Source organism: Chenopodium album, chromosome 2 (assembly GCF_948465745.1).
Source record: "Chenopodium album chromosome 2, dcCheAlbu1.1, whole genome shotgun sequence".
Classification (NCBI taxonomy): Eukaryota; Viridiplantae; Streptophyta; class Magnoliopsida; order Caryophyllales; family Amaranthaceae; genus Chenopodium; species Chenopodium album.
This window is the reverse complement of record NC_137835.1, coordinates 19,919,763-19,991,851: the sequence shown is the minus strand read 5'-3', so window position 1 is coordinate 19,991,851 and position 72,089 is coordinate 19,919,763. Positions and strand designations below refer to the sequence as shown.

Sequence of the window (72,089 nt, the reverse complement as noted above, 5' to 3'; positions counted from 1 at the left end):
TTTTAGCTGTAGCGCCTGGCGACAAGCCTGTCGTCTGGCGCTATAGTTAAATGTCTGGCGCCAATACTCTGGTCGCTGACGCTAATTCCTACATGCCTCAGCAGCTTTCTGTGCTCAATAAAATTTTCCAGTTTCACGCAGTGTTATTTCGGTCCTAGTTGTGAAAAATATTTCTCAAATTTCCTACGTGTAAAAATCCTATGTTTTAACTCATTTACGGATGGTCTTTCCAATGAGATCTTTTTTTATGCATATGACAATAATGTTAATCAAAATTACGCACATGAAATACTTAGAACGTTTCGAGTCTCATCCACTCATTCTAAATCATTGCCGAAATAAATTTCAGGAATTAAAATAGAAATCTTCCCCAGTGGAGTCGCCAAAAACTGTAGGGAATATTCCAAGCGTTAATCCCCTAGCTTGAACCCCACTGTGATCATACACTAAAGCATGGTGGCGTCCAAAGGGAAGGAAGCTAGAGCAAAAGAGTCGCCAACAAGTTTTAGGAACTTGTAAACCGTTCACAGGGTGAAGGTTACACCCCTTAACGATCCAGGAGATCGTCAACTCCAATAGGTCTTGAACCATGACTGGTAGTTCGGGGATGAAGGTACAAATCCAACCTAAAAGAGATTGAACCTGCCCTAATAATAGGCCTCTACTTTATTCTGATCGTATTCATGTGCGCTTTTGGACTAACATGCAATCAATAGTTTTAACCCTAAACCTGTTTATCTATGTTGGTTGAATATTAATGCACAAATAATTCTATTATTGGAGATCACTTGAATTATAATCAAATTAGCCTTAAACAAGATTATTAATTATCTTATTAAGCATGATTACAAGTACAAATTCCCTTTAAACATGCATAAAAGATGTGATCAAGCAATAACAATAAAAATATATCAAGCAACATAATAACAATAAAAACAATTATAAAAATCATAACAATTATAAAAATAATCATAATAATAATTATAATCAATAATAATGTTAAAGCATAATAATAGCAAGATCCTAGGCATGATACTAACAAGATTGTTAACAAACCCTAGCATGTCACTAAACAATAAAAATCAAAGCTTTAACCCTAACATGAATAAATAATAGGAAAGAATAAATTTAATAAGCTTGTTATAATAAGCTTGGAAAACCGTCATTTGTTATTTTAAGTATGAGCTTGTTATAATAAATTTAATATTGTTATATGTTTCTTCAATATTGTTTTCGAGGTGTCATTTTGCTCCATTCCGTTATACTTATATATTAAAAGGCTAAGTGTTTGTATTAGAAATAAAGTGTTATATTTATATACTGTTATCGCATAAGTGAAATATGTTATTAAGGAAGACAATATTGTTATTATAAATTAGAAACTGTTAATATGCGAGATTTGGTATCAGAGTCATAAGGTTAAAAGTTAACTAAGTTGTTAATTAATAAGTAATAAAGCTGGAGAATACTAGGTCTTCTACTAAGTGTAAGAAACCTGATTTTAATTATTATTATCATATTCCTTAAAATACTAGTAATGTAAGCCCAATCCTTAATTATATAGTAGATCAAATTGGCGAATTAAGATCAGATTTTGATAACATATATGCTCGTCGTATTAATGTTGAAAACAAAATATCAATAACCACAACCGATAATATTAAAAAAGTAAGTGATTTAAAAGAACAAATTGAGCAAGTACAACTTGCTTTAACAAACGAAGTAAGACATCAATCTATTAAAGAAGTATCACCTAGTAAAGAAAAAATTATCCCGTATAAATATAAATATCCTTTTCAAAATCTAAATAAAAAATAAGAAGTTTACGGTATCACTCCATAAAAGACCTACTAGTAACCAAGAAAATAATAAAGAAACTAAAGATGAGTCATCATCTTCAGGAGAAAACGATTTAAGAATTGCAAATCTTGTTCGATAAAGGAGAAGACCTTGATAAGCTAAATGATATCATGAAAATAATTTTTGAAAAAAGGGTTACTACCGATAATGTAGTCTAGGAGAATAACTATGCTACTTCAGAGGAAGATTTATATCAATAAATGGGATTAATGAAACTAGATGATCTAGACTTTCTACCTATAGAGGTGGTTAAACAAAAGATTGAAAATAAACTAGGTAAAAGAGTAATGGATAAAAATGATGTTGGAGAAGAAATTATTAATGTAAACAATGTTATCCAAAGGCCTAGGTATCAAGGAGAAGGAAGTTGCACACGACCAAGATACATACCAGGGAAAACTACTTGATTTAGTGTCAAGGTTATGATTAATCATATACTTAAACAAGAAGTGGCTCTTGAACCTATAAATCAAACCGGTTATAAGCTTAAATTAGATTGTGTAAGAGATAGACAAGATGTTTTAGATCAGTGGAAAAAGAGTATGAGTAGTGTACTTAATTTAAACACTGAATGGACTTTTGAAAATTTCTTAAATTACCTCGAACACATTTTCTATGGCTGTGTAGAAAACTGGTACAATGGGATAGATGAAGAAGTCAAAACTGCTTTAAAAGCTAGTGAATCACCTACTAGAATGTTTAGGCAGTTATGTCAATACATTGAGTTAGAATTCATTGGTCCTAGAGCTGATCCTAATGAAAAACAAATGGATTATCAAGAAAGTTAAGTAATTTGTCCATAAGTAATATGAAATATGTTGATAATTACATTATGGAATTTGAAACATATTATTATAAAATTGGTGAAAACGAAATAAATCTTGGAATGTTCTATGATAAATTACCAAGTCCCCTTAATGAAGAAATTAGTGAAAAATATCACGAATGGAGAGAGAAATTCTTAACTAGTGATGCCCTAGGTAATATAATTGCTTTTCTGAGAAAATGTATTGAAAAGAAATGTAGAGAGGTTGCAGGAACTCAACAAATGAAAAGACAATTTCTCACTTGTTGGGATTTCCCAAATAACTTTGGATGTGAAAGAAAAAACTATAATAAGAGAAGGAATTAGAAAAATAAATTTGACAGATGAAGAGGAGAAACCTATATGAAGAAGTATTATAAACATAAATACAGAAAATTAAGTAGGTTTTTCAGAAAGGCAACATATTGTCCTGAGAAAAAAAAATGTAACTATTGGTTTTGTGGTGAGTTAGAACATTATGCTAATGAATGTAAGAAAGCTAACCACAAATTAATGGAAGCCTTACGCAATTGGGACTACATAGAAATACCAGAAGACGAGGCTTTAGAATTGGCTTTAAGCAATAATAAAGGAATAGTAAAATTCATAGAATAGGAAAATGAGTATAATAAAGAGCCTGAAGATAGTGATGAGTTTGAAGATGAAAATTATGAAGAGATAATAATATGATGGAATGAGAATTATTAGAAAACTCAAAATCAGATGCGATGAGGATAAAAGTAAAATGACTATAGGTCAACTAAAAAAGAGTTGAGTACTCTATTGATGATAAAGACCTAGACCAAATGAACAAAGAGAGTTGGAATCTTCCCATTACTAAAGATAAAATATTCAAAACTTCTTTCTTTAAAACTAGAACTAAATATGTATGTGACGAAATGGGAGGAAGTATAGTAATCGAGGATTGTGAAAAGAAAGCAGCTGAAATTAATATCATAAACTGGAAAACCATTAAGAAAAAGGAAATTATAGTATACATAACTCCTTTACAAGATTTTGGTAAAAATGTTAAATGTTTAAGCTTTGTTTGTGATATTAGACATAAAGAATTTTATGAGCAGATTATTAGTGGCATCACTTGTAACTTAAGTTAAGGAACTATAAGCTATATATGTGAACCCAGATATTATGTGAGCTTAGAAGATTCATATGCTCCAAAGTTTTTAGCGATCAAGTTATTAACTCTTGGAGTAAACATGCATAAAGGAACTCGACCTATACAGTTAAGATGGAAGGTAGTCTATAAGTTGGTTAACACTATAGGTTCATCTTTCAAGAAGAAAATAGTAGATGTGTGCTCAGAAATAGGAGCAAGGAGGAGATCCTAAGAAGAAAATTAGTCCTATAAAGGTAACTCCTAATGAAATAGAAATTGAAAAAACTTAGAAAGAATTCTTCATGAATCCTACATTAAAGAATATATATAGGTCAAGTAAGATGTTAATTGATGAATCAGGATTACTTCATATTGGGATAACTACGAATCCTAAAATGCAGATAAGTATGAGTTTTAGAACACCAAGTCTAAGTAGACAAAATTCAACTATAATAAGGATGAAAAAACAAGTCAATGAGAAACCCGAAGAATATGAAGAAGAAATATTGGCTTTAATAAAAAAGTTAAATAAAAATATGAAGCTAAGAAAGCCTTAACGCAACCATCAAGACATAGTATAGATATTGGTTCATGTTCTAATTTAGAAGTGCATGAAGATCCGAATAATTCTATTATTGATAAAAGAAAGGTAATTGGATATAAAACCAAAACTATGAGTGAACCGGTGTATGAAGATGAAGTGAATATGCAAATGGAAACCTATAATGAAATATCTAGTACTAATCCTAATAGAATTTATATTTCAATTGATGTATGCATTAAAGATTATAATAAATATAAATTATGTGCATATATTGATAGTGGTTGTTCTACATGTTTTGGAAAAAGGTCATTATTCCTAGAACTCTTGTGGGAAAAATCTAAAACTCCTATGCAAGTTAGGATTTCTAATAATAGTGCATGATGCATACGAAAATAATTGAAGAATTACCAATAAAAATTGGAGGAGTTCAATGTGTTATTCCTATTTTATGGGCTACTGATCAACCTGGTCATGATGTGATAATAGGAAATAATTTTCAAAGGTTATGCTCTCCATGCACTCAAACCATTGATCAAATATGACAGGGTAAAGTCGTATCCCCTAATCAAAAGTATTACCTAAGTCCTCTAACTAATGCAGATAGGGAAGTAGGGTCGAATCCACAGGGAAACAAGTCTTTCTACTCCTAATTAATTATTATAATCTAAATTATCAAGGTAACCAATGTTGTTGTAATTAAAGACTATACTACGAAGAATATGATCAGAGAAAATAAAGTAGGGAGAAATTAAATATTAAAAGGTCTAGGGCATAGGTTCACTAATAAACAATATTCCAGGGCAAATCATAATAAATAATCATCAAACATTGATTAATCAGATTATAAAGGGCTTTCTCTACGTATTATAATCACAGAGTTAATTTACCGGTATTAAATCTCATCTGTCGAATCTCGACTTAACCATTTATAAATTAGTCCGCCTATTGAAACTAAGCCTAAATATCAATTCTCATCTGTCGAATCTCGAATTAATATTGCTAAACTCATACAATTAAATATGGCCAAACCTAATTGCATAGCATTAAATCAATCAATAGGAAATTAACCAAGCATTGATAATCAACAATCACAAATTTACCCCCTTCATATTATTTATTGGATCCCCATAAACCCTAGAAATAAAACTACTCAAGCATAATTAAATCTAAACTAATCAAATCAATAAAGCAAGACATAATGAAAGAATTAAATAAAATAACTGAAATTAAAAGAGAAGAAATTGTTACCAAAAGAAATCTGGATTAATGAATGTAATTAAGAACAATGTTGAGAGAGAGTTTTAGAGAGAGAGAATATCCTAAGTAGATAGAGAAAATCTAAAAGAGAAGGTAATAAAAAATTACGTACAAAATTCGTACTTAAACATCCCTAAAACAAATCCTTAAACAAAACTAATCAGATCCTTAGAAAAACACGCGCCCGATCGGGCGAAGGGCCGCCCGATCGGGCCCGCCTTTTTTACTACGCCCTTGCTGGTGTGCTGCACCCGATCGAGCCTACGCTCACCCGATCGGGCGCGGCTTCTTCCTTGATGCTGCTTTGCGCGCACCCGCCCGATCGGGCGTATGCTTGCCCGATTGGGCCCGGCTTCTTCTTCGATGCTTGGATTTCGATTGGGCTCGATTCCTCGGCCCAATCCCGATTTCCTCTTCGGGTCTTGATTACTTGATCCAATTGCCTCGGTATCACATACCGAGCCCTTAATCATCGGCTCTCACCGGTGTGGGCTTCAAGGATGGTCGTGTCCTCCTAACGCTCGTAGTTGCTTCGTGAAAAACCCGGAAAACGCTCCAAGTATGCAATTTCCTACAAAACTCAAGCAAAACTACAAAAACACTAGAAAACACAAATTAGTAATAAAAGTGGCCCTAAAGAGCCAAAAACACTACTAATTATGACCATGGGACGGGGGTAAAACACTATATAAATTGGACATATCAAAATAATCTTTATTATTAATGGTCATTCGTTCTGTTCCTTTACAAAAAATAACAAAGGTTTATACTCATCAGACTATGGAATTTAAGCGTAACCAACGTGGTGATAGGGTTACGCCTACACAACGAGAGGTTGCACTTAGAATTTCTGAGTGTGATTCATCATTAATAGATCAGATAAATACGCAACAAGTAAAATTATGTGAAAAGCTATATTCAATAAATCCATTAGAACATTGGGAAAAGGATAAGGCATTTGCTAAGATAACTCTAACAAATCCTAATAAGATTATTAGAGTAAGACAAATGGTTTATACCTACCAAGATATATTGGAATTTGATGAACAAATAAAAGAATTGCTGAATAAAAAGTTAATTAGGAATAACAAAATTCCTCATAATAGTCCAGCATTCATGGTAAGGAATCATGTAGAAGAAAAAAGAGGTAAAGCTAGAATAATGGTCATTAATTAAAAACAGCTAAATGAAAATACCGTCGTTGATGGCTATTACATTCCTAATAAAACTGTATTATTTAATAGAATAAAAGGAGCCACATGGTTTTCTAAGATGGATTGTAAGAGTGGCTACTAGCAAATTAAAATGGAAGAAGAAAGCATTCCATTAACTGCATTTAGTGCCCCTCAAGGGCATTATGAATGGTTAGTGATGCCTTCTGGATTAAAAAGGGCTCCACAGATATTTCAAAGAAGAATGGATAATATTTTTAGAGAGCTTAGGGTTCATTTGGCATTACTGTGGTTTTCTGTTTTTTGGTTTTTTGTTTTTTTAAAGTATATGATATATGCCCCATAATGAATCAAAATTTTTTTGAACTTATTAAAATCATGATAATTTTGAAAACTGACAACAGAAAAGTGGAAACACCTTTTTCTTGTTTCCTGTTTTTGGTTTTTGGTTTTCAAAAAAACAGGAAACTGAAAACCAAAACTGATGTCAAACAAGCCCTTAATTATTGTTGTTTGGTTTACATAGATGATATTTTAATATTCTCAAAAGATTTAGAGCAACATATGAATGATCTTAAAGCTGTAGCTCAAAAATGTGCTGAGCATGGTATAATCCTTGGAAAAGATAAATGCATTTATGCCAAACAAGAAATTGAGTTTCTAGGATTAGAGATTAAAGCAGGACAAATAATATTGCAAAAACATATTAAAAAGATTGAAAAATTCCCAGATAAAATTGAAGATAGAAAACAACTAGAAAGATTTCTAGGATGTTTAACCTAAATCTTGCTCTGTTAAGAAAACCATTACAACGAAAACTCAAGAAGGAAATAACTTGGAACTGGAAGGAAAGTGTCCAAAATTGTTCAAGATTTAAAAGCTATGTGTAAAGATCTTACTACACTAACACTACCTACTAGTGAAGATGATTTAATCCTTGAAACAGATGCTAGTAATGAGCACTGGAGTGCTGTGTTAAAAATCAAAAAAGGAGAAAGACTCTGTAAATATAGCAGTGGAAGTTTTAATAAAGCTGAGTTAAATTATCCTACCATGCAAAAGGAAATCCTTGCAGTCATTAGAGGGATCAAGAAGCTCTTAATCTTCTTAGCCCCTAAACAGTTCTTAATAAGAATAGATTGCAAAGGCATACTTGGTTTTGTTAAAAAGAATTTGTCTAATATGCAAGCACAAAGGAGACTCATGCGTTGGCAATTATGGCTTAACCAATTATCTTTTATTATTGAACATATATAGGATCGAAGAATTCATTGGCAGATAGTTTGACTAGAGAATAAGCCAATGGCGAAGAAGCACATGACATCAGAAAAACCTCCTGCCCATCAACTAGAAAAGATGGAGGTGGAGAGAAAAACTCTTATTGAAGAAACAAATAAATCAATGGAGCGGGTTTCACCCTCCACTTGGGCCTTGACGAAGGCCATGATTGTTTCATCAAAAAAGAGATCTCTAGATGGTTTGATTAAGAGTTGTCATGTAGCAGTTTGAAGGTTCCTAATGTATGAAGTAATGGTCATCATCCTACAACTCATTCCAGATATTAAAAATATAATACTAAATAAAATAAAAGATAACGAATCTAGATTCTGATACGATTTAGTTGTATCAAGGTCATACAAATTGTATGATGTCTATAATATATGGGGAAGTAGAGTAATGTTCAACACTAATTCCAGAGTAGAAAATGTGTCAATTCATCCACAGTACATTCTCTGGAATGGAGGGTACCATATGTGGCAGAGCACTACAAAGCTTGGGATTATGGAATGGTTCATAGCATTGTACCATTTCCTGATAATAATACTACTTTCGTTGCGAAGCTCACAAAATTTCAGAGGTATATATTTAGCAAAATTTGTGATGCAACAAGATATAAAGGAAGAGTTGAGCAAGTCCAAGTACAAACATTGAAATGGTTGAAGGAAAAGTTAGCTCTCCACATTTCCTGATCATGTTTGAAGATGTTCATTGCAAAGTCAAAGATCCAATTTGTATCTAGCAGAGACGAGTAAAAGATCCTACGAAGGCAAGAACTTATGGATTTTTCTATATTGCCCAGTATCTTAACCAGTTCATAGCGATAAAGGAAGAACCACCAGTTATAATACATGTGGGAAGTACCACAATAGTAGCACCAGAATGGTTAAGAAATTATTTAGAAAGAGTATTACATGGCGAATCAATGTATGATTATCTTGAACAAGTTAAAGTTGGGAGATATTTATTCTTAGAAGGAAAATTACACTTATTGGAGATCTTTGTCACATGGGATGAATCCTATGCTGCCAAATGTGTGATGGATCTCGGTATAGAAGAAGTGTATGTCCATTATGAAGACAGTAAGGATAATAAAGGTGGTCTACAAGATATGATGGAGTTCTGAGCCCACACCAGCAATAATGTATTATACTTTTACTGTTACTAGGGATTCTTACGCGCGCGATGCGCGCAGATGGCTAACCCTTTAAGGAGAATTATTATTGGTGGTCTATATGCCTTATGCATATTTGCATGGTATATATATTTTATTATATCTATTTGCATAGTAATTTTTAAGTACTTATTTATGAGACTAATTAAATAAATTAAACAAGTCATCATATAATCACATATTTTGTAAAAAATGGAGAGTGTAAAATATGGAGAGTCTAAACTCTAAAAAATGCTTTAAATATTGAAATAAACACAAATAATTAATCAATTTTGGTGATTCAAGAGACAATTTTAAGGCTTTTGAATTCAATGAGGGTAAATATGTAAAAGAACATTTTTTAAGGATATAAATGTCCATGCACTATTCATGAGAGTATTTTCTCACTTTTTATAAGGTAGGGATAACACGTTGAATTTATTTTAAAGAATCTTTAAAAAAGCAGTGAACAATATTCACTTGCTGAGTCATGGTTTTTTGTAAACCATACAAAGTGTCGGTGACCTTTGTGAGCCTTCCCCTATATAAAGGGCATTAGGCAAAGAAGTGAAGGCAGGCTTGGAGTGAGTTGGCTAGAGCATTTCTGAAAACAAGAAAATTCTCTAGAGAAATTCCTCACCTTAAGAGACAGATCTCTCTATGGATGTATTAGATCAATAACTAGTACTCCCTTCGTCCCTAAATTACATTCCTCTTTCTCTCTATTATGTGAGGAATAAATGCTAGAAAGAGGAATGTAATTTAGGGACGGAGGGAGTAGATGGTTAAAAAAAATTAAAAAAATAATAATCAATAACTAGATAATCTATCACTTGATAATCTAGATTGTTGTACTCCGTACCATAAAGGAAAAGGTAGAGAAAAACTTTATTTCTTGTCATGTCTGTTTAGACTTTCTGTTTTTAATTCTGTAAGAAATGAGTGTTGTAATATTTCAAAATAAATAAACAAAAAATTCCTTTCAAAAGGGAACGTTATCCTCTCAAAACTTATATTTCAGATGAGTTATTTTTAAATTTAAAAGTACCATCACAAATACAATAGAGAGTGTTTGAGTAGAGACTACAATTAAAGGTAGGAAATGAATTAGATTTGTGTTGTGCCTGATCTATGGAAGACGGGGTTGGGGTTAGCTACCTTGGTAAAGCCGAAAGCTTAGAACGCCGGAGGTTCCATCGTCGAGACTAAGTTCAGGTATTGGTCAAAACTCTCTAAGTAAAACATTTTATATTGCGGAGCATGGTGGGCTATCAAATATAAACACTAATTTGTTTAAGATATAAGTAGTAAAGTAATGATTACTAGTACCTATAAAAGTTATTTAAATGATTATCAAATCGAATTATAGTAAAAATCAGTGTATTATTAAAAACTGTTATTTTATATTAGGGTGCTATTATTAATTTATCAAGTATTATTATTGACTTATTAAGTACTGTTATTTATCCTAAAAAAAAAAAAAAAAAAAAAACTGACATCACTTGATATTGGGCGAGGTGACCTATACCGAACAGCGGTCCATCATTCCCCCATTTTTTATCACCTCTACCCAAATTTACACACACAAGACACAACCCACTAACCTATTACACAAGAACCACCCTTGTCAAGCCATTAATTGATGGACCAAAAATGAAAAAGGCATGTGTTAAAATGGGCCTTGTGGAAAGGTTAGGGTTTTAGGTGTTTTAAAACATCAGGTTTTTCTCACTCCATTTTACTCTTTGCGCCTCCGACTACCCCATCTTCTCTCTGCAACTTCTAGGTTTTTCCCTCTCCTCTTCTCAATCTTACTTCATTTTTTCATCATTTTGATTTTATGCGTTTCTTCTTCTTTTTTGTTTGATTTCAAGCTTATTAGTTGTTTGTTTAATATCAATCTTACGAGTTTTCTCTTGTTTTTTTCTAGATATTACTGTAATTTATACCTATGTTTAAATTCACACTTTCAATTTCTATATATAAAACGCTTTGAAAATGTTCAAAAATCAGTGGATCAATGCTCTTTGTTAATTAATTTATCTGTTAAATTAGATGTACGATTTAATTTATAGACTATTTTTGTAGGTTTTGAAATGTTAAATAATTACTAGGGTTTCTCCTCTATATCGTTTGCTATGATTCATAAAATTTGACAAATTAATTTATGTGTAATGTTTTCATGGAGTATTTTTCTTGACAATTAGAAAATTATTTGGGCGTTTGCCATGATAAATTGTATGAAATTCGTGGTATAAATTTATACTAATGGAGTAATGGCTTGGGTTAGAGATTAATATTATGTTTTACCTACATTATCAATTTTGTTTGCTGTTTCAAGTTACAACCATATTTTAAGTTACTCAAACAATTGATTTTCATTAGTTTGCAATTTATTGATTATATATAACAAGGTTGCATTTTTCTTTCATGTGTTCTAGCTTCAATGGTGGTTAATGCTACATTCATAAATTATGGTATAGATTAATTAATTTTTGTATGCTTCTGCTAATAAATTGTCAGAATAACCTTATACTCTTGTTGAAAGTATGTTTTAACTTTTGTTGTAAACTCGAGTTTTTCTCTCCTATATTCATCTTCATCGGCTCACTTAATTTCCTGCATTTTGCACATAATTTTGTGTTTCCTCTTTATTTTGAATTTAATTTCAAAGTTTGGTTTATTTTTGGTAAATTTTGTAGAAGTTAGCAATGGCGGTCCCAAAACTCGACAAAAAAATTGTCAAGAAGAGGGTTAAACAATTTAAGAGACCTCAGAGTGACAGGAAGATATGCGTGAAGGTATGAAGTTTGTGCCTTAGTTTTTGATTATGACTTTGCCAAATGTTTATCTCCAAATTTTTAGTTAGTTTGTCCTGTAAAGTTGGTTGGAACCTGATTATTCATATCTACCCAATGTGAAATTCTAATCCAAAATTTCCATTAGGTTGTGCATAATTTGATTTTTGACGTTATACGAAATTCAGTGCGTGAATTGCATTCTATGACTTGCTTATGATTATGGTTGGTTAAAACTTGATATTAATGCTTGAAACTAATTGTATTGTGTTCTTTTCTTGATTTGTTTTCAAATTTGTAATCTAATTTGTATTTTATAATTTTAGCAACTCGGGGTGTATTTTGAAGTATAGCCTTTTATTTTATGTGGACTAGATAGGTCTTAACATTACAATTGTTCGATTTTCCACCCAATTCTCATTAATCTGAATGGCTGTACCTTCCAGACTAACTGGAGACGCCCAAAAGGTATAGATTCCCGTGTACGTAGAAAGTTCAAGGGTGTCACTTTGATGCCAAACATCGGGTATGGAAGTGACAAGAAAACCAGACATTTTCTGCCTAACGGGTTTAAGAAGTTCGTCGTCCATAATGTTGGTGACCTTGAGCTGTTAATGATGCATAACAGGTAACAGATCACTCCATAGCTTTTAACCATATCCTTACACTGTTTCACCTTGTTCTTTCTTGTGGTGTATTTTCTGGTTGTGACTGGTATATTGCCTATTTTCAGGACTTACTGTGCCGAGATTGCACACAACATCTCTACCAAAAAGAGAAAGGATATTGTAGAGCGTGCTGCCCAACTTGACGTAGTAGTCACTAACAAGCTTGCCCGTCTGCGCAGCCAAGAAGACGAGTAGTTTTGTTTGTGGGATGAAATATGTGCAATCAAATTTTTTTGAGACTTCCATTGTTGAATTTTGGATCCTTATAATGATCAATCTGTTTATTTTTGCAACCCGTGTTAAAAACTGACCTATGTTAAATCTAGATTGTATTTGAAGTTAAAGGTGTTACTAGACTTCGCTAGTTAATGTAGTTCAGTTTTTGGTATGTCGTACTCCGTATATATAATCTTGTGGTTTATTTGTTTCCAATTCAAGACCTTACAGGCTTACACATACAAAGTACAGAAGTACTAGGAGTACTACTTCCCTGCCAAACCCCAGTTCCCTCTTCTTGAGAAACATTCTTTGTTTCTTGAATGGCAGGATTTGTAAATAAAAGCAAAACTATTATATTTTTTTGGATACAATTTCAATTCGTTTTTTCATACAAATTTTTAAGTTGATCCGTTGTAACTTTACAATTTTGTGAGAAAATTCTTATACTGATTTCGACCTAAATCTAAGCATAAATCAATTGTAACATATGGTCATTAGAGAAAATGTTAGAAAACGGGGATTGAGAAAGTATGTCAGGTATAATAAACTATGGTTTAGTGGTCAAATGAAGAGCTTAATTGATGGTATGACAGGAGTAATCCAGACCACAATTCCACCAGTGACTTAATTATAAGTGGAATAAAACCACTTGATATACTACGTTCAATTTGCAAATATAAAATTTCTCAAGTTGCTCAAAAAGTCAAAATCCTGAAAGATGGTTGACAGAGGATGATGTATTGGAAGGGTTGAGGGGGTATAGATTGTAGTAGATAATCTGAAACAACCGTGCTATGATCTTTTTACTAGACGGTGTTTCTCTTGTTGACAGTATCCGTGATTCGTTAGTCACATAAATAACATGAGAGCTAAATAATTTGGTCAGAGTATAAACAATACATACCGCCTAGTTTCAGGTTACAATATTACCTTTGTAAAACACCATATGCATGTTACCTCCAATTTCGAAGACCAAGCAAAGAAATCAACAAGACAACTTAATCACTCAAAAAAAAAAAAAAAGTTAGTAACATAATCCATGAAGAGTTTGGACTATATGTTTTGAGTTTCTCATGCTATTCATGGCTTGATGATCTGTTTATTTTCAGGAACAAGGTTGCTGCTTGTGCTAAGCACTATGTGGGAGATGGTAGCACTACAGACGGGATCAACGAGAACAACACAGTTATAGACTTTCATGGGTTGCTCAGCATTCACATGCCTGGCTACTACAACGCGATTATCAAAGGTGTATGAGTGTATCTACAGTCCTGGTTTCTTAGTCCAGCTGGAATGGTGTTAAGATGCATTCTAATTATAATCTCATTACTGGTTTCCTTAAAAACACACTAAAATTCAGGGTATGTTTTCTTCTCTCTAGCTAACCGATCAAAACATAAACTTCTTCCATATTTCTGTTCAGATTTTAACTAGTTACTCTTGATTCTTAAATACGAACAATGGTAGGGATTTGTTACATCCGACAGGCAGGGCCTCAACACTTCAACAGGATTACTTCACCACCACGTGCTGACTATCCAAAGTCTATAGTCTATACTACAGGGAATTCACGCAATCACACCGGCATTGATATGATAATTAACTCCAGCTTTGAAGTCAATTTGGCTATAAACTCTGGCATTTTACGGCATAAACCTGTCTAATATCTTAACTTACCATGCTCTAATACAACATTTCGTATGTAAACGTTGCAGATCATGGTTCCTTACAACTATACAGAATTCATTAGTAACCTAACCTACCTGGTAAAGTATAATCAAATCCCAATGAGCAGAATTGATGGAGTACATAGAATTCTAAGAGTCATGCTGCTGTTAGACTTCTCATGGTCTGTATTTGGGTTGAATAAGAATTTTTTTTAATTAAAAAAAAAAAAATCTGATGAAAGCATAAAATCAGGGAGAGTCCTCATCAGGTTAAATATTCTTCTAATAAAGTGAAGTGTCCTCCCAAACTATCGTTTCCCAGGAGTAGCTTCCCAATCCAAAATGGGGTATTGAAATTACAGCATGCAGTAGCTCCATGACCCGTTTGTACAATCTTTGCTGAAATTCAGCAAAAGATGAAAGCTGACGTGAAATAAAAGAAAACCTAAAATGGTGATCACACACTATTGATGCTATTGTCAGCACAAGTAACAGCATGGCTGGACAAACTCAGTAAATTAGTACTTTGCGCTTATACAGATGCATTCAGACTATGAAAATCATGATAAAACTTATGCTTTGAGCTTATACAGATGCAGCGACAGATAAAAGAACGAACAAAGCTTGTCTATGAAAATGTACATGCTGCTTTGGGATAGAAAAGAAAAACATTCTGGAAAGATCAGCTTGTAATTTCAAGGATTAAATTGCAACAAATAAATCAGAAAATAAAAATCTAGCAGCAACAAATCCAATCATTTCTATCCAATCACGTGCCATACTAAGAAGCTCAAGAATTCAGAATATACATTGCATAAAGTTCAATAATTCAGATTAGCAATGGAATCAAAATATTTAATATTACAAATAACAGACATGTATGGAGTTCAATTATTTAAATTATTTAACAAATATAAGGCAATTGATCTAAACACAGTTCTGGCATACAATCAGAAGTTAGCACACTGAGCTCAGCTTAGAAAATAATGTGTAATGGTCGAAGTACATGTGACTATAGAATTGGAAAATGTAGTTACAAACTGAGGTCTGAATGCTAGAATTGTGTAACAATGATCAACAAATGAATCATAGAGTGACTTATGATTATGAAACAAAGGCTCAATATAGACGTAAGGGATCAAAAACAATAGAAAAGATTATGCTGCCATCTCATGCTGGAATTGTTGAAAATATTCTATAGATCAAAAGATGAGGACTAAAAACTACTCTCGGCTAAAGAAAATTAAGTATAAAGGAAATCGTCTGATCCAAAATTTACTTTATTCATTTCATACATTCTTAGAAATTGTTTTCACACAAAGTAAACTCACAGTATACATAAAACAAAAACGACATAGAATACAAGTGTCTCACCAACCATCTTCATCTTCTTTCCAAGCAATCCGAATAAAATCCTATGGTGCTTGAGTTTTAACTTCTTGAATGGGTACATCTTTACACTTCTCAGGAATGACAAAGTGCTCATTCTCTACCTTCTCAATCCTTACATCCTTAGCTACAAGTACAACTGCATCTTCATGTTTGTTTGTATGATCATTGCTATTTGTTGCCACCTCCTTCATTTTCCCTGTTTGAACTGTGGAAGTAACACCCTGTATTTCTTTGACTGTGTCGAGCAATGCACGATTCTTATCCTCCTCCTCTTTAATTTGACTCACGAGGTTGGCCTTTTCAATAAGAAGCGCTTCTATCTTTCCCTCAACCTTTCCTAGCTTTTTCTTTAGCTTCACAAGATCCTTGACCTTATCATCTCCCTCATCTTTTTTACTCTTTACCTTCTCTTTCTTTTTAATTTTCTTCTGCTGCTCCTCATCAATATCTTCTGAATCTTTATCACTAATTATCTCCCTTGAAGCAATTTCATCCTTGCACTTCTTATCATCATCCTTCGGTTTTTTCTTATCTTTCTTTTTTTGCTTCTTTTTCTCAGTTTCTTCTGATGAGTCATCTTCTACATGAGATTCATCCTTCAGTTTCTTATCTTTCTTCTTTTTCACTTTTCCTTCTGATTTTTCTTTTTTCCCTTCCGCTTCAGATTCTCTCTCTGAATCATCCCCAGACTTATGCTTTGTCTTGTCTTTCTTCTTCTCCTTCTTTTCTTCCTTTTTGTCCTGCTCCTCTCCTACTTCTGCACACTCTCTAGTTTTCTCAGACTCAGATTTCTTCTTTATCTTGCCTTTCTTATCTTTTTTCACTTCATCCTCCTCTGAGTCTACCTCATCCTTATTTTCCCCTTCACTGTCTTTGCTTTTGTACTTCTTATCTTTCTTTTCCTTCTTTTTGTCCTTCCCTTCTTCCTCCGTAGATCCTTCCTCGCGACCTTCTTTTATTTTCTTCTCTTTCTTACCTTTATCATCATCCTTATTCTTCTTCCCATTCTTCTTGTCCTTTTCTTTCTCTTTTTCATGTCCAGACTCTACCTTCACCTCATCTTCATCTACATGCTTTTTATCAACCTTTTTATTCTTCTTGTCTCCTTTCTTGTCTTTATCCTTTGCTAGTTCTTCCTCTGATTCCTCTGCTTTCTCTTTCTTGACTTTCTTAGGTTCATTCTTCTCAGACCCTACAGCTACATCCTTCTTCTCCTTTTTTTCACCTTCAACTTCAGACTTCTCATCCTTTTGTTTCTTCTTCAATTCTTTCTCCTTCTTCTCTTCTGATTTTTCCTTTACTTTTCCATCCTGCTCATTCTTGTTCTTCCCATCCTTTTCTTCATCCTTCTTTTTTTTCTTCTTGTCCTTGTCGTCTTTTTTGTTCACTTTTCCATCTTCAGACTCTACCTCTACACTCTTGTCTTTCTTCTCCTTCTTCTTGTCTCCTTTCTTGTCTTTTTTCTTATCCGACTCTTCATCTGATTCTTCAGCTGTGTCACCTTCATTATCGGCTGCCTTTTCCTTCTTTTCAACTTTCTTCTCCGACTTATTTTTCTTTTCCTTTGCTTTCTCCTTCTGTTTTCCATCCTTAGAACCATCCTTAACCTCATCTTCCTTCTTTTTCCTTTTCTTATTGTTATCATTATCAATCACCTGCTGCTGAACTGATTCTTCTTTTTGATCTTCAGTCATCGGGTGCTCTTGTTGCTCCTTAATTTTCCTTTCGTTACCTTTCTTATTATCCTTCTCAGCACTCTTCACTTCCTCTTCTCGTTCCCACTCACGTGTATCACCAACACTCTTCTCCTGTACTGTATTCTTTATTTCTTCATCTTCTTGTTCGCGTTTATCACTCTTTTCCACTTTCTCCGTTTCTTCTGCTTCAACATGGACATCATACTCTTTCAACTTCTCTTTCTCTGTTTCTTCTACTTCACCATGTATAGGCACATCATACTCTTTTAACTTCTCTTTCTCTTTCTCTACAACATTGATATCTTTATGGCACGGCAGTTCTTCTTTTTCGACAATAACAAATTCAGATGCATCGCCCATGTTAGTTTCCTGCAGGAATATTTACCACAACATCAATCTCAATTATCTCAATTAAGCAAGCAACTTGTGAAATTTAAATGCTAATCAAACTCAGAGCACAAAATGATATTTTGTATATTATTTCTCTTATTTTGCAAGGAAAATGATATAATTTTCATTAAAAAGGTATTAACTCATCAAAACTTTCATATCCAATCCAATGCCATATACGTCAATGTACCCGCTACCATAACACTTCCATTTCTATGTTATTCCGACTCTTCATTTCAAGTCAAATATCCGAGTCCGGTGCTCAACACTACGACTTTGGTATGACAATTAGATACTTCATTTTACTCAATCAAATTCATGAAATAGTTGATGTAATTTTAACACAAACAAATCCAATATTTACGAGATTTTCACAAATTAATAAGCAAAAGCTAAGATGCCTTAAATTGGTCATCCCAGATACTGCAGCTGCTTCAAATTTTCATTAATTTAGAAGCAATAATACAGCATCAGATTGTTTTTTTCAGTCAATTCTACATAATTATGATCAAACAATACCGATCAATTTTTAAAAAAATTGTCCAAGGATCTATAATTCGCTAATGAAAATAAAAAATTAATCGTGAATAGAACAATAATATAAGAATCCAGCATAAATCAGATAAAAATCAGAAAAATCTGCCATTGAATGATCCAATATGATCTTAAAGCTAAAATTCTCAGCCCAAAAAAAAAAAAAAAAAAAAAAAAAAAAAATAATCCTGATAAATAAATCAACAACATATAGCCTGATAACAGAATTCCGGCTGAATTCCCCAGAAATGAAATCTAGCAACTATAATCAAATCAAACTCATGTAATAAACAATTGAACAATTAAAATAATCATACAACAAAATAATCAGCATAAAATGAATCATGAAAAACAGGATTTATCAATTAATTAATATCAAAAGAACAAATAAAAAAAGTAATCAAACCTTTTGAGCTTCTAGCGTGTTCATTGGTTTCGTTTTTGACTTGTGATTAACGATGAAAATTTAAGAGAGAAGATAGAAAGATTTCTAAATATAGTATTGTAAGAATGGTTTATTTATATATTTTGGGTGTGTAGCAGTGATACAGGGGTTGCACCTGTTACAATCTCACAGCTTCATGGGATTGGTCGTTTTAGGGATAGACACTTTCGTGGCACGTCAAAGACGATGCTGTCACCTAAATTGCGTACATACTGGGTCACTGGAATATGACGTGTTGTAGAATGTTGAAATTTTTGAGTTTTGCCGAGTGTATTGCGTAGGAAAAAAATGACGCGGTTGAAAGTTTGAAACCTCAAACTTCGAGGGTAAGTCATCTTCCCATCACCCAGCCTTGCGTAGAGATGGCAATATTAAGTGGATATCCGCTAAGGGTGCTAACCCGCTCCACCTGCTTAAAATAAATGGACGAAACCCGAATTAAATGGATGAGAAGCGGGTGACGGATGAAGCGGATGATGGATCGGATCGGATGTGGATGATATTTTTTTCACCCACTAACCATCCACCTATCCGTTTAACATATATTAAATTTTTAATCAAAGAATTTTACTAATAAAATATAGAATGTGCAAGAAAATTACTTGTCTTTTTTTTGTTGCAAATTAATTTTTCAAACAATATGTTGTTATTGTTTCTTTTTTATTAATAAATTCAAAAAATTATTATATAAATAACCGAAAATGAAAGTTTATCTGAGTTTTTTTTTTTTCATTTTAGTACTCATCCATTTGTCATCCGCTCCACCCGTTTCATCCGCGGATGATGGACGGACGAATATGGATGATGGGTGAAGCGGATGACGGATGGATGTGGATGGAGCAATTAGGATAATGGATGGATGCGGGTGAAGCTCCACTCGATCCAAATCCGATCCATTGCTATCTCTAGCCTTGTGTCGTAGAGGTGTTAAAGATTCACCCAAATGACGCAATTTAGAATTAATTTGAATAAAATTTCGGAAATTTTAGATTTTAACACTACACAAAAACCCAAAAATGGTTTTTAACAACCCCATAAAAAAATTATTTTAACACCACACAAATTTCCAAAAATTAGGTATTACAAACATTTAACTGATTCCGTTTAGGAATCTGTTAAGTGGGGCCATAAAGACACGTGGCGCTTTATGATTGGGCAAAAAAAGTAAAAAAAAATTTAAAAAAGCTAAAACTACCCCAGCCCCACCACCGCGCCACCACCGCCTTCCCCCAATCCACCCCATGCCGGCGTCCAGCATCCTAGTGAACCGCCCGACGCCAACGTACCCCCACCCCCCTTTCCGCCTTTCCGCCACCTACGCACCTCACCCTTCTCTTTCCTCACTTTTGTTTCCCGACCCCCACCCCTAAAACCACCCTCCTAAACACCCCCTCCCCCAGAAATGCCCCTCCTCGCCTTCCTTCTCCCCCAGAAACGCCCTCCCTCTCCTTTCCCCCTCCCGTAATCGATTCTTAACCTTAAACCACCACCCCAAGCGAAACCCTAAAACCCATTAGGGTGGTTTCGGGGTGGTAGTTTAGGGTTAGGGGGGTCGATTAAGGGAAGGGGAAAAGGGAGAAGTGTGTTTTCGAGGGAGGGGAAAGGGAGGAGGGGTGTTTCCAGGGGAAGGGGCGTTTAGGGGGGTGGTTTCGGGGTGGGGGTCGGGAAACGAAAGGGAAGGGGTAGGGTGCGTATGTGGGGGAAAGGGGGGTGGAGTGCCGGCGTCGGGCGATTCTCTGGGATGCCGGACACCGGCGGGGGGGGGGGGGTGTGTTGGGGGAAGGCGATGGTGGGGCGGGGTGGTTGGGGTAGTTTTAGGTTTTTTTAAAAAAATTTGTAAACAAATAAAATAGTGACACATGTCATTGTGGATCACACTTAACGGAATTTTTTGACGGAAACCGTTTGTGGTGGTAAAACCCAATTTTTGGAAATTTGTGTGGTGTTTTTTTTATTTTTATTTTTATTTTTATGGAGGTGTTAAAAACCATTTTCGGGTTTTTCTCAAGTGTTAAAATCTAAAATTTCCTAAAATTTCAATCAAATTTTGACATGTATGGATATAATAACTTTTGTTTCTTTTTGACAAGAATGGACATAATATTTTAACATGACTTAAGTTTGAAAAGAACTCGACTAGATTTTATCGAATTTGACCTAGACACTAGAATTACCACCTCTATTTTTGGGTAGTAGTCACCCATGGTACGGTAAGAGTGGTAAAGGATATCAAGTATTTTTCTCGATTTCATTTTCATAGATACGCTTTCTCAAACACATTAGTAAATCAATGATCGGAATCATTTATATCTTCAATTGTTAATTAAAAAATGCCTAATTACATGTCATTAAAGATGCCAAAATAATTTACATGAATAGTATTTATTTATGGTCAAAACACGTCAATTAAGTAAAACGAAATAAATAGATAACAAATCTAGAAAAAAAGGCATTAACTTCCTAGCAAAATCATAAAAAAAATATGGAGTATTATACGATCCCTAATTCTTCGTTTACTTTGTTAGGTCCCAAAATAAAATACCGTCACATCTTACACCCACAACCGTCACTTCCACCAACATTAGCGACAAGACTCATTTGTCAACAACTCGCAAACTTAAAAATCAAACTCTCATACTTTTCAAAGTAAAGAAACTTCGAGGCACTCCAAACAGTTAATGGTGAGCCGCGTTTTGCAAATTTAGAGATGTCTTATTGGGCTGTCAAATAACACCACTGGAGTTTCAATGGCACAAAACAGTGATGCTTAAAAATATTTAATGAAGTTTTACTGATAGTGCTTCCCGTAATTTTTTCTTCCTTTTGTTCGTGAACTTATATTTGATAGAGAAGAATGTGGCTCACACCACCCTTTTTTTACACACTTCTTATCTATCTCTTTCTTGTACCTTTATTATTTTTTAATACTCCATTCGTTTCATAATATAGTTCTTGTTTTCCTATTTTGAATACCTAAAATGTTGTTCTTGTTTCTATTTTTCTATAGTATGTAGAGATCATTATACCCTCATTTTTTTTCTTTATTCATTTTACTTCCTACATTACCCATGAATTTTGCACATGCCTTGTATTTTTTTCCACTTTCTCTCTAACTTTTGTCTATAATTGTATTTTTCACTTTTATTAATGTATTTCATCTACTTTCTCCTCCGATTTCTTAAATTTCGCGACAAAACACAAACAAGAACTATATTATGGGACAGCGGGAATAGTTATTAAGCAAAGTTATGTGGCTCACAACCCTTCATTTGCACTTCTTCATGATAATGTGGCGTGTGAAATGATGATGTGGCATGATGATAGTGCGAGAATGGATATACATGGTACATAGACATTTTTAGGAACGCTTTTTAATATATAAGTATAGAAGTATAGATTTAATACTCACTTTTTAAAAAACTCTCCTAATTTTATCAACAACTAGTGTTAAGCCTGGGTGATGCCCCGGAACAATATGTTAAATATTCTTTACTTTGTATTATAGTTTTCATGTATTATAATAATTCTAAATACTTTTATTATAAATTAAGTTGAAGAAAATAATTTGTACAAAAAAGAAAAAAAAAAAAAAAAACCGTGGCCTACATTAACTATATTTAAGAAGAATGAATAACCAAAAATCCAAAAGTATTAGACAGCAAAGATGGTATGACTTTCCCGTCCAAAAAAAAAAAAAAAAAAAAGAAAGAAAAAAGAAAAAAGAAAAAGGATTGTATGACTTCTTATTCATATTCCAATGGATCTGAGTTCAATTCTTGACTTATGTGACGTGGCATCTTCTTGGTGGAAAATGAAGATGGGTGACACATAGCGTGTATCTTTGATTATAAATGCCTTTTAATATATAGTATAGATTTAATACTCACTTTTTATTACAAAGTAATTTGGTCTTGGTTGCGTAATGAACCTATAAATTATTTGTATAATCCTTTTGTTCAATCCCATTACCTATTTGGCTATTTCTAAACCATTTTAGTCATTTTCTATGTCTTAGCTTTTTCATTAGCCAAACCTTTGTTTAGCTATACACAAGCATAATTTAAATGCAAACACAAATCGTCAAATTATCTCACTTCCCTCTTAAGTTCAACCTAGAGTGTAGAGACAACGAATGAGCTATAACAATGAAAAGCAAGATTACAACCAAAACTAATTAAAGAAAGCAAGATTACACGATAAAACATTGGGGATCGGACCATACAACTTATGATTAGGAAAACAAGTAAACTCGATGGGACCAGAAGCTATTCTTTTAGAGTCGCTTAACCTGCAAAAAAAAAAGAGTTAGTAAAAAGCACGGGAGACCTACTTTGCATAGTGACGTAATTCCTTCTAAACCTGGGACGGGAAGACGAGACAAAACCCAACAATTCTTCAGCGGAGGACGCTGTTGGGTGAACGAAAGTCTGCAAAGGGGAAGAAACTAGCGGAATTGGTAGGAGTGTCGATGTAGCTTCACAAGATGACTCTTCACTTGCCATATCTATGGCTGGATCTACAGGCATCAAATCTGGAGTCGTTTCACACCTGTCGTGCCCTTCCACATGGGGTGACTAAGCTCCATTGGTGTAGAACCTTCTTGAGTTTCTTTACAATCCATTTTTCTCAACGGATTGGCTACTCGAATAGTAATGAAATTATTCTGGGAAGAACAATAGTATTGTACTGTTCGCCCTTTGGAAATCGCTCCATACATTGTTGGAGTAAGATGCAAATAGGAATCATATCGCTCCCGGGTTGGAAACCGAAAACTTGACCCTGTCATATTTGAGTTTTGTTGTTTCTGAAGTTCCCTTCGGGACACAATTGTTATCTATAATGTTGGGCCTAAGATCTTGGTTGGTAGGGTTGACTTTACCCTCCAAATCCAAAGAATTGCCATCAACATACTATTCCAAGTTGATGTTGTTTGTCACACCTGAACACCTTCGAACATTACCATCACCACGACCATCTCTTACCTTTCTTTTCCCTTTTTTTTTCCTAACTTCTTACTATTATCTTCTTTCCCTGGATGAACAAAATCTCTAAAGCTATCATTCTCCCTTGTTACTGTAAGTGCCTCATCGACGAAATCTGGCGTCCAACCCAATAAGGATATCACCTCCTTTAGTTTTTGTTGGAACTCAGTGTTTTTAGGATCTAATTTAAGGGCTTGTGCAAGATCCATGAAAGCTAAGGAAGGTTTATTAAGCTCTAACGCCGCAATCGCTCTTCTAAAGTAAGCTTTCACATTAATAGGATCAAAACACAAAACCGTTGAACATAATTGACCCACTCTATCATAGTCTTTCACCTTGATGAAGCAAGCACCCAAGTTTAGATTAAAGGACACAACTATACTCGATAACAACAATTTATCCTCATCACTACAAACTGAAGCAAAGTACAATATTTTTAGAGCAAGAGAGTATTTAGCAATAGCAGACCCTATTTGGGTTGCTCTTAGAAATTGTTTCCCTCATCTTTTAAACCCTTAACAAAATTGAGAATACCAAAAAGATTCTCCAACAACCCAACTAAAAACTCCAACCCATGAGAAGAGACGTCATTCTCTTCAACATGTGAATTACACACCATCCCCCCCTTAGTTCCTCAAAGCTCACCATTAAAACTTAAACAAACATATCAAAACACCAAAGACAAAGCTAAACTAAACAACAAGGCTTTCCCTTAAATACACAAAAAGACATACCATACCAAGAAGATGAGCAGGTCGGAAGGAAACCCGAACTCCACTTCGCCTTCACCGACGGGTAGGGATGGCAGTGGGTCGGGTTAAATGGGAGACCCGCCCCATCTCCGCCCAAGTGGGGCGGGGATGGAGGGAGGTTTGGCGGGGCGGGGATGGGTATAAAATGTGTACCCGCCATGGGTGATGGGACGGGGATGGGTATAAAATGTGTACCCGCCATGGGTAATGGGGCGGGTATGGATTTTAGAGTAGACCCGCCCCATATCCGCCCCGCCCCGTACCCACCTTATACCCGCACCATATTATATTTAGAAGAGTTGAGAATTTATGAAACTTGATACCCCCTAAGACCCAATAAGCTTGAATAGTGAAAGTCCTAAATTTCTTAATCTAATTTGATATAATCGTCATTAATGTGATACAATAGAGCATCATGGCAAAGGGTTTGGGGCGGGTATAAGGTGGGTATGAATATCCAAGTGGGTGATGGGGCGGGGATGGATCCTATCTTGTACCCAGTTGGGCGGGTATGGATGTTGATATTGTACCCACCACGGGTGGTGGGGCGGGGATGAGTATAAGATTTCTAGGCGGGTATGGGTATGGAGGTACCATCATCCGCATCCGACCCGCCCCATTGTCATCCCTACCGACGGGACAAAGAGATAACTGGTGGCTCAAAGGGAACGCCGAATTGCCTGTGAACCTTGATACAAGTCGCCAAAGGTACCGAAGAAGAAACCCCCAATTGAAACCCTAACCTACCTATACTCCAAAATATCAAAGCGTATGGATTGGTGGTAGGGGAGAAACAAGGTCTAATCAAGCTCAACCCTTCAAAGACTGCTCGCCGGCGACCTTATAAGAGCAGCGATGCTCAGGTCACCGGCGGCAGGGGAAAACACAGGGTGGGCGTGACTCTGTTTTGAGGATAGAAGTGGTTAACAATATTGCAAGTTGGTAGCTATAACAAGATTAGATGTTGTGGTTGGATCATTGGTGCCCATTTGTAATAGATTTGGACTCACAAATCCATGTTATGTGCTGATCATCAGAGATCCGTCTGTTGCATTTTATCTACTACATAGATTTTTCCAGCTTCTTAGAAAAACAATTGCTACAAATCACAGGAAAAAACAGCCTTGGGAAATAAAAACGTACCACAAGATCAAGCCGGTGGCATCAGCAAACTTACTTTACAATTCCCAAACAATTTCCTGCAGAATTTAGTTTGAATTCACAGTTACTGAAATTCAAACCGTAAAACAAAATCCCTTAGCTGCATTGCTACCTTTTCTTTGGGGAGGGGGTGGACAATTTAATGCATAACATCAATTAATAGTGCTACAAAATTTCTTCTAAACTGCAGTACAATGCATTGGCTATAAGTTTGAGTTATGAACCTATCACATATTTTACTCTTCCAAATCCCAGCCTCCTAACCTTTCACCAGGGTTGTAATTGGTGTAAACTCTGAACTCATTCCCAAGTTTGCTGGAGTGCTCTGGACGGAAACAACAGGGATGCAGTCCCAAGAACTTGGCCGCCCTATCTCTCTGAACCTCTCCTGCACCCAATATGAATACTCAATTGTGTTTATAATTGAATAAAAAAAAGGGGAGCCACATGCATGTGCTGCCAAGCCACATAAGGCTCAACTCAGTCAAACGCGGTTCAAGAGCTTCACAAGCAAGCTGAACACATCAAAATTTGGCTTAAAAATTTACAAGCACTTAAATTAGACTCAAGAATTAGATGCCTAAAAAAAAGCACTTAAATTAGACAAAGAGATTCACATTGGTAGCCATCAACCCTCTACTTTTGACTAGTATCATTGGTAGCCAATCATTTTCCAGATTGTCATTGATAACCTTAAACTTTTACAATTTGTCACATTAAGGTTTTACAATTTTGGGGAGTTGTAGAAGCTATTTAAGGCTAATTCCCTATTAATATTAATTTCATATCCCATTAAGGTTTGAATCTTAAAATGAAGGTTGACCAAAGATAGCATTAGAGAGTGGTGGCTATTGGCTATAGTGGGAGGTAGAGGATGACACAAAATTGGAGGAAGTGGGCTTGTATTTGGGTGGTTAAAGGGTAAAAACAAAAGTGGAGATTTTGGATGTTGATGTGAAATACTGGAATTTGTTCATAAGCACATCAAAATTGTTTATAATAGGTGATGGTGGGATTTTTAGGATCGGAGTTGGGTTTTGAGGAGAGAGAATTTGAGCTTGGGAGTGGTGAATAGTGATGGTTGGTAGTTGTTTTGGTGGGCTATGGGCGGAGGAAGAAAAGAGGGTGGGGATATGATGGGGCGTGACAATTTGGTGGGGGGGTGTGACGGTATTGGAGAGAGAGGTGGGGTTTAATGGTGGAAAGGGAAAGTCAAGGTTATTAATGGTGGAGAAGCTGAGATTTGGGGTGAGAGGGAAATGAGGGATTAAATAGAGGGTAAATGATTTAATTCTAGTTAGTTGCAGTTAGACTTAAAATGAAGGACTGAAGGTTAACCCAAAGATAGCATTAAAGGGATGGAGTAACATAGGTCGAGGAGAGAGTGGTGGCTATAGTGGGAGGTAGAAGATGATGCAAAATTAGATGAAGCGGGTATGTATTTGGGTAGTTAAAGGGTCAAAAGAAGTGGAGATTTTGGATGTTGATGTGAAATTTATTCATAAGCACATCAAAATTGTTTATAATAGGTGATGGTAAGATTTTGAGGATCGAAGTTGGGTTTAGAGAAGAGAAAATTTGGCCTTGGGGAGTGGTGATGGTTGGTGATCGTTTTGGTGGGCTGTAGGTGGAGGAAGAAAAGAGGGTGGGGGTATGATGGGTGTGACAGTAGTGAGTTCAGTGCAGGAGAGAGGTGGGGGTTTAATGGTGGAAAGGGAAAGTCAAGATTATTAATGGTGGAAAAGCCGAGATTTGGGGTGAGACTGTGAGAGGGAGGTGAGCGATTGGAAAGAGGGTAAATGATTTAACTCTAGTTAGTTGTAGTTTGATTTAAAGGAATATTTAACCAATCTCATTCATTAATGCTATATTATGTCAAGATAAAAACTACAAGCCTACCAATGATAATTCAAGTTTGGCTACCAATGATAAAAGTCAAAAGCAAAAGGCTACCATTAAAAATTTCTCAACTAGGCATTAAAACCAAGGTGTATAAATTAGATAAATCACGAGTTACAACTTCACACAACAATAAAGATATAACTAATAGCATATCAATATCTTGTAATCTTTTGTTATTGAATATTTTTGTTTTTTATTATTAAATAACTTTTTCTTATTAATGTTTTGATAATTATTTAAAAAAAATTATATCAACAAACGAATATGGGTGTACAAGTTAATAACTATTAGCACTTTTGTTAGCTATAGAAGTTTCCATCCAGAATGAGGGACCAAAGTGCCACCTTTGAAACTAAAGGGTCTAAGTTGCCACTTTGGGCAATGGTTGGGGGGCCTATCTTTATCTCTACTCGCATAAGATTAATAGTAACATTTAAAATTGCAAGAGCACATGTTTGGTTGAAGCTTTACTCGAGCTTGAGTAAGGTTATGATCCAAGCCAAACCTGAAATTTCCAAGCTCGATAAGTATGGACATAGTTAATAGCCTTTAATCTCTAAGCTAAGTTGTTTGGTGAGCTAACTAGCCAAGCTATCCCAAGTCAAGGTAAGTCCAGCTTATTTAGGCCAGCTAGGGTAATTATAAGCCCTGAGTATATCATAGTAACTAAAGATATGACAACCTATTGAATATTGATACAATCAAACAAGAAAATAAATCAGCACGCAGAATTCTAACTTGCTATGTTTATTATGGAAAAATTATATGATACTTTTCTTGTTTTAGCATCGAAGCACATTCATGATATCTTCAGTTCAACAATTGAAAGTATATAGTGGTGAGGTCTAAGAAAACAAATAATTTAGTACAAACAGAAAATCTTCAAATAAAAGCTACTTCCTCCGTTCTATTAATATTGTTACAATGGATTTTTGCACCATTCATCACTCTTGTTTGACCATATAATATGATTTATACGTTAACCAAAATATAGTCATGTGGGATCTTGTTGGATTCGTCACATAAAATACTTTCACATTATCAACTTTTATAATTTTTACTCTTACACAATTATAGATATTTAGCATATAAAATGTGTTTTGGAATGCGTAATTTCATCCTTGTTGCAATATTAATAGAACGGAGGAAGTATAAGATTAGTTGTTGATGCCCAACAGAATTATTTGTGAAGGAGATTCAATACTTTCAGAATAAGGCTATGCAACAGAAACCAAACAACCAAAATAACAGAACAGACAAGTAAAATCGATTACTAATATCAAAATTGTGGTCACATAATAACATGTCATGGAGAAGCTTACCAGTGAGCAGAAGCAAGAAATTTTTCTCAGGTTTAGCAAGAAATGGTATTGTTTGAGCAACTTTCTTCAAGCATTCCTCACTCTTCCTCGAAGAAAGAGAAAATAAGCAGATGTAAGCAGAATGTGAATGCACTAAGCATATGCAACTTTTTTCCACCTTGACACGAAAATTTGCCCTACTTTACTTTCTAGGAAAAATTAGAAAAAATAATCCCAACTTTAATCAATTTTGGTACAATAATCCCAACTTTGGATTATTCTGGAATAATCCGAACTTTGGGGGGTCTTCATTTCTTAATGACCGGTTACCTGTTGAGAAGGTTAATTTTTTTTTTTTTTTTTATGTTTTTTAAAAGCCACGTGTCAGCACATGATGTGTCCAAAATTAAAAAAACTTCGAAAATTAAAATGAAAAAAAAAAACATAAAACCCAACCCTTCCTCCTTAACCGCCACCCAAACCACCCCCTCCCCAGCCCCCACCCCGAAAACACCCCCACCCCCAGCCGAAAAACTCCCCCATCCCCCGACCACCACTCCCCACCCGCCGAAACACCTCCCCCTCCCTTCCCCCACCCATGAAACCCTCCCTTCCCCGAGGGGGAGTTTTTACGGGGTGGGGGAAGGGAGGGGGGCGAGTTTTACGGGGTGGGGGAAGGGAGGGGGAGGTGTTTCGGCGGGTGGGGGAGGGAGGGGGAGGTGTTTCGGCGGGTGGGGTGTGGTGGTCAGGGGGTGGGGGAGTTTTCCGGTTGGGTGGGGGCATTTTCGGGGTGGGGGCTGGAGGAAAGGGTGGGGGAGGGGCTGGTGGAGGGGTGGTTTAGGTGGGGGAACTGGTGGTTTGGGGGGGGGGATTTTTTTTTTATTTTTGATTTTTAATTTATTTTATTTTTTTTAATTTATTTTTTTGGACCAATGACAAGCTGACACGTGTCATGGTGACCTCTTATTAAAGGTTGTTGACTCTCGTTGACCGGTTTGGGACTGAAGAAAATGAAAGACCCCCTAAAGTTCGGATTACCCAGAATAATCCAAAGTTGGGATTATTGTACCAAAATTGATGAAAATTGGGATTATTTTTTCTAATTTTTCCTACTTTCTATTAAATAATGGCAACCCAAAATCTGTGACGTTTGATTATTGATACAGTGTTCTCTTTTCCTAAATTACACTTATTTTATTAGCCCTGAACTTAACTTAATAGAACTTAAAATCCCTTATATTATCTTATATATATATATATATATATTACTTTATCTTATTATTGGACCTTATAGGAACTTACTAAACCATACAATTTTTTATTTTATTTATTTTTTATTTAGTCAGTTTGTTTGTTTGCACTTATCAACCCTCATCTTAACTTACCTTATTTTTATCTTATCAGCACTTATCTCATTTAAACTTATTAGACCTAAAATAAGTTTCAATATGGTGAGGATAATATAGCCTCATATCTTAGGAGTATAAGCTATTAACAGATGAGAATGCTGGAGAGGATAAATAATAGGTAGTGGTGGACTGGTGGTTGTCCATATATTAGCAGAATAAAAAAAAATTCCAAATTGCATAACAGCTTTCATACCCTAGACTAGTGCCAGCAATGTATCTTAAACCCACACTGGAATTGAGTTAAATTATCTGATTGAAGAAAAATGCAATGTGAGAGAAAAAAACATACTTCACTTTGTTTTTAAATATAGTAACATTTACACTTTTAACACTATTCAAATATAACTCTTTAATTACATAATTCATTCGTAAGGAAAGAATGAAAGATATAGTCACGTGGGTCTTGTTATATATATTTCGATGTATGCTTTCGCAACATCAACTTTCTATAATTTTATAATAAAAAAAACATTTAAGGTTGAGTTGTGCTTAGGAAAGTGCAATTCCCCTTCAGGTTGCCATATCAAAGGGACAAAGGAAGTATAATTTAGTCGAAGTTTTAGCAACATAATCCTTACCAAATAAGGAGGATCCGCAACTATAATCTGGTAAGTGTGCTTCATTGTTTGTGGCAAATCTTCTGGTAGGTTGTAATCGTAGAATGTAAAATCATTTCCATATTGCTCAAAACGTGGGTCATATTCCAGAAGTTGCACAGACATAGTTGGATACAATCTCTGAAATTTAAACAGTAATACATTGAGAAATAACAACTAGATGAAGAGGCAAAAATAAGTGGAACACGCAGCAATAAATCATCATAGCAGTATAGCATCACCATACAACAAACAAGGACATGTAATAAATAAATAAAAACCCTCAAACAATGTATTAGTGAAGGATTTAAGTTCCTTGGATACATCTCAAAAACAACTATTCAATATGTGAGACACTCAAGAGGGAATTAATAATGCACACTATAAAGGCCAGCAGCCAAAAAAAAAAAAAACAGAGCAAAATCATGTTTGAAAAAAAAAAAAAAAAAACTTTCACTAAGTCTATTTTCTTATTGCTTGTAATTCAAGTAAACATGAAGCACAGAAAGGAAACTATTAACATGACAAGTTGACAACCAACTAATATAAAACCTGAAACAGCAAATAGTCTTTGTTTCTATGGCTTCAAATTCAGGAGGCAGGAAGTGGAAGACATCGTAATTCATAAATCTGCATTCAAAATCCATAGAAAGAGTTGCATTAAACCTCTATTGCTCTTGCTCCCAGTCAACGAGGGAGATAAAGCACTCAGAAACTTCGGTATACTAAGCCCTTTTAATAGAGTCCTAGTTACAGTAGTTTACAACATATAAGATACAATACCTTTCTGGTTGTTATGAGAAAATCCTATGTCACACTTTGCCGCATCAATTTCTCTAATTTTATACAAAAATGAAAACTTCCATGGAGAGAAGCTTTCAACCACTGAATATGGACTGATGGACATGAGTGAAAAGACTAAAGAACGACATGGAAAGTAACAAATGTCTGATTTGAGCAAAAGAAAACCATGATTAGCAAATAACAAGGCAAGAAAGCAACACTAGCAGAAGAATTCTGGTACAGGGTACAGTTGAAATCAAGCTTTAAAATCAAACAAATAAATAGTGAAAAGAAATAACAAATATTGAATCAGGACCTCTAGAAACCTTCTGAAACCTAGGATAGCTAGATTCATCTTTAAACCTTTCCTGACCAAAAAACAAATTCATCACCAACAATCCCTAATTACCAAACTATCATCTCCTGTTACATTAGCATGTTAACTACCTACCTCTCGGTTTTATGTCAACCTAGGGCATCTGAACCACTTGTAAATTGTATGAACCAACATTTTGCTTTGATTCACATTTCTGAATTCAAAACACGAAATCCCAACCTCAGCATAAGCCTCAAGGGCAGCTCATTGTAGCAATTCAAACTTGTTTAGATAATACTTCCATAATTCTTCATACCCCTAATTAATCCATTCGCACTCAATTCATCAAACCCTTATCATTTGGGGGTGAAATAGCATTACGCGGGCATTACCACTATTTATTATCACCTACCAAACGGGCTGTAAGAGTATATAATTCCAATCTCATATTGTACTATTTTCAGCACAAAACACAAACAATTCAAAAAAAAAAAAAAAAAAAAAACAGCAAAATTACACAAAATGCATCATAATTCATAATCAAGACATTCCAAACAAAAAAGAAAAAAACCCAGAAATCAAACAGCAATAATAATTAGAAAAAAAAAATAATGGGGTATACAAATTGAGTACCTTAAGATAAATAAACAAAGTGGGGCAAGAAATGCAAGCAACAGAAGGAAGAATTTCAGGGTCCTCACTACTCAATTGAGAGAAGAGAGTGAAAACTTCAGAAGCAACAGTAATGGCGGTTTGAGGGGAGTACCAAAACTGACTCAACCGCCAATCTTCCGACAACAATGGTAATTGAATTTCACCATTGTTTTCTTCTGGTTTTTCTTCAATAGTTTTAGAAATCGATTGTGAAGCTAAAAACTCTTTGAGTGCATCCAAAGCGAAGGGACTAAGAGTTGGTGAATCGTCATCTTCTTCTTCTTGTTGTTCAATTTTCAGAGTTTCAGATTGAATTTTGGGTTGAATTTCATGGTTTTGAGTTGAATCCATGTTTAATTGTGGGAATTAGAAGAGTGAGGAAAGCAAAGATATGAAATGGAAACTTGAGTTTCTTCAGCAACGTTTATTTTCGAGAACAGGTTGTGGCGGCTGCCTATTCGGATCTGTGGGTTTAGTTTGAGTTTGGGTCACTTTCGACATGACTCTAGTGAATCTTGAATGTACTCGCTCTATTTCGCCAATAAGCCTATTGTGCATCCTGCTATCAAGCGATTGTTCAGATTGTATTATTAAATGTTCAAAAGTATGGAAATGGTGCAATGTTCGGATTTTTTTTACAAAATGTTCGAAATTTACAATTGTTCAGATTTTTTTACGAAATGTTTAAAAGTATAGACATACATTGTTCATATATATTTACTAAATGTTCAAAATTTGCGAGATTCAAATTTTTTTACTTAATGTTCAAATTTTGCAATTGTCCAGATTTTTTACTAAATGTTCAAAAGTATAGGCGTGAACGCGTGGTCATTGCGATTGTTCAGACATTTTTACTAAATGTTCAAAATTTGCGATATTCAGATTTTTTTTTCTAAATGTTCAAAATTTGCAAATGTTGAGATCTTTTTACTGAATGTTCAAAAGTATAGGCGTGATACATTGCGATTGTTAAGATATTTTCACTAAATATTCAAAAAAATTTGATGTTCATATTTTTTTTAAAAAAAATGTTCAAAATTTGCAATTGTTCAGATTTTGTTAACTAAATGTTCAAAAGTATCAGGTAATCGATCATAATAGATACAAATTGATCGATCGAATTAACTTCAACAGATTCAATTGATATTAGAACAATGATTTCATCTACAAATTCATCTCAAAAAAAAAAAAAAAAATACTCCCTCCGTCCCCGATTGATAGTCACTTTTGAAAAAAAATCACGGGAATTAAGGAGAATTGAAGAAAATACATTGAAAAAATAAATTTACATTGGATATGCAAAAAAGTAGAGAGAGAAAGTAATTAAAGTACATGGGAAAGTAAAATTTACATGGAAAAGTTAAATTTGCACAAATATTTTTGCAAATGTTAGAGAATTTTTGTAAAAAAAAAAAATAATATTAATGGTACTTGAAAAAAGCAAATGTGACTAACATTTTGAATCACAAAAAATGGCAAAAGTGACTATCAATCGGGGACGGAGGGAGTACATAAAAACTAATGAGAACAATAAAATAATTAGGTAATCGATTACGAATTGAAATCAATCTAATTAGTTTTCACAAATTCAATTGATATTAAAATAATTATTTCATCCACAAATTTATCTCAAAATCAAAAAATAAATTAATATTGATCATAATGAGTTCATAACAACAAACTTGGATTGATATCTTTGGGAATTTCAAATTGTTCCATCACATTAGAAATTTAATGAAAAAAAAAATCAAAGAACAGAGGAGATAGAAAATAATACTTTGGAAAAAAAAAATGAAAGAAATTCAATAAAGAAATAAAAAAAGATTAGATGAGAGAGGGAGAGGGAGAGAGAGAGAGAGTGTTTATGTAAAAAAGGAAACAAAATTTTGTAAAGATGGTGGGAAGAAGAAGAAGAGAATGAAGTTGTGTTTCATTTATATAAGGTTGTGTTTTAATAAGGGTCTAGCTAGTTTAGATGGCCTAGGGTCCATAGAAGAATTTGTACTATTTCGCATTAGAGTACTAGTTGGCTATTGGTGCAGTAGTGATTGAAGTTTCACTAGATCGCATGTTCAATCCTCCGCAATAGTAATTGAAAGGGGTTTGGAACATAACCACCTAAAGTTGAGCCCTAAATATGAATTAGTACAAAGGGTGAATTGGGTGAAAACACCATAAATTACACAATAAAGTTATATTCGCTTCACCTTATTTTTTTATAAATTGAAATTATATTTTATATTTCATATTATACATGTTTTTGATGATATTCATTTTTTTTGTTTTTTTGTTTTTTTTTTAACTAAAAGTAACTTATTTTTTTCAAAATAAACTTATTTTAGCTAAACTTAAATTAATTTTTTGAACACTATTTATTAAAAATGAAGAGAATAAAGACTTAATAATAAACTAAATGTACTCTAAATAAAATTCAAATTTTTGTCTCATCTCTATAAGTTGATTTTTAGTTTTTTTAACATGAAATTGTTTTTTTTTATTGAACTGGAATTACATATAGTAAATATTATTACTTTTTATTTATTTTTTTTTAAAAACAAAATAGTAATTTTTTTTTTTTGAGAAAATCCCCTGAAAGGAGTGCTTATATTAATGCATCAGCAAAAGCAATTTCAGAAACATCATTCGGTACATCATTCACCCACACCCTTTGACCCAAATCCCATGGCTGGAAATGAGCTAAGTAGTGCGCTACTTGATTACCACTACGCTTAATAAAAGACCAAACAACATCATCAAAGCTAGAACATAAAAGCATAATATCATCAATGATTAAATGGAATTCACTTCTTCCTTCAGATATCCCACGCAGAGCTTGAACGACAAGTAGGCTATCACTCTCGACCACAACCCTTCTGCAGCTCCTTTCCTTCGCAACATTAAGACCATGCCAAATTGCTTTATCCTCGGCTATTTTCACATCCCATTGCTCTCTACACTGCTGAACTGCACACCAAACAACATCACCCCTGCAATCCCTCGCATGCAACTGCCCCCAGACCCGCATCAACATTGATTTTTATCCACCCCTCCTCTGGCTTAGACCATGTAGTTGCAAACTGCTGCCCAGCTCTCGCATCACTCTTTGCACCATCATTCCTAACCTCTCGCACTTCCCCACAAATTTCATAGCATATGCTACAACATTAGCAGGAATCGGTTGATCACCCTCAATGACAAAAGAGTTTCGAGCTCCCCAAATTGCCCAATAAATGGACATAATATTCTCAAAATCAACCACATCAACCTCTTTGAGTAGATACTCCCACCAGTCCACCACTGTTCTAAAATTACGGGAAGTAACATAGCTGAAATTAATTTTTTCCCATACATCACACGCAAGAGTACAGTCCTTCAAAGTATTAAGCACATCCTCGATCTCCTGGTGACACACATAGCAGGTAGCATCATAGTCAGGTATGCGAGAGCTAATGCCTTTCCTTGTGGGGAGTGCATTTTGGCACGCTATCCACATAAATATTTTCACTCTCGGAAGAACATTAAGGTGCCAAATTTTCTTCCAAATCCACTTAGGATTTGAAGTTGTCTCTTCTTCCTTCTTCCACTCATCATTGAAAAGGGTCCTATACGCAGACCGTACAGAATACATACCATCCTTCTCTAAATCCCAGCAAAGAGAGTCCTCTGGCATACGATTACTAATAGGAATGCTCATTATTCTTCCTTGCTCTAAGGGGAGAAAATGAGCAGAGATTGTTGTAGCATCCCAACATTTCTTGACAGGATAAATAAGATCATTCACCACAAGATTCGGATTACTTGTGCCTCGAGGTGACAAAATTCGAAGAGTCAGCGTGTTAGGAATCCAGGGGTCCTTCCAAACACGAATTTTTTCCCCATTACCAACTCTCCACCGAAGCCCTCTCCTAACCACCCAACGAGCTTCCCATATTCCCCTCCAAGTATAACTTGGACAATTACCCAACTCCGCTTCCATAAAAGACGATGATGGATAATACTTCCCCTTTAGCACCTGTTCAATTAGACTACCCGGCTTCATAATTAACCTCCACGCTTGCTTGCCTAGAAGAGCCCAATTGAACAACTTGAAATCTCTAAATCCTATTCCTCCTTCCTCCTTCGGTTTACATAATTTTTTCCATGCCACCCAATGAATTTTTCTCTCGCCTTGCTTTTGACCCCACCAAAACTGAGCAACCATAGATCGTATTTCATCACAAAAAGAGGATGGAAACTTAAACACACTCATCGCATAAGTAGTGTGAGATTGGGCCACCGCCTTTATCATAACCTCCCTACCCGCCTTAGATAGAACCATCCCCTTCCAACCCTGCAACTTCTTCCACACCTTCTCTTTTACCCCTCTTGTAATCACTTTCTTTGATCTTCCCATCACCGTAGGAAGTCCCAAGTACCGATCATGTATATTCACAAGCTTTACACCAAGCTTCAAATCAATCTGGCACACTTCATAAACCCCCTTACTAAAAGACACAGTCGTCTTGTCAAAATTAACTTTCTGACCCGACGAATTTTCATAAAGGGTTAAAACCTCCTGAATAGCATTCACATCCTCCTCTAGAGCTCTAGTAAAAATAATACAATCGTCAGCAAATAACAAGTGATTAATAGAGGGGGCCATAGGAGCAATCCTCACACCCCTCAAAGTGTCGCACTCCTCTGCTCTTCTCAATAAATGTGAAAAAATTTCAGCACAAAGAATGAACAAATACGGCGAAATAGGGTTCCCTTGACGGATCCCCCTACTAGGAGCAAACTCTTCTGTCGGCTTACCATTCACCAAAACCGAAAAAGTCACAGACCTTACACACTCCATCACACTTCTTCTCCAACTCTAATCAAAACCAAATTTCTCCAGGACCACTTCTAAAAAATCCCACTCGATGCGATCATAAGCTTTGGACATGTCTAATTTCATTGCCATACTCCCCTCAACATGATTTGAATTTTTCATATAATGAAATAATTCAAAGGCCACAAGGATATTATCAGTAATCAAACGTCCCATGGTAAAAGCACTTTGATTAACCGAAATAATTTTGTCAAGAAATAATTTCAACCTATTAGCAAGCACCTTCGAAACAAGTTTATACACTACATTGCACAACAAAATAGGCCTAAAATCCGACATACTCTTTACATTCTTCTTCTTCGGAATAAGAGCTATAAAAGTTTTATTCAAGTATGATGGCATAGGCATACCTCTAAGAATAGAGAGGACAGTACTAGTCACCGATGGTCCAAAAATATTCCAGTAGGACTGAAAGAAAAGCGGACACATACCATCCGGTCCCGGTGCTTTAATAGGGTGCATTTGACTTAGTGCGAACTTGACTTCTTCCTCTTTATAATCGGCCTTCAGCAAATCATTCATCTCATGCGTTACTCGGCTCTGAAATTCTTGCACTGCTTGCATAATTTGAGGGGGGTTCGAAGAGGAGAACATTTTCTTGAAGTAGGAAACCGCCACACTGTTGATCTTTTCTTCACTAGTATGCACATCACCACTATCATCCACCAGCTTGCGAATTGTATTTTTTGCTCTTCTACACGACGCTCTTTGGTGAAAAAATTTAGTGTTTTTGTCTCCTGCTTCCAGCCACAATACACGGGATCTTTGACGCCAATAAATTTCTTCATTATGTACAAGGTTAGCAATGTCACGCACCAACCTTCGCCTCTTCTCGAGCTGGGCAGCAGTTAAGCCACCCTTATTTAATTTATTAAGCATCTTTCTCTTCTTGTTTAGCTCCTTGAAAGACTCCCCAAACTTCTTTGTACTCCAAGCCTTCAAATCACTCGCACAAATGCTCAACTTTGACTCAAGAGTAACACCACCCAACCACGCATTTTCTATCACACCCTCACATGTCTCATCAGCTTGCCAAATTTGTTCAAATCGAAAAGGTTTTTCCTTCAGTTTCTCACTCTCTTTTTTACAAAGCACAAGTTTGATCGGGGCATGATCGGACCAATCTCTATCAAGATGGAATAAGTGAGCATCCGGGAAACAATTCATCCAACTCTCCACAGCAAACGCTCTATCAAGTCTACATTGAGTATTTTCCCCTTCCTCTCTTCCATTATCATAAGTAAACTTATATCCCGAAAAAGGAATATCCCTAAATTCACACACCGCCACTGCCCTTCTAAAATTCACCATTTGCCATTCCGCTCTATCATTATTGCCCAATTTTTCTGAGTCAAACAAGATTTCATTGAAATCCCCTAGACAAACCCACGGTAATTGCGATTGAGCACCAAGATCTCCAAGTAATTTCCATGACAAATGACGATTTTGAACCTCCGACCACCCATAAAAACCCTTGAGTCTCCAAACAACCTCTCCTAAGCCACCTTTGATCTCCACATCAATGTGATGGACCGACATTGTTCTAAGCACTAAATCAATCCCCTTACGCCACAAGAGAGCCAAGCCACCAGACCTCCCCATAGAGTCCACCGCCAACCCTTCAAAATCACCCAACCTCCCACGCACCTTACTAAACTCAATAGAACTAAGCTTCGTCTCTGATAAAAATATCACAGACGGGGGCCTCTCTCTGTATAAGATCACGGAGACCACTAACTGCAGAGGGGTTGCATGCCCAACCCTCTACAGTTAAGACTTAATATGCTCATTGAGCTTGGCGGGGTTTCTCAACGGCAACCTCCGCCTTCCGCCATCCATAAGAAATATTGTTTGCGTTCAATTTTTTTGCCACACTTTGTAACTCACCAGCTTCTTTTCCACCTTCCCTCTCACGTTTTCTTAGCTCCACCACATTGTTCACCTCTATCATCACACTATCATCATTGCTTGATAGCCTTGCCACTTTTTTCCACTTCCTACTGTTCACTGCTCCTTTTCCTTCAGCTTCAGGTAAACTCGCAAAAGTGCAATCTACATTATTATTCTGCATACCCTCCGTGACAGTCACAGGAACACAACACTCCTTCACCCCATGACTCCCATCAGTCACCAGCTCTAGAGCATTAGTTGAAATATTTTCATATTGCTTCTCATTCACCAGTCCCACAGACAAAACTTCAGCATTAACCAACGTCTGATCAGATTGTTTTGTCACAAAAAAGGTTCTTCTTCGCAGCAACAATCTCACCTATCTCCTCCATATCTCGAATCCTCCCCTTCCGTGGAGAAGCTCTTAGCCATCTCCCCCACCCTAATCCTAACTCTATGCTCTCTTCGGGAACTAGATTACAATCCCTCTCAGCATGCCCCATAATACCACACACAAAACAGAAAAAAGGTAGCCTCTCATATGCAAATTCAACACGCACTTCCTTCCCTGTTTTGTCAAGCATACGTTGAGATCGACGCAAAGGTTTTGTTACATCAATCATGATTTTCACTCTTCTCGAACGCTCCAATCCGAACAGGTCTTCTTCAATTTTAATAAGATCACCCAAATTTGCCACAAGAGCCTTCACATCATTATTTGATCTGTAGTTGAAAGGAAGATTTTTCAACCTAATCCAAAAAAGGGAATGAATCAAAGAGACTTTTCTGGCTGCTCATTACCTTTGATCTCCTTTAGAATTATTAACATATTATCAAAGCACCACGGTCTTCCATTCAAGACTTTCTCCTTATCGCGCCAATGGAAAAATTGAAAAGCATATAAATTTGGTCCAAGCACCCTAATCACCAGATTGTTCAAAGGAGCCTAGACCTTCTTCATCGTCGCCCTAAAAGCCTCCACATTGTAAGGGCGATATGTAAAGACCTTCCCAATCAAAAGAAGGTCGAAATTATTTGTTTGTTCAGTCGATTCTACACCCCCTAGGTCAACAACTCCAACATCATCGTCATCTATTTTCAAATTCGAGCACTTAGCAATGATCTCCTCTGCCATCTCTACAACATTGCAGGAAGATGATAGAAGAACCGCAAAGAAAACGGCAGCAAAACCCTACTCGCTAGAGAGCAAAACCCTTTCTTCCGAGGGAGTTGTGAGCGAGTTTTGGCCAATTTTTTTAAAAATAGTAATATTATTGTATATAGGTGAAGAAACAAGACCTAAAATTTAGGTTTATGCTATTTGCCTTATTTTTTTTTACTAGTTCTATGTGCATGCATTGTATGTACACTCTGTATTTTCAAATTAATCCAACATCACAAAAATTGTTATGATAATATATAAATATGGATGACTATTATCCCATGTACAATCTAGAATATTCTAGAGTTGGGTATTTGGTCTTATCCATTGATGGAACCCTAGGTAATGTACATTATATATATCCCGTACTAGATGGAATATGAAATACAACGTAACAATCTTCCCTCATCTCTCTTTATTTTCTCTTCCATATTTAACACGTTATCAGCACCATTGCTAGTCAACTGAGTAGGATTACCAAACATTTATCTAGAATCCCATATTATTATTATCATTGAAAAATTTCGAACCTTGCCAAGCTCGAATTTGTGGCCCTTGATATTACCGGAAAGAATTATTTATCATGGGTGTTAGATGCTGAAATACACCTAGATGCTAAAGGGCTTGGTGAAACAATAAAAGAGGCTAATAAGGCAACACCTCAAGATAAGGCTAAAGCCATGATTTTTCTTCGCCATCACCTCCATGAAGGGCTCAAAAATTAATATTTAACTGTAAAAGAGCCACAAATCCTTTGGAGTAATCTAAAGGAAAGGTATGACCACCAAAAAATAGTGATACTCCCTAGAGCTTGTTATGAATGGTTGAATTTGAGATTGCAAGATTTTAAATCTGTTAGTGAATATAACTCAGCTATGTTTAAAATAACTTCTCAATTGAAATTATGTGGAGAAAATATTACTGATGCAGAAATGCTTGAAAAGACATACTCCATTTTCCATGTTAATAATATTGTCCTGCAGACACAATATAGAGAAAAAGGTTTTAAAAAATATTCTGAATTAATATCTTGGCTTCTTGTGGCTGAGCAAAATAACAAGCTGTTAATGAAAAATCATGAATCACGTCCTACTAGCTCTACTCCATTCCCTGAAGCGAATGTGACAACCCATAACGGGAAAGAAACTAAAAACAGAGACCATTCCAGCAGTAGTGGTCGAGGTAGAGGTCGTGGTCGTGGCCAATGGCGCGGCCGGGGTCGTGGACGTGGATATGGTAGAGGTCGTGGAGTTCATTTCACAAACTCACATTCCCACCAGAAGTGGGAACGTAGGGATGAAAAAGAGAGAAGTAATAACAATATATGTTACCGTTGTGGAGGAAAAGGTCATTGGTCTCGGGTTTGTAGAACTCCAAAGCATCTTATTGAACTTTACCAAGAATCATTGAAGAAAGGAAAGAAAGTTGAGGCAAACCTTGTTCTTGAAGATGGTGAAGGTGATTTTGATTTCGGCAATGCCAATCAATTTGATGTTGGTGATTTCCTTACTTCCCCGGAAGGGAATAATAATTTTGATTTTGGCAGTACAACTCATTTAGAAGTTGCCGATTTCTTCACTGCCCCAGAAGGGAATAATTAAAATTATATTGTTTTATGTCAGTTTTAAGTATTAGACTTACGTTTGCTTATTCTAGTGATTTATTTAAGTTTATTTCTTTCGTTGTAATAAGGGTTTTTGCTTTATAAATTTATGAACTATTTGAGTGTTTTTATTGATTTATTTGTTTTATCATCTTTATTTTTATGCTTAATATTTTGACATGTATTTTATTTCATGAAGAACATGGATATTACTCAAGTTCAATTTTCTATGAATGGTGAAGAATTATGTCTTGCTGACAGTGCAACTACACATACAATACTTAAAAATAAAAAATATTTCTCTCATTTGATGATGAAAAGGATTAATGTAAGTACCATATCAGGTAGTACAAATATCATTGAGGGCTCCGGAAGAGCCACTATAAAATTGTCTTGGGGAACTGAAATTAAAATAATTGATGCTTTATACTCCCCATTGTCTCAAAGAAATTTATTAAGTTTTAAGGATATTCGCAACAATGGTTATCATATTGAGACAATCAATGAACAAAATAACGAATTCCTTCAAATCACAAATATAACTCAAGGCTCAAAACATGTTTTGGAGAAACTACCTACATTCTCCAGTGGTTTATACTACACAAAAATCAATGATATTGAAGCTCATGCTATAGTAAACCAGAAGTTTACTGATAATTTTGTTATTTGGCATGACTGGTTAGGCCATCCCGGTTCAATAATGATGCGAAAAATAATTACGAATTCATGTGTACATTCTTTGAAGAGCCAGCAGATTCTTCATAATAATTTTTCATGTGCTGCTTGCTCAGAAGGCAACTTGATTATTTGTCCATCACCAGCTAAAATTAATTTTGAATCAATTAGTTTTCTGGAATGTATACAAGGAGATATTTGTGGGCCCATACATCCCCCATGTGGACCATTTAGATATTTTATGGTTTTAATTGATGCATCAACTAGATGGTCACATGTGTCTTTGTTATCAACTCGTAACCTGGCGTTTGCGAGATTACTTGCCCAATTGATTAAGTTACGGGCACATTTTCCAGATACTCCCATTAAGACTATTCGGCTTGATAATGCTGGTGAATTTACATCTCAAGCTTTTAATGATTATTGCATGTCCATTGGGATAAATGTTGAACATCCTGTAGCACATGTTCATACACAAAACGGTCTGGCAGAGTCATTAATAAAGCGTATTCAGTTAATTGCTAGACCATTGCTTATAAAATCCAATCTCCCAATTTCTGCTTGGGGACATGCTATATTACATGCAGCAGCACTAATTCGCATTAAGCCAACAAGTTATCACAAGTTCTCCCCGTTACAATTGGTTTATGGTCAGGAACCAAATATTTCCCATCTAAGAATTTTTGGATGTGCGGTTTATGTTCCAATAGCTCCACCCCAACTCTCTAAGATGGGTCATCAAAGGAGGTTGGGGATATATGTTAGGTTTGAATCCCCGTCAATAATTAAATATCTTGAGCCTACAACAGGGGATTTATTTACGGCTCGTTTTGCATAATGTCATTTTAACGAGTCACTTTTCCCATCCAACATTAAGGGGAGAAAAGAGAGAGCTCGAAAAGGAAATTAAATGGAATGAATTATCATTATCCTATCTTGATCCTCGAACTAAACAATGTGAACTGGAAGTTCAAAAGATAATTCATTTACAAAGTTTAGCGAATCAATTTCCAGACTCGTTTGCTGACCCAAAAAGAGTGACCAAGTCACATATTCCAGCTGTAAATGCTCCATTTAAAATAGATGTCCCTGAAGGACAAAATAAATTTGCTAATGAGTCTAAACCACGTCAGAAACGTGGAAGACCAATAGGTTCCAAAGATAAGAATCCTCGAAAAAGAAAAGGAGCATTGATTGATGATGGTCAAATTGAAGAAACAATTTTCGAAGGATCTCTAGAAGAGACTTTAGACATGATACAAGAAGAAATTCAGGTACCTGATAATGAAGAAATTTCAATAAATTATATCATGTCTGGAATTACATGGAACCGAAATCAAATCGACGTCGATGATGTTTTTGCATGCAATGTAGCATTAGATGTTATGGATAATAATGAGGATCATGAAACCAAATCCATTGAAGAATGTAGACAAAGAAATGATTGGCCAAAATGGAAAGAAACAATTGAAGCAGAATTAAAATCTCTTGGAAAAAGAGAAGTATTCGGACCTGTAGTCCGTACACCTGAAGGTGTAAAGCCAATGGGATATAAATGGGTCTTTGTGCGAAAGAAAAATGAAAAGGGTGAAGTTGTAAGATATAAGGCACGCTTAGTTGCACAAGGATTCTCACAAAGACCTGGTATTGATTATGAGGAGACATATTCTCCTGTGGTGGATGCAACTACTTTTAGATTTTTGATTAGTCTGGCAATAAGAGAAGGACTTGACTTACGTTTGATGGATGTAGTCACATCTTATTTATATGGCCCACTGGATAATGACATTTACATGAAGCTCCCAGAAGGATTAAAACTGCCAGAAGAAGCAAAATCTAGTTCTCGAGAACATTTCTGTATTAAATTGAACAAATCTCTTTATGGATTGAAACAATCTGGGCGTATGTGGTATAACCGTCTAAGTGAGTATTTGTTGAAAGAAGGTTATAAGAATGATCCTATCAGCCCATGTATTTTTATAAAGAAATTTGGGTTAGGATTTGTTATAATTGCAGTGTATGTTGATGATTTGAATATCATTGAAACTCCTGAAGAGATTTCAGTGACTGTCAATTATTTAAAGAAAGAGTTCGAAATGAAAGATCTAGGAAAGACAAAATTCTGCTAGGGGTTACAAATAGAGCACCTAGAGAATGGAATCCTTGTGCATCAATCAACATACATAGAAAAGGTTCTTAAAAGATTTTCTTTGGATACAACACATCCATTGAGCAGCCCTATGGTTGTAAGATCACTTGAAGTAGAGAAAGATCCATTCCGACCTCGAGAAAATGATGAAGAAATTCTTGGTCCTGAAGTACCGTATCTTAGTGCAATTGGAGCACTAATGTACCTTGCAATTCATACACGACCTGACATATCATTTTCAGTTAATTTATTAGCAAGGTTTAGTTCATGTCCAACCCGAAGGCATTGGAATGGGATTAAACATTTACTTCGTTACCTTCAAGGTACGAAAGATATGGGTTTATTTTTCCCAAAGTTGTCCAAAGAAAATTTGATTGGTTTTGCGGATGCAGGTTATTTATCTGATCCTCATAATGGTCGGTCACAAACTGGATATGTGTTCACATATGGTGGTACTGCCATTTCTTGGCGTTCCATGAAACAAACCATTGCAGCTACTTCTTCCAATCATTATGAGGTTTTAGCAATTCACGAGGCTAGTCGTGAATGTGTATGGTTTAGGTTGGTAGTTCAACATATAAAAGAAGTTTGTGGTTTATCATCTGGGAAAGAGACACCAACAACTTTATATGAGGATAACGCTCCTTGTATTGCTTAATTTAAGGAAGGATACATCAAAGGCGACAGAACAAAGCACATCTTACCCTATTTTTTTCTTCTCTCATGATCTTCAAAAGAATGGAGATATAAATGTATTGCAGATTCGTTCAAGTGAGAATTTAGCAGACTTATTTACCAAGGCTCTTCCGACAACAACATTCAAAAAGTTAGCTTACGGCATTGGATTGCGTCGTCTTAAAGATCTCAAGTGATGTAGTCATGAGGGGGAGTTAATGCGCGCTGCACTCTTTTTTCCTGAACCATGGTTTTTCCCACTGGGTTTTCCTGGTAAAGTTTTTAACGAGGTAGCATATTATGCGCATTATAGTGTATTATTTTGTACGGGTTTTGTAGTAAATGTTAGTTATTGTTTTATTCAATATATAGTCATCCAAGGGGGAGTGTTATGATAATATCTAAATATGGATGACTATTATCCCATGTACAATCTAGAATATTCTAGAGTTGGGTATTTGGTCTTATCCATTGATGGAACCCTAGGTAATGTACATTATATATATCCCGTACTAGATGGAATATGAAATACAACGTAACAATCTTCCCTCATCTCTCTTTATTTTCTCTTCCATATTTAACAAAAATAACCCAAATTTTAAAATTCTGCTTAATCAAAATTTTAAGTTAAAACTTAAAATTATAACCAGACTAATGAATCAAACAAATACGAGTACAAAGTTATAGTTTGTCTAATGTGTGTCCATGAGAATATGCAATGTAAGCATTTTTAAGTCCAATAAGTAGAACATCAAGATAATTGTTATCAATTACAATTTGTTAAGGCACGTATAGACTATACTTAGAGTTTTATAATCGAGTAAATCTTATGCATCTAGCTAATGACTTTATAAAAAAAAAAAACCCCCACAAATTTAGCTTCCATTGTTTTTTTTTTTTTTTTGGCATGACTAACACAGTTGTATACAATGCACCCGCAATACAAAAAAATCACATCTTTTTTTTCATTGGAGGGCGACAACGATTTCCTATTTCGTTTCTGATGATAAAGCACATATTTTGATCAGTTCAGCACCTTTATACAGTCTTCATCCCCATCTAAAACACTGGCGAGTGATTCATCATCAAATGCATATTTATCAGAAAAATAAGCAAGCAACTGGTGACTTCCTTCCTCTGATGTAAATCCCTTGTCCTTGAGTAAGGATACAAATTCACCTGATCGGTCCACATCTCCTTCATCTTTCAAGTACTTTAGACAGGCCACCGTGTTTTCCTTGTTAAGCTTCCAATTTGATCCAGCCTTAAATTTCAGGAGAGCAGACTGCATTGCTTCCACTGCCTTTTGCATCTGATTCCTCTGGAAATAACCTAATGACATCCAAAACAATGTTGATGCATTAGGTTTTTCCCAATTTTCCAAATTCACATTCTCTATTAAGGCTTCAGCCTTCTCAACTAGACCATTTCTGCAGTAAAAGCTGATCAAGAGATTTGGTGTACGGATATCTTTGTTGAGATCACTGGCTTTCCATTCCTTGAAAATATTTTCAGCGGTTTCAATGTCATCAAACTTCAATATTGAGCTCAGGATGCAGATATAGTCTCTGTTGTAAACGACCATAAATTTTTTGCGTTCATTCCATGTTCTTAGCACTTCTTCCTTATTTCCTGCTGTTGCATAAAGAGTAAGGAGACATGAAAACGCCTTATTCTTGTTCTTTTCTAAAAGTATCAACTTTTCTGATTTTCTAAGTGACTCCAAAGCCTTGTCTGCATATCCTACTCTAAGAAATTGATTTGCAGCATCAGCATATGTTTTCCAACTAATATTGGACTCAGTATGAGATTCTATTCTTGTCAGAACTTTCTCAATTTCTTCAACATTAGAATCAGCTCCAGAATTATGCAGTAGGATGCCATAAGTGACTTTATCAAATGTTATATGTTTTGACTCCATTTCACAAATCAAGGCATCTGCTTTCTCATAGTTTCCTGTTTGGTAGTAAACGTTCAACATAGCATTGTAATTCACAGTACTTACAGCAGATCCAAATTCCCTCATCTTATGCATGACAGCATCTGCTTTATCCACACATTTTGCATGTGCATAGCAATTGAGAAGTGCACCATAAACTTCAACTGTCCTCATCTGCTTTGGAGTATTATTAAAGTAATACTCTGCTGCTTCAATTCCATGGACCTTTGCAATCAAATCTAGACGAATAGCAACATCGCCAATTAAGAGATGCATGTATCTTTTGTCACTCATCCATTTGGATACCTGTCACAGAGAAGAAATGAAATTCAAAGATAAAAACATTAGCGACCAACCTGATAAAATATGAAAATACGATATATGCAAGGCCGCTGTCTAGTATAATAAGAAACACGAAAGAGCTAGCCTTATTGAAAGTCAATTTCTAAGAGGTCCTGAATCACGCTATTTAAATCTTACACAATGACCACATCTGCACATCAGAACTGAAAAAGCAATCATTATCACTAATTATTTGTCCAAGTACAGAAGCATGTCCACAATAACATGTATGTTACCCTACCATCGCTTTACATATACATTTCAACTGATTTGAGCTGACTTGTATCAGACTTATAAAAACAAAATACATAAAACTGTCTAGGTCCAAATGTTACCTGAATTACATTTAATCTTCTAATCTAAAGTGCTTTATGATCTACAGACCTTCATCAAGGTGTTTACTCTATTAAGCAGAAATACACTGCCTATTTTGGCAACAGCAGAAAAGAAGTCCAATTTCAATCAATCAAGTCTAATGACCTGCTTAAAAATCAATGAGCTCGCATAAAAAGAGAGAAAATTTGTTATTCATAATCCCAAGTTTGGGCAATTAACTTGCATTAATCCCAACTATGGATTATTTTTGAATAATCCCAACTTTGGGGGACATTTTCGTTTATCAGGTTAAATGACTGGTGACCTATTTAAAGATAACTTTTTTTTTAAAATATTTTTTTTTCTTAAATGCCATATGTTGCAATTTCATTAGTAATTTTTTTTTTTTAAAAAAAAAAAAAAAACCAAAAAAATAAATTAAAAGAACCAAAACCAGCCACCCTCATCCCACCGCAGCCCCACCGCCTCCCTCCCTAGCATCCACCGGCAACAATCATCTCCCTCCCCAGCCCCCCCCCCCTAAACCACCGCAACCTCACTCCCTTCCCCCAAAACCATTCGCAGACCCACCCCCTCTAACCCCCAAGCCACCATTTTCACCCCCCCGTCGCCGAAAACAACTCCCAAGCCACCGCAACTCCACTCCCCTTTGCCAAAAACACCAGATCCCCATGCCCAGTCCCTCGAAACCACCTCACCCGTTTGCCTTCACCGGCGTGCGCACCTCCACCCTCTTCGCTGACACCGATCTCCCACTCACGAAAACCGCTGATTTCCCTCCCCACTAAAGAAAACCCCCGATCTCCCTCCCCACCCCCCCACTCACAAAAATCGACGATCTCCCTCCCCCACTCACGAAAACCACCAATCTCCCTCCCCCACTCACGAAAACCATAAAAAACCCTAACGACATGGTGGGGAAGGGGCGTTTGGTGGTTTTTGTGAGTGGGGGAGGGAGTCAGGGTGGTTTTCAGCGACACATGTTAAGCCCATGAGAAAATCCACATGTGAGTGGTGTGTTGTCCCACATTGGTTTAATTTATAAGTAAGAGTTTGTATTGGGAAGTGTATCCCACATTGAAGAAATAACAAAGTTGTGTCCACTTTATAAGGCTAGGGGCTACTCCCCTTATTGCCATATGATTTTAAGGTGGAACCTCCTTAGTCGTATAAAGTGGACAGTTGTGTCGGGTGTGGCCCACGCCCGTTTATCAACACAAGAGTTGGTTACTACGGCCAGGTGGGGGTGGGACGGTGGGCCAACGAGCGAGGGGATGAGACTAGGCGGTAAGGGTGGGGATTAGGGTGGTCCGGTGAATGGAAGGCGAGAGGATGGATTTTTTGTTTTTTTTGGGTAGGGCTTGGCACCTTTAACAATAGGTCATTGACTTTTATTGACCAGTCATGACCGGATAGAAGAAAATGTCCCCTAAAGTTGAGATTATTCAATAATAATGGAAAGTTGGATTAATGAAAGTAAATGACCCAAAGTTGGGATTAATAATAACAAATTTTCCAAAAGAGAAGGCAATCCATCTTTGTCTATATCTTTCCCCAACACAACTAGACCATATATGGTTTTATATTATGTTAAATGTGACATTTCAAATGTAGACTTAAAAAAAAAAAAAAAAAAAAAAAAAAAAAAAAAAAAAAAAAAAACCTTGTCAGGGCAGTCAGATTAGGAATCAGACAAGAAACAACGCTACTTAAAACTATGTACAGTTATGGACAAATTATCTAGAAATATAATTACAAGCAATGAGGTAAGTTACTACTTATAAGAGCTGCAACTTGCAAGAATGCAATATCTTATTTAAGTACAGAAAACTGGAGAGCAGTTCTACCCAGTTACACTTTTAGAATGAGGTTTGAGATTGGATGATCCGTGATACTGAGAAACACAGCAATCACTTAGCACTACCCTCTTGATATACAACCTCATTAAATTTGTATCTCCTTCCTCTTTCTCTACTGCTTACCTCCCTAGGCACACTATCCACCTATCAAGCATAGAGCCTTTTTAAAACTAGTTAAGAGCATCCTAGCATGGCTTTTACATGCTATTCTGGCATTAGATGACGCACCAAGTAACAAGTCTTTTGATTTAGGCATTACTTTGATTCTTAAAGAGAATAGAGAATATAAGAAAAGGTTAATGGCATTACAGCGAGAATTTGAGATGACTTGATATCTACATGCTGTATAAGAAATATCCAATAGTACAATCGATTAAATTTAGACTTTTGACAATTGAAATTCTGAGACATCAGGTTCTCACAATACTGTTTTGTGCAAAGATAATGGTGTATTATGAATAAAACAATGTCACACTGTGATGGCTTTCGAAAAAAAATGTGACACTGTGATGGGTTTTTTATTTAAAATTTTATTCTGATTTTATTTATTATGTTTTTTTTTTCTTTTTTTTTTTTTTTTTTTTGTTGCTCTTTTCCACTTCCTTATCGAGTCTGCAGATGGGAATGGCTCATAAACTCTGCCTTAGCTCTTGATCAGATACGGCTGCTGACCTGTTATAAGATTTGGCTGAATAGCCTCGATTAGTGTTTAGTAGACTTGCTATACAGTTTTGCTAGGAGTCTAGGATATTGTAAGTAATGAGTTGTCTACAAAAATGTTAAATATAAGAAAAGTTCGCTACCAGCGTATCAACCTTTCCAAGAGGTTGGGCAGGCAGAGGTTAATAGCCAGCAAAGATTGACATCCAAATTTTAACTATTGTTAGTTAGATGCTATTTACAATATCCACTAGTAAATTATTTGAATCATTCTTGAATTAATTGTTATATCAGAATCACCTAGATGGATTAAGAACATTAAATGGTGGAATTTCGGAAATATAATATGCAGTCTTTTACCAAAAAAAAAAAAAAAAAAAAAAAAAAACTAATATGCAGCCATTAAAAACTATTTCATACAACCAATTAATTCATTTATCAATTGGATTCTAGACGATCTGAAGCAGAAAACCGCATTTGCTTTATTTGAGTATAAGAGAGAAATCAATTGTTGTATACATTATACTCAAGTCATTGAAAAAAGAGCAAGAACCCAAATGACAATGCATCGAATCATTTGTTCCCAAATGATTCACAAGACAAGAACCATCACAATATGCTAACCTCTTTTTCCTACTTATTGGCTTATTGCTAGCCAAAGACCCACAATCAGCTACAAGCAACTAGACAATGCACTTGTATTCATCAACAAAAACTCATGAGGGGCCATGACCTATGTTACTTAGACTCGGCTAGAAGTATCTGATACAGGCACACATTCAAGTATCAAACACGGCAACTTTATACAAGATTCCACAACTTCTGTTCAAAATGAAGTGTCTAAATGTCATACCCACATCTCCGGTACTCCAGGTAAAATGATGAGTCATGATTAACATAAATGAAGACTTATTTATTATTAAATTCTTCATTTAACCATAGACACACATCTCAAACAGTGGACAACCCTAATCAAAGTCATGGACTCAGTAACTTTGACACTTATTTATTATTAAATTTCAGAAACTCAATACATAACCAATTGTAAATCATACCATGGTAAACAAACTATATTAAAAAAAAAAAAAAACAAAAACAAAAACCAATTAAAGCTTTATTAATGTACATTACATTAAAAACAAAGAACAACAAAATAAAATTAAAAATTATTTTTTTTTAACCAAACCCAACATATGAAAACAAACTAAGAGAAAAGAACAGTGAGAGAAATGGAGTTATGGACCTCAAGAGCATATTGGTAATGGCGAAAATGGCGAAGCTGTTTAATAATGACACGAAGTTCATTCTGAGTCACAGGAAGACCCTCTTGAATCCATTGATCAAGAATTGATGGAGGTGATTCACAGGGTTTACCTAATGGAAATATTCTTCTGTGGAGTCCTTTGTTTCCCTGAGTTGAGTACCAATTTAACCCAGAACATACCTTTCTCAATGAGAAGCTTGATGTTCTACTGATTAAACGGCATAGTTTCATCTTCAATTTGGAGAAATATGTTTCAACTCAACTTAAATATCTTTTTTTGAGGAACACTCAACTTAAATATCTATTGAATAGTTAAATGGGGTTTTGTTGATTTTTTGGTGTTGGGGAATGGGGATGGTGGGTACAAGGGTAAGGACGAGTAAACTACACACTCACTCCCTAAACTTACAACAAAGTTGTACTTCATTCCCTAAACTTACAAAACTTGCAATTTATTCACTTTTCCAGTCATCGGAGGTAATATTCCTGATAATAACTGTAGGGAATAAATTTCAAGTGTTAAACCCCTAGCTTGAACCCCACTGTGATCATACACTAAAGTACGATGGCGTCCAAAAGGGAAGAAGATAGAGCAAAAGAGTCGCCAACAAGTTTTAGGAACTTGTAAACCGTTCATAGGATGAAGGTTACACCCCTTAACGATCCAAGAGATCGTCAACTCCATAAGGTCTAAAACCAAATAAGGGTTCGGGGATGATGGTACAAATCCAACCTAAAAGAGATTGAACCTGCCCTAATAATAGACCTCTACTTTATTCTGATCGTATTCATGTGTGTTTTTTAATTAACATGCAATCATTAGGATTAACCTAAACCTGTTTAATCTATGTTGGTTGAATATTAATGCACAAATCAAACTATTATTGGCGATCACTTGAATTTATAATCAAATTAACCCTAACAAGATTATTAAATATCTTATTAAGCGTGATTACAAGTACAAAATTCCCTTTAAACATACATAAAAGGTGATAAAACAATAACAATAAATATCAAGCAACATAATAATAATAATAACGATAATAATAATTATAATAATAATAATAAATAAATATAATCATCATAAATTATAACAATTATAATCATAATCATGTTCATGTTAATATTAAAGCATAATAATAATAGCAAGATCCTAGGCATGATACTAACAAGATTAATAACAAACTCTAGCATGTCACTAAGCAATAAAAATCAAATCTTTAACCTTAACATGATACTAACAATCATAAATATTAGGAAGAGAGTAGGAAACATCGCAGGAAACATAATAAACATATTTGATATTATAACATTTTTCCTAAACATGATACTAGAAATATCATAATAACAATTTAAACATGATTTCTACATCATAATATCAATTAAAACCATAAAGTACTTACTTTGATGTCTCGTACCTCTTTCTAATAACAAAATACACACGTTAGTAATTACAAGGAAAATAATAAACAAAACAATCAAATCAAATAATTGAAATAGAGATTTGGGACCAAACCCTCAGAAATTAAACCTTTCACGTCTAGGACGAAGGCAACTTCGAATATGGCTAGGTGTTTCTAGATCTAATGAATGTGGAATCTTGTATTTGAAAAACTAGTTTAGATAAAGAGAGAGAAAGAGAATAATCAAGAAAACTTGATGAGAATTGGTGAATGAAAACGGGGTTTTTAATACGTTATTTATAGAAAAAATCATCCAAAAAAGATAAAATATCAAAACAGAGTCTGGCGCACAAAAAAACAGAGCTGGCGCAAGCCCTGGCTAACTGGCGCTAGGCACCAACACTAGCGCCAGGCGCCAATGGCTAGCGCCAGGCGCCAAGCCTGGTTTTAACGCGTTTTCGAAAATCAGATAAGTTTGCCGTACTGGAGGATAAAATCATATAATTTCCTCGAAAATGCTATTTGATTTTAATTAAAACTCTGAAAAGTCAAAAGTCAATTTATCAATGCTAATTGAATTGGGAATGAAAAGAACCTTCTAGAAGATTCTAGAAGACTAAAACCATTCCTTTTTTTTTGAAATAAAGTCATACGACATCTACATAGAGATTTAGATCTAATGAATACGTATTAATTGAGTCAAATAAAAACATTCCATAAGCAAAGCTACGATCGTTGTTGCAAATCGTACATTCTTCATACCCTCTTTCATATCGCTGTGATTTACAGCCTTCATTGGCTAGGAGGTCTATCGATCTGTTGTATCCCTGCAGAAAATTTCCATCTGATTCGCTAGATTGTAATCGACATATTAACCTCTTTTTCGATCTCGCACAAAATTTTACCCATGAAACAACTCTATAGCAATCCATAAAATAAAAAAGCAAAGCCTCCCTCAAAAGAGAGAAGAAAAACCCTGTCTTTCGAGGGAGAAATATTCCTCCTAGAAGAGGAAGAATTATTATTATAAACCTAAAACAATAGAAAAGGCACACAAAAACAAACAATTAGGGCTTTCCACCGATAAAAATCGATGGAAGCCCCTCCAAAATTCAACAATGGAGACTAGGGTTACTAAAACCATTCCTAATTGCATTAGGAATGATAAATCATATTAGGCCCTCCCCTAGATCATTGGGCCGTATATAAAGCTCAAACCGGGCCAAGTTTAGTAAATTGGCCATAACTTCCTCAATATTCATCGGAATTGGGCTTATAATATATCGTTGGAAAGCTCTTGTCAAGCCCCATCCAACTACACTACTATTGGACCCATATCATGGACCAAACAAACTGGATTGGATGTTTTCTTAAAATAAGTTTTCAAAAACAGAGAGAAGAGAAAAGAATTAAAACTATCCGCAACACTAAACTTTCCACACTTTCACTTCATTCGATTATGATTCGACGTGAAAGGTACTCATCACCGGGTTTGGTTTTGGGGAGACACAAATGGGTGTCTACAGTAACCGGTTACCCCAGGTAACTCCTTAACTTTTGAATTTTAAATTTATTTTTACAGTGTAATATATAATCAAAACTGAGTAACCAGTGGGAGAGCACCTTGGTAAACGAGAAGGCATCATTACCTCTCACAATACCCGAAGCGCGGGAAAGACAAAGGCCTTTATAACAAAGCTTTTCACAGAACCTTTCTTCATCTTTCCTTATTTTGCCAAAAAAACAGCTCCAAACCCCCCCCCCTTTGAAGCTTTCCCTTCGAAGGCAAACAACGAATTTAATGTCGTGGTCCACTGATCTAAGCCCAGCTCAGAAAGTTCGAAGACTGTACTCTAAAGAAGGTATATTCTTGTTCTTGTCTTTTGTTTGTTTTGTTTAATTAAATGCCAGAGCATGTGTTGGTTGAATTTTTTTTTTGAGAATTTTGGTTATGTTTGTGTGAATCTAACTCATAATATGTGGTAAATAGTGACTTTAAGAAAAGGTTTTTTTTTTTTATTTTTTATTGTTGGTAGGGTTTATAAATTCAGAATTTTGGTTAGGGTTTTAAGAGAAGGGTAGAACAGGGGGCTTTGATGGTGGGTTTGAACATGACTTTGTCCATAGTTGATGATACCCTAACTTGTGTCCTTGAATATGGGTATGGATGCAATGGCTGACGCGCACCCTCTGTGGAGCCAGCAATGATCTCCTCGTCACCCACCTCTTCCCGAAGCTAAGTTGGGGTGCCAGACTTGCTATGCAGCACACCTGCGTGAAGTGGAGGCTTTGGTGGCGTATGCGCAACCACGCTTACATCCTACCCTTCGTAGGCCCTAAGGTGAACATATGGATCCTCAATGACCTCGTCTACAACGATGGGCGTGACTTTCATGCCTGGATCAACATGGACGTGACCGTCTATTTTGATGGATTCCCCCTGTTGTTCAAGGAAGAGTAGACTGGTTATAGGTGGTGGTGGGGGGGGGGGGATTAGTGAGAAGCTAGATGGTTTGTGGAGTTGTGCTGCTTTTTTTGTAAAGCTTTTATGTTATTTAAGGTTTTTTTAAGATCATTGTCATGGTAAGGTAGTGTATTAGTGACATATTTGAAGTAGGTTTTTGTTATATGTCACTACCATGACAATGTAATTGATGTAGTGATGGCTTCTTAGTGGAGGCCTTAATGAATATATTGAACTAATCTTTTGACTATGAATGATGTATGACAAGTACTTTTTATTGTATATGTTGTTTACAAATTCCTTTTAATTTGCTTATTCAACTTATTTTGCTTATTGTTGTTTGTGTAATTGGCTTATGATCTATTTAATAAATCAATAGTTCTGATCAAAATATGTTGTGTGTATGGTGCAATGACAGAAAACCAAATGCCTGACCTCATACCATGCATAATTGTTCACCATGGTGGGGAATGGTTAGAGGGTGGTGAAATGACTTACATTGGTGATAATGTAAGAGTGTTTGATGGGCTCCCAATGGATGTAGATGTTACATTTATTAAGGAATTGATTGATTCTTTGGCATACACTGACATAGCTAGTGAAGATGCATTTTTTGGATCCAAGGAAAACATTAAGTGATGGAGTTAGGTTTTTGGGATTTGATAGGAGCACATTTGATCCATTTCTTTGTTTGTTGTTAGAGTACATGGTCATTCATGTGTACACTGAGCATGAATGTGGTAGTATTGATGTAGTTGGGGATTCTTTCTTAAATATGTTGACTGGTGGGACAGTTGGTAGGTCAAATCCAAGGACTAATGGTGTGAATAAGGTAGATTATGACAGTGAGGGAACTAATGAGGATGACATGGAGTTTGTGAATGTTAGGACTAGGATCACTCAGGAAAAACTTGAGCAGGCATCATATGAGGAGGAGTTAAGTATGTTGCAAAGGTTGGCTGAATCAAAAGGCAAAGAAAAACTAAACGTTGATGATGATTGGTATGATTGGAGTGATAATGGGAGCTGTAGTGAAGGGGAAGATGATGATGAAGATTGTGGGTATTTGGTGGCTCCTAACTCAACAGAAGCTGTCAGGAAACATCATAACAAAGTCAGGGTTAATGCAGAATATGATTTTTATGTGGGACAATCTTATGAGAATGTAGTAATGTTTAGGAAAGCTTTGGATGATTGGATTGATACAGACTGTACTTATGTTTTGATGCCTTAAAAAAGGGATTTTTAGCTTGGTGAAGGCCCTTCATCTCACTAGATGGTTGCTTTTTTAAGGGACCATTTAGGGGCCAGCTTTTGGTTGTTGTAAGGAGAGATGGGAACAACCAAATGATCCCTATAGCATGGGATGTGGTGGAGGTTGAGAGTACAGACAGTTGGACCTGGCTTTTGACTTTGCTAGGTGATGATTTAGGTTCTGTCTAGGGAGCTGGGTACACATTCATGAGTAACCAATAGAAAGGGTTTTTTTGATGCAGTTTTCCCTGAAGAAGAGACTAGGGTATGTGCAAGGTATGTCTACTGCAATTTCAGGGGTGTGTGTAGAGGTAGTCTTGAATTTAGGAAGCAATTCTAGATTATTACTAAGAGTTCAACTGAGAATGACTTCAATGCAAATATGGATGTCATGAGGCAAATATCAGCAGATGCAGAAGATGATTTGATGAGTAGAAATTACATGAAATAGTGTAGGGCCTTCTACAACACTATGTCTTGTTGTGAATTTGTGGACAACATGAGTGAGGTCTTTAATGCCTACATACTGAACTCAAGGCATAAGCCAATTATAACTATGCTGGATGACATTAGAGAAAGTTTGATGGAAAGGCTACATAAAAAAAGGGACGAGATTAGAAAAAAAAGAAGTGCTGCCATACCCAAGGATTCAGCAACAGTTGAAGAAGCATAAGATTTGGGCAAGAGGTTGGAATGCTTTTTGGGATGGTGGGTTTTTATATGGAGTTAGGAGAGAGGAAACCCAACAAAAATTTGTGGTTAACCTACAAGACAGAACTTGCAGCTGCAAGGCTTGGAAAGTGAGTGGTATACCTTGCAAGCATGCTATTGTTGCAATCTGGAACAAGGTGGATGAACCTGAGCACTATGTTAGTGATTACTTCACAAAGACTACCTATTTGAAAGAATATGATTATTTACTCAAACCTTTGAATGGTCCACAAGAGTGGCCAAGATCTGATGATATTGTGCTCCCTCCCAAACTGAAAAAAGTTCAACATAGACCTAAGGTGAAGAGAAGATTACAGTAGGGAGAGGTCACAACTACTATAAAGCTAAGGAAGAAAGGTGTTGCCATGCACTGCAGCCTATGTGGGATGCAAGGAAATAATAAAAAAAAGGTTGCAAGAATGTCTCTGAAGGTCCTAGCCACAACCAGGCTCAGTCTAACATAGCCCAACAACCTGATAACATTCAGCAGGCACAAATGCAGGGCCATGGTGCAGGAAAAAAATCCTATTCCCATGCACATGAGAGGGGTGGGATTATATACCTACCTTAATGGCTATCAAAGAATAGCAAAAGTAAGTTATTTTCATTGAAGCAAATGTAATCCCATATTATCCTAAACTACATATCTAATGTCACTAATATACTGTTGTGCAGCCTATTTAGAGAGCTTACTACAGAGACAATGGGGGTGGTGAACAAATAGTGTACTCTGTCAGGCAAGATGAGTACCTATTGTCAAGCCAGCCTTCCCAAAGTCAAAACACCATATCAATCCAGACATTGCAGGTATTTTAAGTTACAATTTGACAATTATATATTACCAATTGCAAAAATACAAATAAAACAATCATAACATTGATTTCATTAATTTCCAATTACATTCAACAGAACATGGGAAAGGAAAAGAGGCATGACAAGCACTAGGAACATCAATGTGGACTAAAAGCTCAGGTACCATCCCTATCTCTAACTTACATTATCATTTAAATACAAACCAAACTTAGACAACGAAAAAAAACCAAAATAAACTTCCACAACTCATAATTGAAACCCAAATTAAACCCTGCCGCCCTTTTAATTTTAAGCATCAAATATTCACCTTCAAACTTTGTTAAGTTCTTGTTACCTTGCTTCAGGTCATGCCTAAGACTCATAAGCTCACTTTTCAGCTCCTGCTTCTCCTCCATCAACCCTAAAATCACTTTAGTCTGCCATATGGCACAACAAGAAAAGGGCCAGTTTCCGACCGAAATTTTCCATCGCTGAAGGCTCTGAATCCGTCGCAAATCAAGTTTACGACGGAATTCCGTCGAAAAACCTTTGGTAGGAAAATTATGCATTTTCGAGGAAAATTCCGTCGGAAAGGAGTATTCCGACGGATTTTTCGACCGAAAATAATCCGTCACTGAACATATTGACTTTTGTGAGTATTCCGTCGCTAATTTATGACGGGAAATTCCGTCGTTGGTTGGACCACAACGACGGAAAATTCCGTCGCAACAGAAACCTTACGACCGAACTTTTCCGTCGCAAAAAGAACCTTATGACCGAATTTTTCCGTCGTTGTTGGTGTTTGTTGCGACGAATATAAATCCTTCGCTGGCTTATGACGGAATATTCGGTCGTTAGGCTAGCGACGGATATATATTCCGTCGCAAATGGTAGTGCTTTCCGACGAACTTTATGCCAGTTTTTCCGTCGCAAATGCTGTTTTCCGACCTATATATTTCCGTCGCAAATTGTTTTTTCTTTCGAACAAAATCCAATAGATATCAATAATAACAAATATCATTAATTGCGTATGTTCCTGCACCTAATACCTGTGATAATTAAAACTATTATCGAATTGCGAAAATATTAATAAATATATTTTCACAAAAGCTATGTGCTTAAGTAGAACATATCCAAAAGCTACATAATATATAGTAAGTTCTACAATAGCGGGAACATAATCAAACGCTACATAAATTCAAATTAAGTATATGTCCATACTACACAAACTTAAGCTAGGCTAAAAAACTGCAGGGGTACCCTGGCTTGCTCCTCCACTACCCGGATCATCCCCAGGGTCTTGACGCTGAGGCTGAATGGTGGAACATGTGTCGGTGTTGTTGTCGAATCGTCTCATGAAGTCATTCCACCTCTCCTCGGCTCTCCTCTCCAGTTGGGCCACTTCATCTCGAATTTGAGCTTGCATCTCAACTTCCATTTCACTCCGAAGTTCACTCCGAAGTTCACTCCGTATTTCACTCCGGAGTTCACTACGGATCTCACTACGAAGAGCCTCGACCCTATGCTCCATCTGATCCTGCATCTGAGAAACAACGGATGGTGTGTACTGTTGTGAAGACCTAGACACCGACCCATCCGTTCGCCATAGTACAGCTCTGCGCTTTGGCCAAGTCCCCCCACCCGACCCTTCTTGTTGCGACCACCCACAGTCTCCCAATACAACTCATTGGGACTCTTTTTAATCCCTTGGGTGGTGACTTCTTGAACCTTCTTCTGGTAGGACTCTTACAAGAAATACATTATACAATTATATATGGTTTTAATAATTTACCAACAACATCAGTTACAAGTAAAGCAATAAACATATAAGTGAATATGGGTTGAAATCACATAAAAGAAGCATACTTCTCAGTTTATGGGTCTATATCCTCACAATGAAGCCATTTCAAGCCAATATGGCTTGTTACATGCCTATATTCTTTATTTCTTAACTTTTTAACTCATTCTTTCTCAAACCATCTCATATTTACATAGTTATAACATATTATGGGTTGAAATCACAAAAAAAAAAAGGAAATTTTGTGAAAAACTACCTATTATAGTCCAGAATTTGCGAGAAACTACCTATTAAAAAAATGTTGTAATTGACTACCTAATTTTCGAAAAATGTTGTAATTTACTACCTTACGCCGGATTATGAAGGAGTTTGACCAAAGTTCTCCGGTGTTGACTTGGTCACGTGACCATCACGTGACACTTAATGACCCTTTTCTTTCACAAGTGTCATGTGACCAAGTCAACGCCGGAGAATTTTGGTCAAACTCATTCATAATCCGGCGTAAAGGTAGTAAATTACAACATTTTTAAAAAACTAGGTAGTCAATTACAACATTTTTTTTAATAGGTAGTTTCCCGCAAATTCTGGATTATAATAGGTAGTTTTTCACAAAATTTCAAAAAAAAAAAAGCATATTTCTAAGTTTATGGGTCTATATCCTCAAAATGAAGCCATTTCAAGCCAATATGGCTTGTTACATGCCTATATTCTTTATTTCTTAACTTTTGAACTCATTCTTTCTCAAACCATCTCATATTTACATAGTTATAACAGATTATGGGTTGAAATCACAAAAAAAGAAGCATATTTCTAAGTTTATAGGTCTATATCCTCAAAATGAAGTCATTTCAAGCCAATAAACGTCTAAGGACAGTCCCAACCGGGGACTATTCAAGACATACTCCTAATGAGTATGACTTGAATGAGTATCTAGGCAAATGATTATGCAAATGATTCATTCAAAAATATATAAAGCCAAAAACACATCCATTGTTATAACACATTCATTATAACACATCCATCATTATAACACGCTCATTTTAAAATATGCCAAGCAAATAACACAACCATTATAAAGTAAAGAACACAATTAATTAAATTAAATTAATAATTATAAGTAAACCAAATATATCATAATCATCATTAAATTAATATAAATAATCATATATAAACAATTAATATTCATAATTAAATTGATACAAAAAATTATTAACCATTACATTAACTAAACAAAACTAATGAACATTACATTAAATAAAACAAAACTAACATACATTATAAAATTATCACAAATTAAACTAAGCTAACATACATCATTATACTAAACTAATCCAATATAAACTAACATATAATCCCGTACATTATTATAATAAAATATCAACCTAAACTAACATATCATGTCATACATTATTATACTAAATCAAAGCAATTTCACATGTCATGTCTTACATTATTATGATAAACCAAATTAAACTAACATATCAACCATTATTATAATAAAATAAACCAAACTAAAGTAACTTAAAATTATCATAAAATAAACTAAACTAAGAATTTTTAAAATTATAATGTCACTAACCTCAAGATCTGCACTATTTATTGAGATTCGAAGCAAGTAAATGTTCAAATCCTACAAATAGTAAAAATTAATATGTCAATTTTTATTCGAAAAGTATATATATATATATATATATATATATATATATATATATATATATATATATATATAATAAAGGTACAATTTTTTTTTTAAAAAATATATAATAAAGGTACAATTACCGGCTGTAGAACGGCGGGTAGTGAAGATGGTGGTGGTTCTGGTCGGAGCGAGGACAATATTGGAGGAACCTGTCCAAAAAGGGTGGTGGTGGTTAGGGTTTAAAAAAAAAAACCAGAATTTTTTAAAATAATAAATAAATAACAAGAAATTTAAAAAAAAATAAAAACCAAAAGATACCGGCGGTGGTGGCTGATTGTAAAGGCGCCGACAGGATAACGGCGGCGGTGATGGCTGTACAAAGCAAAGCTTGCAATTTTTTAATTAAAATTTTTAAAAAAAATTTTAAAAAAATAAAACACAAAACAACACTTACCGGCGGCGGAGAACTGCGTGGTTGGGCGACGCGGGACCTCTGATCGGCGCAGTGGTGGCTGTTCAAAGCATACGGTGGTGAATGGAGGCGTTTTTATAATTTTTTTTTTAAAAAAACAAAACCAAACCTACACTTACCGGCGGCCGACCAACGGAAGGGCGGGTCGACGTTTGCCTCTGGTGGCGGATCTCCGGCTGCGGCCTAGGGCTGGGCGACGTTTTCTCTTCTCCCTTTCTTTCTTTCTCTCTCTTCCCCTTTTTTTCCTTTCGTAGCAAATGGATTCACAATTGAAAAGCCTGACTTTGTCTTCCTAATTTTCCGATGGAATATATTTCGGTAGGGAAATTAAATTTCCGACGAAAAATTCCGTCTGAAATTTAATTTTCCGACTGAAATTAATTCCGTCGGAAAATTTGCGAGGAAATTTCAGTCGGAACGGTGATTTTTCGACGGAATTTAACGACAAACGAAGTTCCGTCGTTGATGATAGGTTTTGCGACGGAAAATCGGGTCCGTCGGCATAATTCGGTCGGAAACTGGCCATTTTCTAGTAGTGTGGTGGGATCTTCAGCATCAACCCATCTAAAGAACTTGCTGCCCCTCCTTTCAGTTTCAACATTATAGTCAGGGCATGCATAAAACCTTCTACCAGGATTATCTTTAGTCCAAGCCCTACTCTTTGACACTAACAAACCACAGTGACACCTCCTTCCCCCTGAACGCAATCTAGAAATGCACCATGACATATTTCAGATTTAATTCTCTATTTTTTTTATTAGAAATATTTTGTGACCTTTTTTATTCAATGAATTTTGTTGCAGATTAGATGTGCAGAAATAATGGATGCAATAGAGTATATATACAGCTACTTCCTTTTGTTTTTTATCAAACAATATTTTGTAATAATGGCTAGTTTTTTGGAACCAAAAGAAACAGAATTCTAAAAAAAAGTTTAGGGAGTTCCTACAATTAAGTTAGAATGTTTAGGGAGTTGTCAGAAAGTTTAGGGAGTTCTTGCATTTTACCTGATGTAGTAGGTCAAAATTATCCATAGTGAGTGATTTGCAACTTTTGAAAGTTTAGTGAGTGATCTGCAACTTTGTTGTAAGTTTAGGGAGTGATTGTGTAGTTTACTAAGGTAAAGATTGTATTGGGAATTGCCATATTGGGATGGGCATGGATCGGCACATGTCACGACACAACACGACATAACCCGACATTGTAAAAGGTTTATAAGTTACATTTTTGAAAGTATGTATAGATACACATTCCTTTTTAGAAAATTTCTTTTTAGTTTGAAAAATTTACAAATTGCAGCCATTTAAAATTTGTATTTTGCAAATTGTAGCCATTTAAATAAAAATTGCAAATTGAAGCCCAAAAGTTATTATAAATTGTAAATTGCAGTATAATTCAATTTTTTCATCGATTTGTTTGTTAAAAAAATGCTCGGTTAAGGTTTTAGCGGCCATTTTATTTCTTGAGGGGCCAAATTGAGCTCGAAATTGACTAAAAATTAACGTAACTGCCTCGTTTTTACAGCAAAAAATAGTTGCCCACAAATCGACACATTTTTTGTTACGCAAAACAAGGCACTTATTGTAGACACCCATTTGTGTCTCCCCAAAACCAAACCCGGCGATGAGTACCTTTCACGTCGAATCATAATCGAATGAAGTGAAAGTGTGGAAAGTTTAGTGTTGCGGATAGTTTTAATTTCTTTTCTCTTCTCTCTGTTTTTGAAAACTTATTTTAAGAAAACAGACAATCCAGTTTGGTTGGTCCATGATATGGGTCCAATAATAGTGTAGTTGGATGGGGCTTGACAAGAGCTTTCCAACGATATATTATAAGCCCAATTCCGATGAATGTTGAGGAAGTTATGACCAATTTACTAAACTAGGCCCGGTTTGAGCTATATGTGCGGCCCAATGATTTAGGGGAGGGCCTAATATGATTTATCATTCCTAATGCAATTAGGAATGGTTTTAGTCTTCTAGATTCTTCTAGAAGATTCTTTTCATTCCTAATTCAGTTAGCATTGATAAATTGACTTTTGTTGACTTTTCAGAGTTTTAATTAAAATCAAAGAGCATTTTTGAAGAAAATACGATTTTATCCTCCTGTACGGCAATTTTATCTGATTTTAGGAAAACGCATAATTTTCCAGATCAGCGCCAAACGCCAGTTGTAGCGCCTGGCGCTACGCTTGGCGCCAGCTTTGGCGCCTGGCGCTGATGTTGGCGCCTGGCGCCAACAGCCAGCGTTGGCGCTGGTTCAGTTTTTTGTGCGCCAATGTTCTGTTTTAATAATTTTATCTTTTTGGCCGATTTTCTCTATAAATAACGTCGTAAAAACTCCGTTTTCATTCACCTACAACTTGTTTTCAATTCTCTCTCATTCTCTTCAATAACCAACTCTCATCAATTCTCTCTCTTTTCTAAACTAGCTTTTTACATACAAAATTCCGCATTCATTAGATCTAGATACACCTAGCCATATTTGAAGTTGCCTTTGCCCTAGACGTGAAAGGTTTAATTTCTGAGGGTTTGGTCCCAAATCTCTCTTTCAATTATTTAATTTAATTGTTTATTATTATTTTCCTTGAAGTTACTAACGTGTGTATTTTAATATTAGAAAGAGGTAAGAGGCATCAAAGTAAGTACTTTAATGGTTTTATTGATATTATGATATAAAGTTCATGCTTAGATTGTTATTTTGATTCCTAGTATCATGTTTAGGGTAAGTTTAATATTAAGTATGATTAGTACGATGCCTTTTATGTTCTTCCTAATACTTATGATTGTTAGTATCATGTTAGGGTTAAAGATTTGATTTTTATTGCTTAGTGACATGCTAGGGTTTGTTATTAATCTTGTTAGTATCATGCCTAGGATCTTGCTATGTTTTAACATGATTATGATTATGGTTATGATTATTATAATTGTTATTATGATGATTAGTGTTTTGATTATTATTATGGTTATTTTAATTATAATTATTATTATAATGATTATTATTATTATGTTGCTTGATGATATTTTATATTGTTATTGCTTGATCACGCCTTTTATGCATGTTAAAAGGGAATTGGTACTTGTAATCATGCTTAATAAGATAATTAATAATCTTGTTTAGGGTTAATTTGATTATAATTCAAGTGATCGCCAGTAATAGATTTATTTGTGTATTAAATTCAACCAACATAGATAAACAGGTTTAGGGTTAATCCTATTGATTGCATGTTAGTCAAAAAGCGCACATGAATACGATCAGAATAAAGTAGAGGCCTATTATTAGGGCAGGTTCAATCTCTTTTAGGTTGGATTTGTACCTTCATCCCCGAACCCTTATTTGGTTCAAGACCGTATGGAGTTGACGATCTCTTGGATCTTTAAGGGGTGTAACCTTCACCTTGTGAACGGTTTACAAGTTCCTAAAACTTGTTGGCGACTCTTTTGCTCTATCTTCTTCCCTTTTGGACGCCACCGTAGTTTAGTGTATGATCATAGTGGGGTTTAAGCTAGGGGGTTAACGCTTGAAATTATTCCCTACAGTTTTTGGCGACTCCGCTGGGGAGGATTTCTATTTTCATTCCTGAATTTCTTTCGGTAATGATTTAGAATGAGTGGATGAGACTCGAAACGTTCTAAGTATTTCATGTGCGTAATTTTGATTAACATTATTGTCATATGCATAAAAAAGATCTCATTGGAAAGACTATCCGTAATGAGTTAAAAACATAGAATTTTTACACGTAGGAAATTTGAGGAATATCTTTCACGTACAACTAGGACCGAAAGTAACACTGCGCGAAACTGGAAAATTTTATCGAGCATAGAAAGCTGCTGAGGCATTATGCTTTAACATGAATATTACGATTATTTTTATTATTATGACTATTATTATGTTGCTTGATTATATTTATTGTTATTGCTTGATAACGCCTTTTATGCATGTTTAAAGGGAATTTGTACTTGTAATCACGCTTAATAAGATAATTAATAATCTTTTTTAGGGTTAATTTGATTATAATTCAAGTGTTCGCCAATAATAGTTTTATTTGTGCATTAATATTCAACCAACATAGATTAAACAGGTTTAGGGTAAACCTATTGATTGCATGTTAGTCAGAAAGCGCACATGAATACGATCAGAATAAAGTAGAGGCCTATTATTAGGGCAAGTTCAATCTCTTTTAGGTTGGATTTGTACCTTCATCCCCGAACCCTATTTGGTTCAAGACCTTATGGAGTTGATGATCTCTTGGATCGTTAAGTGGTGTAACCTTCACCCTATGAACGGTTTACAAGTTCCTAAAACTTGTTGGCGACTCTTTTGCTCTATCTTCTTTCCCTTTGGACGCCATTGTACTTTAGTGTATGATCACAGTGGGGTTCAAACTAGGGGATTAACGCTTGAAATATTCCCTACAGTTTTTGGCGACTCCACTGGGGAGGATTTCTATTTTAATTCCTGAAATTTATTTCGGCAATGATTTAGAATGAGTGGATGAGACTCGAAAAGTTCTAAGTATTTCATGTGCGTAATTTTGATTAACATTTTTGTCATATGCATAAAAAATATCTCATTGGAAAGACCATCCGTAATGAGTTAAAAACATAGGATTTTTACACGTAGAAAACTTGAGGAATATCTTTCACAATTAGGATCGAAATAATGTTGCGCGAAACTAGAAAATTTTATCGAGCACAGAAAGCTGCTGAGGCATGTAGGAACTAGAAACAAAGTCTAGCGCCACTTATTTGACTTTAGCGCCAGGCGACAACTTTTGTCTTCAGGCGCTAAAGCCAAATTGTGGCGCCGGCCTCTGTTTGTTGGCGCAAAGTTCTTCCAATACCGAGCTAGAAATATGTGTTCTAATTTCGACCAGTTTTTAGCACTGTTTGCTCAATCCTACTTCCTGATTGAGTTTTTCTCACTTTTTTGAAACCCATATGTGTTCTACATATGGACATAACCCTTTGGGAATTCATGCTCCATCTACCTGATTGAACGCTCTGTGCAACAAAGCGTACATCCGAGAATGTTGAATTCACCAAACCATGGAAGCGAGTTTTTCTTAACTCGCGGTGTCCCATCCACTCGAGCCAACCCTTCACGGTTAGGCTTCTGCGCGATGCATCCGGACAATTAACCATGGACCCTCTTTGACTAACCCATATCCCGAACTTTAGAGAACTAGAGTCATGGTTAGGTTGCAAACTCATTGCATCATATTGTGCCTACTTGACTAATTGTGCATTATTTGATGTGCATATATTTTATGTTTTTTCTTAACCGTTTGTTTGACTTGTGTTGAGATTTAATAAATTAATGAATTAAAGAACTTTGCCTAATTAATTAATTAATTAATTAATTTGAGTAAATAAAGTCTAATATTTTAATCAGAATTGACCTAGTACGACTTTAGGCATACCCCTGTTGATTAATAACACCGAAAACAGTCCCGGATTGAAGCTCCAGGATTGGCGCCAAAGTCTGGACTGTAGCGCCACTCTGTGGAGTGTGGCGCCTGGCGACAGCTCTGTCGTCTGGCGCTACACTACACAGTGCGACGCCAGTCCTGTCGTTTTGCCGACAGTTCGGATTATTGGTCGAGTCATCACCTAGTGTCTAATTAACCAGTTTGATAATTAATTCGGTTAATTTTCGCTGTAAATAGTACTTGGTCGAGTCATTAAGTGAGTCTAGTCACATAGTCTAGCCACATGGTCATGACACGAGTCTTAACATATCACCTACACTCACTAGTCTTAGCACACACTTCGAGTATATGTCACCATGACCATGTCTTAGGTTCATGCATGAGTCGGTCTTTTCCGTCATTTGAGTTGGGGGTACATTCTATTCCTAATTCTTCATATCCCTCCATTTAAATCTTCTTTCACATTCTATTCCAATCTTTCTTCACTTCCTCCATCCATTGCATATTGAATAAAATTTGAGCCAAATAATTAACAATGAATATCCCCGAATTCCTTTTCCACAGTACTTAATTGGTCGAGGAGAGAAGGGCGATTAATCAAGGACAACCTCTTTATTCAGGTCTCACTTTTTGATAAACCGATTCGTCAAAAGAGGAAGGCTAAGAAGATAATGGCAAGTCAAGAAGAAGTCAATGAGCTTAGGAACCAATTGGTTACCGTGACTGAGACACTGAAGCTACTCACACTCAAGATCGATGATCCCGTGAAGCAACAACAGATGGACCTCATGCAAGAGAGTCTAAGCAAGCTATCTAGCGACTATAAATTTCAAGGCATGAGTTCACAAGGGGTCTCGCTGAACAAGGAACTTCTTCCGCATAAGTTCAACGCCACTGACATCCCTAAATTCAAGGCAACAGATAACCCTTACCTCCATCTAAGAGCTTTCGAAACCATAATGAACATTAAGAGTATCGATAAGAAGCTTTTCCCCTCTTTGTTATCACTATCTCTTGAAACCGTTTGCCAACAATGGTTCTTCTCCCTTGACAAAGAGAAAACCTCTACCTGGGAATCGATAGTAAACGCTTTCGTTGATAGATACAAGTGCAATATTCAAGTTGAAACCGACCATAGACAACTTGAGATGCTAAGACAAAAAGAGAATGAAGGCTTTACTTCTTTCTTTAATAAATGGAGGGAAATTTTCGCTAAGATGATTGAGGTGCCCACTGAAAAAGAATATGTGAGGATGTTTATCAAGAATCTCCAAGAGAAGTATTTGAAGCATTTAAGATATCAACACAATCTGAATACTTTCAAGGCCGTTTATGACATCGGAATTGAAATTGAAGATGACCTCGCAAAGCTAAAAGCTACTAACAATGGTAACCACGGTGGCTGGAAAGGAAAGAAGAACGACAATCCTTCTTCTTCCGAAAACGCCCACTCTAGTAACAATGTTAGTACCTTTGATCTCAGTGAAGTTTTAGCCATGAATAACCAAGGATCTAAGAAGCAACTAAGGAAAGACTTCACCCCCATTGGGATGAGCTATGATACTGCCTTCGATCGACTCCATGCCAAAGGACTCATTACTCCCATTGGACCTATTCAAGATCCCATACCTGAAAAGAGATTGCCTAGTTGGAATCCAGACGAACACTGCAAGTACCATCAAGGTAGGGGTCATACTACTGAGAGCTGTTGGAAGCTAAAGGAGGCTATCCAACATTTGATTGATAATAACAAGCTTCCCATGCCTCCAGTTAACAAGAAGAGCGAGTGATGATAAGGGAAACAACACAAGACAAGAGGCGAGCTTCAACGACAAGATTTCGTGACCTCCTTTTTCTATTTCTTTTTCATTTTTTCCTTTCCCCAATAAGTCTAGCATAGGCACCTTTATTTTCCCTTAGATTACTTTTGTAGATTCTTTATATATTTTCTTTTAATAAAATGAGCATTTATTTCCTTATATATGATCATTTCATTATATTGCATTAAAAAAAAAATCCATGTCGAATTAAGCACAAGGTATACCAATGATTTGAGGCACCCCTTGTAGCCACATCATATCTCATTTCACCTTTCAATTATACATCCTTTCTTCATAAACCACTTTGAGCCTCGTCTAACGATATACCTTTCTTTTTTCAACCTACATCTACCTAACCTTGGGATGGGATGGTGTGTAACTTATGCAATTCTAAAAAGGCTTGAGTAATTTCAAAAGATCAAAATAAAAATAAGCAAAAATAAAATAATCATAAAAGTGTACAAAAGGGTAAGTGTTCCAATGTCTTTGATATGAAAATATCTTCGATAAGAACACGTCTCAGATTGCGTCTCTTATCGAGTGCTCGGTACCGTGCCTGAGAAACATGAATGCCAAGTGAGTGATAGACCGCATGATCGGGATTGCTCACACTTATAAAATAGATGCTAAAGCAAAAAAAAAAAGAGCTAAAAAAGAGTAGAAACTCAAGCATAAAAATATAAAGATCCAAAAGCAAAGTTGCACACCTTGGGGGCTTATCTAGGGTCTTAAGCCTTTATCCCCTACTTCTATAACCTTTATCCTAACCACGTTATAACCCTTAAAAAGACCTTTTTGAGGTATACACACACTTGTGCGAGATTCGGCTAGAGCTACGTTCGGCCTAATTTCTAACGGATACGTAGGCAACCTCACATTGAGGTGCGACCGTAATAAACATGCATTCATATTCACATTCACACACTTACACCATGATCATATCAAGGGATCTCTAGTGCTCATCCCTATTCATTTAGAGCTAAAATTGGGGGCTTGATCCCTACATCATTAGCTTACCTAACCTAAGAGTCACCACCATTTGACTCTTTTCAATATATTTTTCCACACACTTAGCTCTTGCGGCCTAACTTTAGTGTCACTTTCACACACCGCACAGATACATGACCAAATATACTTTCTCTTAGGAACCCTTTGTCATGAAATCTTAACGCTGAAGCATGCTTCGTCAAAATCACTCATAATTGTCATTACATCACGAAGTATGAAGTGCTTAGCCTCCGTGCCTAAGTTACCCAAATGCTTTCATCATGGAGTCAACCATTGAGATAGCCTAGGATGGATTAATCCTTGCACCTTCAGAGATAGTATCAAATGACATTTGACTAAGCTCATTCAACATGCACCTTCAAAAACTTCGATTCTTCCTTTTTCGCGTCTTCTTTTTCGGGAGAAAGTCGGTACCCTCCACAAAAATGACGGAAAATTTTTGCTTTTTAGCATTTTCGAGTCGCACGATCACATTACAATTCACACACGAGTCATGTACACATTGAGTCATGTCGTGTCATATCACTTTGATTTGAGTCTAACACATGTGTCATTTCACTTCGAGTCGAGTCAACCTCGAGTCAGTCGATCACAGCGAGTCAAGTTTATGCCTTGAGTCGTGTCGAGTCAATATGTCAAGCGACGTTAAACCTTAGGTCAACCCTAAGATAATTAAATAGATTGGCAAAGTTCTATAGTCAAAATAAATACATGTGCAGCAGAATAGGGAAGACCCTACTCCAGTTCCTAGCGCCAGCGATATCTTAGCAACGGCAGAGTTCGAAGCCTCTTAGAAAAGTGATTTCGACCTCATACAACAATTTCGGGTTCCTTGGTACGCCAGTTAGACCCTATAAGCAATTTGACATGATTAAGTAGTCAGTTTGATTACAATCACAATAAGTGGTCGACCTGATGAAAGATCGTCTCACTTAGCTTAAAGTGCCTAAGAATTGGCTCATCACGGAAACACCGACATACTGGTTTTAGCGGAAGCAAAGTTCAGGCGAGCTTTAGA

The 72,089-nt window shown here is 35.7% G+C and overlaps 6 protein-coding genes across 6 annotated transcripts; 1 reads left to right on the top strand and 5 right to left on the bottom strand.

Annotated features, from left to right (window-relative positions):
- The first annotated feature begins 10,837 nt into the window (after positions 1 to 10,837).
- Positions 10,838 to 13,040, top strand: LOC145597151 (large ribosomal subunit protein eL32z-like). Its single transcript, XM_081653314.1, has 4 exons — positions 10,838 to 10,972; positions 11,889 to 11,987; positions 12,431 to 12,612; positions 12,718 to 13,040. The coding sequence occupies exons 2-4, from the start codon at positions 11,898 to 11,900 to the stop codon at positions 12,845 to 12,847; spliced, it is 402 nt and encodes a 133-aa protein (XP_081509440.1). The 5' UTR covers positions 10,838 to 10,972; positions 11,889 to 11,897; the 3' UTR covers positions 12,848 to 13,040.
- A 2,760-nt stretch (positions 13,041 to 15,800) lies between these two features.
- On the bottom strand, positions 15,801 to 19,112 carry LOC145597141 (uncharacterized). Its single transcript, XM_081653306.1, has 2 exons — positions 18,958 to 19,112; positions 15,801 to 17,996 (listed from the first exon to the last, which is right to left on the bottom strand). The coding sequence occupies exons 1-2, from the start codon at positions 18,979 to 18,981 to the stop codon at positions 15,954 to 15,956; spliced, it is 2,067 nt and encodes a 688-aa protein (XP_081509432.1). The 5' UTR covers positions 18,982 to 19,112; the 3' UTR covers positions 15,801 to 15,953.
- Positions 19,113 to 23,974: 4,862 nt separating this feature from the next.
- On the bottom strand, positions 23,975 to 24,597 carry LOC145570219 (peptidyl-prolyl cis-trans isomerase FKBP62-like). The gene is made up of 2 exons (XM_081629251.1): positions 24,513 to 24,597; positions 23,975 to 24,393 (listed from the first exon to the last, which is right to left on the bottom strand). The coding sequence occupies exons 1-2, from the start codon at positions 24,595 to 24,597 to the stop codon at positions 23,975 to 23,977; spliced, it is 504 nt and encodes a 167-aa protein (XP_081485377.1).
- A 1,310-nt stretch (positions 24,598 to 25,907) lies between these two features.
- LOC145597133 (uncharacterized) lies at positions 25,908 to 33,350 on the bottom strand. Its single transcript, XM_081653299.1, has 4 exons — positions 32,832 to 33,350; positions 31,082 to 31,240; positions 29,116 to 29,197; positions 25,908 to 26,279 (listed from the first exon to the last, which is right to left on the bottom strand). Exons 1-4 carry the CDS (start codon positions 33,201 to 33,203, stop codon positions 26,128 to 26,130), a joined length of 765 nt encoding a protein of 254 aa, XP_081509425.1. The 5' UTR covers positions 33,204 to 33,350; the 3' UTR covers positions 25,908 to 26,127.
- A 2,104-nt stretch (positions 33,351 to 35,454) lies between these two features.
- Positions 35,455 to 35,883, bottom strand: LOC145570210 (uncharacterized). Its single transcript, XM_081629241.1, has one exon. It carries the CDS (start codon positions 35,881 to 35,883, stop codon positions 35,455 to 35,457), a length of 429 nt encoding a protein of 142 aa, XP_081485367.1.
- A 10,733-nt stretch (positions 35,884 to 46,616) lies between these two features.
- Positions 46,617 to 52,552, bottom strand: LOC145584231 (pentatricopeptide repeat-containing protein At2g20710, mitochondrial-like). The gene is made up of 2 exons (XM_081641130.1): positions 52,259 to 52,552; positions 46,617 to 48,124 (listed from the first exon to the last, which is right to left on the bottom strand). Exons 1-2 carry the CDS (start codon positions 52,508 to 52,510, stop codon positions 46,904 to 46,906), a joined length of 1,473 nt encoding a protein of 490 aa, XP_081497256.1. The 5' UTR covers positions 52,511 to 52,552; the 3' UTR covers positions 46,617 to 46,903.
- Between the last annotated feature and the right edge of the window lie 19,537 nt (positions 52,553 to 72,089).

Excerpts from the sequence above, each read along its gene's own strand:
- LOC145597151 (XM_081653314.1), top strand. The coding sequence starts at position 11,898 with ATGGCGGTCCCAAAACTCGACAAAAAAATTGTCAAGAAGAGGGTTAAA. Across the intron at positions 11,988-12,430 it reads ACAGGAAGATATGCGTGAAG|ACTAACTGGAGACGCCCAAA; the intron begins GTATGAAGTTTG and ends TGTACCTTCCAG. Across the intron at positions 12,613-12,717 it reads CTGTTAATGATGCATAACAG|GACTTACTGTGCCGAGATTG; the intron begins GTAACAGATCAC and ends GCCTATTTTCAG.
- LOC145597141 (XM_081653306.1), bottom strand. The coding sequence starts at position 18,981 with ATGAACACGCTAGAAGCTCAAAAG. Across the intron at positions 17,997-18,957 it reads ACACGCTAGAAGCTCAAAAG|GAAACTAACATGGGCGATGC; the intron begins GTTTGATTACTT and ends ATATTCCTGCAG.
- LOC145570219 (XM_081629251.1), bottom strand. The coding sequence starts at position 24,597 with ATGGTGTGTAATTCACATGTTGAAGAGAATGACGTCTCTTCTCATGGG. Across the intron at positions 24,394-24,512 it reads GTTGTTGGAGAATCTTTTTG|TTTGTAGTGATGAGGATAAA; the intron begins GTATTCTCAATT and ends ACTTTGCTTCAG.
- LOC145597133 (XM_081653299.1), bottom strand. The coding sequence starts at position 33,203 with ATGGATTCAACTCAAAACCATGAAATTCAACCCAAAATTCAATCTGAA. Across the intron at positions 29,198-31,081 it reads TTGCGGATCCTCCTTATTTG|AGTGAGGAATGCTTGAAGAA; the intron begins GTAAGGATTATG and ends TCTTCGAGGAAG. Across the intron at positions 26,280-29,115 it reads TTTCTTGCTTCTGCTCACTG|GAGAGGTTCAGAGAGATAGG; the intron begins GTAAGCTTCTCC and ends TATTGGGTGCAG.
- LOC145570210 (XM_081629241.1), bottom strand. The coding sequence starts at position 35,883 with ATGTTGATGCGGGTCTGGGGGCAGTTGCATGCGAGGGATTGCAGGGGT.
- LOC145584231 (XM_081641130.1), bottom strand. The coding sequence starts at position 52,510 with ATGAAACTATGCCGTTTAATCAGTAGAACATCAAGCTTCTCATTGAGA. Across the intron at positions 48,125-52,258 it reads ATTACCAATATGCTCTTGAG|GTATCCAAATGGATGAGTGA; the intron begins GTCCATAACTCC and ends TCTCTGTGACAG.